Here is a 72,089-nt window from a genome sequence, read left to right as displayed (position 1 = left end):
TTGCGTACTGTCCAAAGTCCAGGTCGGTGTCAGACATTTACATAACAACACAGGACAATGTCAAGGTCACTTGACTGTACAACAGTACCTATAGGTAGGCTACGTGCATATACATGAATATACAAAGTGCACTGGGTTACAATCAATTAAATCTTTGATTTACTGTAGAAGTCGGGTAAAATTACAATTCAATAATAGACCGGGTGACAATTGATAGGTCCATAACCTTGTGAGTGATATGTACACTGTGTACATGAAATTCAATGTCAAAATTCATATGAGGCTTTTTTAGTATTCAACCAGTAATACATAAAAATATCACTTCTTTACTTAAAAGCCATATTAGGTCACCCTTAATAAATTGTTGGTTTGCTGTTTACCGAATAACATTTTTACATGGGGGTAGGTGGGGGGAAATATATTTTTTTCTGAAAGATGCCAAAAATCCTCTTAATTAAAAAGAAAATGTGCTAAAAATAGAATTAAAAAAAATTGTCCTGGAAATGATGAAAAATGTTTTTAAGTAGCCAAGTTTTTAAAGAGTAGGTCGATAAACAGCGAACCAACATTTTTTTATGGATGGCCTAACTCTAGAAAAAAATCAGTCACTTTAAGCAATCTTTATAAATCCTTGCTGCAAGCAAGAGTATAAAAAATAAATTGGACTACTTAGTCCACAAATTTGAACACCCGACTAACATGCCCATGTCAAGGGTTTGAAAGAAACGTGTCAGAATGATGAAGAAATACGGAATTTACAATCTCACTTTCCTACTTTTTTTCTAATAATAAAGCTTTTTGCACATACCAAAAGCCTCTTTTGAGTTGATATCAAATCCCCCTTTTTCCTTCCGCTCGCCTGTAGACACCATTTTCATACCAGAGCATATTCGGCACACCACCTCCAAAATATAATGAATTGGTAGTTCATGTCAATTTGTTTATTTATTATGAGGCCAAACTTAAAAAAATCCAAACTTTAAAAAAAATTGGACAGGACCCCTCCTAGCAAACGCATTTTAAAATTTTACCCCCTCCCATTTTCATCCCAGACCGTAGATATGTTGAAAGAAAAAGACAGGTTATTGGGGCAGGTTACATTTATAAAACATGAACCATATACCCTCTCGGTTTTACTAATAGGTGATTCTTACCTTTTTATTTGATAGAATTAAAAATACCATCTTTTTAACCTCATAACTATCAATAAGGTTAACGTTGCATGCCATCATGCATACCTCTGAGCAATGAAAACGCCAAACTTATTTCTTGCCCCTTTTAGGTGTTTCATATTTTAAGCAGTGTAATTTTAAGCTAGTGTGAGAAACTAAATATTTGAGCATCATAGCTCTTCCGGTTCATCCACATTTTTCATAGACAGTCCATTCTATAAAATGTTTCATGAACCAGCTTGATTTTTCAGAGGCATTGGCTGCGCTATCGCTCGCCTGTGAATTTCCTACAAGGTTTTGGATTGAGAAAAAAATATAAAGTTTTCTGCCAGTAGGACATATTTCATGGCGAATTGCCATCCTGGATCATGATTGCAATCATATTCCTACAAACCTCACATGGTTTTAATGATTTGTCAAAAAATGAGGGGGTGCTAAAAAACTGTTGTTTCACCTACCATATCCTTCAAATGTAGTGGGGTGTTGCATCTGTTGCATAATAGTTTTTCAGCTAGCACCTCTAATTCAACAACCCTCCGGCCTTCATTCAATACAAGAGGCCAAAGGGTATTAGCGGTCACCTGAGTTATATCATAGGTACTGGTAGCTTTATTTTTATTATTTAGATGTGATGTGGAAATCAGCATGTAAACTAAGTGAAATACAATACTTGTCATGTCATCAACGATAAAAAAAAAACCCATTCCATTTGGGGCCCCGCCAAAAGTGTTATTTTCCTATGTAAACTTTACCCCCTCCTCAAGGGGAAACGGATGGCTCAGGGATCCTGAAATTGACAATTTCAATAAAGCTCCTGATGATCTTTCTTTACATGCACTGAAATTGACTAGTACTTCCGAGTCTGGAGAAGATTTTTGAAATATTGGTAATTTTTCCCTTTGGGGCCCGCCCTGGCCCCTGCCCTGGACCCTAAGGTTGGGGTAGGAATCCCAATTTTACATTTTAAAACCATCTTCCTCCAAGGATAATTATCACCAAGCAAGAATACTTTCCTACAGAAAATTTTCAAAATATACACAAAAGTGTTATTTCCCTATATAAACTATAGTAAACTTTACCCCCTACCACAGGCACAAGGGATGGCCCGGGGGTCCTGAAATTGACAATTTCTATAAAGCTCCTCATGATCTTTCTATCCATGCACTGAAATTGACTGTAGTACCTCCGAGTCTGGAGAAGATTTTTGAAGTATTGTGAAATTTTCCCTTTCGGGGCCGCCCTGGCCCCTTAGGTTGGGGTAGGAATCCCAATTTTCATTTTAAAACCATCTTCCTCCACGGTAAATGCTCACCAAGTTAGAACAATTTCCTTCAGAAAATTTTCAAAAAATACACAAAAGTGTTATTTCCCTATATAAACTATAGTAAAGGTTACCCCCTCCCACAGAGAGAAGGGATGGCCCGGGGTTCCTGAAATTTACAATTTAAATAAAGCTCCGAATGATCTTTCCATCCACGCAGAGGAAATGACTGTAGTACCTCCGAGTCTTGAGAAGAAGATTTTTGAAATATTGAAATATTTTGAGGGGTTGGGTAGGAATCCCAATTTTTAGATTGTGTAGCCTTAACTACCAGGGATGATTCTGACCAAGTTTGAAAAAATTCCATCCACTGGTTCTTGAGAAGAAGTCGAAAATGTAAAAAGTTTACGCACGACGACGGACGGAAAGTGATCGGAATAGGTCACTTCAGCAAAGCTCAGATGACCTAAAAATGTTTTTCGTGTTCCCGATCCCAGTAGAAACTGTAACATTGGAGGCTATGCTCTCAACTATCGGTGTCTCTTCGATTATTGTCGGTTCCAATGTTCCCCTCGTACCGTAAGCATGGTCTCCCCATTGAATACATGCACCTCTGCCGTTCAAAGAGTTCATAAGTCTAGACCTTTTGAATTTATCGTTCTTTATAAAGCGACCGCGAACCCAGCAGGACTCCCCATTCGGTCACAATATATTGACAACAACCAAACCAGTCGTCACATGCAGTTGAAAACCATCTAAAATCAAACTAGCGGTAATGTCATTAAATTCATCATCGTCAAATCATCGAGTAAGGTATTCACCTGTGAATTGGACAGAGTCTGTAATACAGTTTCCTAAATAAAAATCACCTAACTCTTGCATATCAAAATTCAGATTTTGAGTTTCAGTAACACTGGACGCATCTCTTTTCATCTTTGTCACAGGTTCATCTACACTCCAGCCAATGCCCCGACTAAAAGTGTGGGATATGTGTCTTTTTGTGTTTACATCCGTGAATCCGGTTTAGGTTTTTAAGCTCCGCTCGGACAGTCATTATATGGCGGCTTGGTACTTGAGCAGAATCTAGAAGATGGACAGAGGTAGCCCGCAAACCTTGATTTGTATACTTTCGCTATAATTCATGTAGACCAGACTCACATACCTGTCCTACCTGTGAGTTTCATTGTGTGTGTGAAGGTATTGTGTATGCGGATGCGTGAGTAGTGTGTCGTGAGTGTTGGTCATACTGACCAGTGACAAACGGACTGTATGCCTTACCACGGACTTTACCCATCACTCCCTCCGATCCGCCCTTTATCCCTTTCATGTATCCGCCACCAGCCACTCTACGCTGGAACTAGCAATAGCTCGGACGCATTTATACATCAAGCGTTTATTCCTACATGTTAATGTGGAGTACGGGCAGTGTATGCAAATACACAGCTCTGATCGGGAAGCCTGGTTAGTGATTACATGTGTGAAAGGATTGTAATTTCGTTTTCATTTATAGTCCGTTTCGTGAATGTTGTGCGTAATTGATATTTATTGGTTGTAAGTGTGTGTATTATATGTTGTAGTTTTTTCCCCATGTGTCCCACAACTGTCGAAGTAATGTCCGGACTTGTTAGGGATTTTTATGGGCACCTGTTGTCATCTTCTATGAAATACAAATAAAAATAACACGAGTACATTTATAAATTGGGGTTTGGGACTAGACTTGATTTTTACAATAGTTTCTTAACATATTTAAGTTATCTGGATGTGTTTTTTTATAATGCATGAATAGACAAGTATTTAATAGCAGTGCACATACCTTTAATTTCATACATTCTGTCTAGTGATTTGTGGTCAGTTCATCTTTGCCTAGTTAAATATACCTCCATCCTTCGGCGTCTGTCTTTGTAGCGAAGTTAGTTTTCTTCAGATATTCTCTCTGCCACGACAGCCACATTGTACATACATTAAACTGTAACTGCAGTTTTGAGAAATTTGAGCTAAAAAGGTTCGGTGTCTCATTTGGTTGTCTCATTAAGTGAGAGATCCACCTACGGTAAAAACCAGAAGCAATGGAGAAATATCAATCGTTGCAAATGATTGTATTGTGTCGATATTAATAAGGGTATTTTCAAGGGGGATGAATTCGACTACCAAAACTTTATTTTGAAAGAGTTTTGTAACCCAGTTCACCAAATATAACCTTACAATACCAGTCTATATGAAGGTATGTAGAGTGTCTGTACATAGCAATGCCCAACAAGAGCAGGTAACTCCGTTCGGCCTAACTTCAAAATGGCGGAACTCGTACGCAAAAAGTACCATCGGAAACCCGGTCGATTTTTCCTTTATGCTGTATACGATCACTAAATAACTGACCAAGTGTTGTTTATCGCAATCTCTCGTATGTTTACCATCACAGTATTTCGAATAAGATGGATAGATAAGTTACAGTACCGTTTCAAAGTTTTCAAATATTTTTTGTATGTTGATGCCGGACGAGTAATCCTGACAAAGTGCTATTTCATGATTATTCATTTATTGATCGTTTGATACCCTACTCTAAATAACACACGACCCCCATTGATAGTAATAAGCCTTTTTTTGATGCCACCCTCACCAACCGAAAGCGATCTGATATTACGATAAAAAAAATGGCGCCAACTTTCTTCAGTTTATGCAGATTGATCTAGACTTAGACAAGTTCGGGGTCACTTTAGTATTAAATTAACTTACAATTCTGAATTAATTGCGTCTGTTGTATGCTGGAATTTAAAGTATATTTAGGGATATTCCTGGTAGGAAATTTATTTGAGTTGTATAATCTTGTTAAATTCTTAACTTGCAATGACCTTAGGTGTTAATAGGACGTTAAACAAAATCGAACAAACAAACAAACAAATCACTTGCAATGGGAATGCCCAACCATGAACCATGCATGAATGAAACACAACCTTTCAGAATACTCCCCACTAGGAAGACCATTGATGTTTCAAGATATTTTTTTCAATGCATGTAAGTATATTACAGCTTCACCTCTTTTTTCATTATAATAGAAAGCATTTTCATGATTTAAAATCATTAAATGAACTTTATTTTATAATCTCAGAATTAGTTTATATAATATTGAACATGAGTTTGTAGAATTACCAGTTGCCTCTGAGCTAGACTCACAAACGGTCAACTTAAATTTATATGGCAAATAAATATAAATCATTACATATCAGATGGCAGAAAATTATTTAGACGTTATAATGAAATTAAATATTTTTCTATATTAAATTCTTTCATGAGCTCTCTTCTTTTCAGTGACTGAGTGTGTCAATGACACCTTCATTGTTTAAAGCTGATTTGTCAGAATATAACAGCATTGTATTTGTTCTGTTTTGTTTATCAGGATGACAGAAGTGCAACACCAGACCCCATCATCATAAACATCAGCAGTGATGAGAAAGCAGATATACTAGCCAACTTCTTCCTGAGCGTGTTTGTACAAGAGGATAGAGGGGAAACCCCTACCTTATCAACAAAGGAAACCCAAAGTGATATGTCATGGCTTAAAATAGACAGTGAAAAAGTTATCAAGGTATTACAAAACTTAAAATCGAACAAATCGCCGGGATTGGACAATATGCACCCCGAGTTCCTAAAGAACTCTGCAGTTGCAGTGGCGCACCCACTCGTAATTATTTTCAACCAAAAACTCGAAACAGGGAATATTCCAGATGAATGGAAACAGGCTCGTGTGTGCGCAATCTACAAAAAGGGAGACAAAAGTGTCGCAGGAAATTACAGACCAGTCAGCCTGACATCAGTCGTATGCAAGGTATTGGAAACAATTGTGCGAGAACACATCAACAAATTTATAAGAGCAAACAATTTCTTCTCCCCGAAACAATACGGTTTTATATCGGGAAGATCAACATCATTGCAGCTGTTGGAGGTATTGGACAAATGGACTGATGCGATGCGATGGTTTCCCTGCAGGTAGGGCGTAAGAATTGTACCTGCTGCCCCCATTGCATGATCGTAAGAGGCGACTAAATTTGGGACCTTATCTCTTCTCTCCTTTCTAAATAACTTTCATCTTTCTAATGTCTCCCTTGACAATGCCTCACTTTTGGCCATTTGTTGAGCGTTCGCCCATGTGAGGAAGGCTTTGGGTTCTGTCCCCTGGCCGAGACATACCAAAGTCTTTAAAAATGGTAGTTTCTACTCCTGCTTAACGCTCAGCAAATTAGGAGTGGGACGACTGGTTCGCCCGTTGTCAGTATAATGTGACCGGGTGGGGCGTCCTGCTGGGTGTCTTCGGCAGTATGTCTCAGTGAGGTAGCACTATAAAGTCGGCATCAGTTCCGCGCTATCACAAGGAGACAAACACGAACATATCGCAGCCTCCCAAAATACACACACATACACTACACGCATGCATCTTGCACACAGGGGAGGCCGTCCTTAAATGACCTTAGCTGTTAATAGGACGTTAAACAAAATCAAACAAACAAACAAACTGATGCGATGGATAAGGGATTTGGAGTGGACTGTGTATACATGGATTATCAAAAAGCTTTTGATACTGTTCCACACAGACGTTTAATAAACAAGTTAAACTCATACAATATCTCAGATCAAACGATTAAGTGGATAGCAAGTTTTCTAAGCGGACGTAAACAACTGGTATCAGTAAAGGAAGTACATTCAGAATGGACTGATGTTGCATCAGGAATTCCCCAGGGATCAGTGCTCGGACCACTACTATTCGTCATATTCGTAAATGATCTGCCAAAAGTAACAAACTCAGACATGAACTTATTCGCAGACGATACTAAGATATTTAAAATAATAACAAAGAAAGAGGACGAATACGAATTCAGAAGGACCTGGACACCATGGGGACCTGGAGCAACACTTGGCTACGAAGGATGCACCCGGAAAAATGCAAACATATGCACGTCGACCGATCTACAAAAACTATAGAAGAAACAACGGGATCGTATCAATTACTTGGGAACAATCTACAAAAAACAGACAAGGAAAAAGATATTGGCGTTACTGTAGACTCGGAATTGAGTTTTGAAAACCATATCAGCGAAAAAGTAAAAAAGGCAAACCAAATTTTCGGACTGTTAAGAACTTTTAATTTTATGAATTATACCACCTTTGTCCCGGGATACAAATGTTTAGTAAGATCACAACTTGACTATGCTAGTTCTGTTTGGGCACCGTATAAAGCAAACGATATTGATAATATGAAATATCCGTGGTATTTCAGTTCTGAATTTTATTATATTAGGAGGACAGTGATAGTAGTGATAGGTGCTTGGGACGCTAGAAGATGACAAGCCCCATCCTCCTCCAATCGAGGAGGAAGAGACAAAAACCTGTGAGCAAACAAGTAAACAATCCGAAGCCTTCCTATGAGGATTTAGAGGTAGGCTGATATAAAAGAAATTGCACTAATTGCCTAATACACTCATGCTGCACAAAATGCTATATATATTCTAATATAAAATTAGGGCTGTCACAATATATTAGAAAACCGGTAGAAGGCAATACAAAGGTATATTGTCTTGTACCGCATTTTTTTTATATCTATATCGGCTAGGCAAATTAAATAACTACACATTTTAACAGATATGCCTATAGTGTGACACCCTATATAAATTATTTCATCCTTTGCCTACTTGACTACACTTGCTTGCAATTATAATCATTAGCAGCTTGAGAAAAAGACCCCTACCCTGCTCTATACCAGAGTGTGTGTCTTCTTTTTATGTCCCCGCCATAAAATGGAGGGGCATATAGTGTTGCCCATGTCCGTCCTGTCCCGTCCCGTCCCGATTCAATGTAAACACTAAGCAACTTCATTCTTTGACAAATATTGGTCAAACTTTATACAAAGGTCAAGTATGAGCATACTTCGGACATCGTTGTGTTTCAGGGATCCAAGGTCAAGGCCATTGTCACGCCTGCTATATATACGCGTCCCGTCCCGATTCAATGTAAACACGTTTATGGGTATACCTCTTACATCCTTCTGTTTCAGGATGGTAATAACATATAGAAACGGTCACCTGATATATTTATACAGAGAGTTGATTTTGTTTTTAACACGAACAGAAATATTATACAAAGTGACAATTTTTTTTTTTTTCAATATCTAGCATACAGATTTAAGACTAAAAAGTGTTTGAAACTAGCACCTCTGATCCTAAACAAGGAAAATGAAGAAATTTTAGCACACTGACTCCTTTGGGCCCCACCCTACAGCCCTTGGGGGTAGGGCTGGCTCAAAATGTTAAAAGTGTCAAACTGTCAACTCAGGGTTTTAATTCCAATCAAGTTATTAACATGTAATATTCAAAGTATCATTTGCCATTATAAACCATAATAAATTTCATCAATACCATATCTGGGTCTTTGAGAAGAAGATTTTTGAAATTTCAGTCCTTTCAACCCTTTTTTGCCCCACCCATCAGCCCCGGGGGTCAGTCAGGGCTGATATGTGCATACCATCAAACTGCTATCCAATACTGATAACGCTAACCCAAATTGAATTACTTCCAACGTAGATTAAACAAATGTTGGTCCAAAATGTGATTTCCCTATATAAACTATAGAATAGATTCTACCATATCTGGGTCTTTGAGAAGAATATTTTTGAAATTTTAGTCAATTTGACCCTTTTTTGGCCCCGCCCATCAGGCCCCTGGGAGCTGGGACCAAACCGGCCACTATTTTTGTTGACCTTTGGCCATGGAAGGTTTCTGCAAAATTTCATTGAAATTAGTTCAGGGGGTTCCGAGAAAAAGATTTTTGAAATTTTAGTCAATGTGACCCTTTTTGGCCCCGCCCCTCAGACCCCTGGGGGCCGGGGACCAATACGGCAACTAGTTTTGTTGACCTTTGGCCATGGAAGGTTTCTGCAGAATTTCGTTGAAATTGGTTCTGGGGTTTTGGAGAAGAAGTCGAAAATGTAAATTGTTTACGGACGCACGACAGACGACGCCGGACAAAAGGCGATCGCAATAGGTCACTTGAGACTTTGTCTGAGGTGACTTAAAAACATATAAACATTAAAATCAACTTATCAGCTTTAAGTGTGGTACCTTGTGTGTGCATGTTTCAGGGTATCAAGATCAAAGTGGTTGTAACTTTTTATAGAACACTGAAACTAATTTCACATGTCAGCGCGGGGGGCATTTATGTCTTACAGACATTTTCTAGTTTTCGGTGACAGAGACAACAGTGTAATGCCTCTGTGCATCAGTTTTACCATAAAAGATGAAACTGTGGAATCTATAACAGTTTATTTGCAAGTGGAGCACTTGGAGCGTACATGGCGTGTCAGACGTGCGGTAAAATACTGCCAAAAAATCAAAGAATAAATTTACCAAAGGGCCTTATATAATGATATTGACATATTCATATACTAAGATTGACATATTTTCTTGAATCAAGTTATTAATCTGTAAAATCATTCTATCGATAGAAAGGTAAACTGTGATTGATACATATTTATGCAACAATTTCAAACTTGAAATGAGGGACGAATCGTCTTAACACCGGTAATCGGATGTATTCTATCAATAAAAGAAATATCAACATTTTGGAGAAACTAGACAGCGAAAGAATTGGTAACATATAACCTATCAAATGTATACAGGTATTTATTTACATTAGGTGCATGGAGGTAATATTTTGCACTGAAACTTCCTACGGAGCGAAGGGTAACTTTTCATTTCTCTCGAAAAGGAAACTAAACTACGAACGTAGAAAAGGAGCCGGAGCCGGTCAATCTGATTCCGGAATACGTAAAAGTACGATAATAAGAAAATGGGATAACATTACAAACAGGTTATATCAATAAACAAATAAAGTTACATTACAGATGGTGATGGCTGAACTGTGATATTACTGTCCTCGTCTGGCCCGGGGCTAAATGAGCTTGCGCCATGGTGCCTCGTCCTCCGACGTCAACTTTTAACCACTTCCTTTTAAAACGAACAAGTCTGGGGTGATACTTTATGCCAGTAGCATGGTGGGAATGATTGAAGGGATGCCTATTTCTTTTTCAAATTAATAGCCTTAACCTACTTTCAAGGTCTAATTTGTCAATTTCTCCTTCTATAAAATGAAAGAGATCATAGGTAATGATATTTGGCCTTAAGCTTAATTAAGTCAATTAAAATTTGGTTTACAGGTGATTGATATATCCCAGGTGAGCGATATAGTCTCGTTGGGCCTCTTGTCTATATTTTGGGGTGGAGATATATCCGATATTTAACTGGAAGGGGTAGCATTGCTTTATTTCAGAGGGAAAACCAGGACATTAAGAATGAGTGCAGGTCATGGAAGTTGGAGAATGCTCGCCTGAAAGTACAATTGAAGGACCTTGATAGGATAAAGGTGAAAATTGCCTATTTTGAGGAAAAACTTGAAAAAAAAAGACTAACATAGTTTGTAGAATTTTAATTGCAAAATTGGCCAGACCATATTGTGATAAAATAAGTATTAGTGAGGATCACCTGAAAACTGGATCATTGCCCTCTATTGCCGAAAAGAATTTAAAGAACGGACTTATTTTGGAACTGTTTAGGTACTCGAAGGCCAATTGCAAGGATGTTGTTGAAACATGTGCAAATTTCATTTCAAAACTTATTAATATTACTGTTGACACTATAAGTGTAACTGTTTTAAAAACAAAATTATATCATGTTGAAAAACAAAAAGAGCAAAGGTGGACGTGATGCAAAATCATTCCTAGAGAATGTGTTCATTGTGCCAACCTAGACAGTGCCTCGCGTTACTACTCCACCAGCAGCACCAGAAACCTCTTCAGACATGAACCAGCTTCTACTGGAATCAAATCAGACTGTTCAAAACGTGAAGTACCAAAACAAATTGCTTAAAAGACAAGAGGCCCATGGGCCTTAACGGTCACCTGATATATTTATGCAGGGAGTTGATTTTCTTTTTAACATGAACAGAAATATTATTCAAAGTGACAAAAAACAATAAAAAAAAACTTATTCAATAACTAGCATACACATTTAAGACTAAAACGTATTTGAAACTAGCATCTCTGATTTTAAACAAGGAAAATGAAGAAATTTTAGCACACCGACTCCTTTGGGCCCCACCCTACAGCCCTTGGGGGTAGGGCTGGCTCAAAATTTTCAAAGTATCAAGCTGTCAATTCAGGGTTATAATTCCAATCAAGTTATTAACATGTAATATTCAAATTATCATTTGCCATTATAAACCATAATAAATTTTGCCCCCTCCTTCCCCAGGGTCATAAACCTTAAGACCTTTCCATCAATGAAGAGTGTTTGATTCTACCATATCTAGGTCTTTGAGAAGAAGATTTTTGAAATTTCAGTCAATTCAACCCTTTTTGGCCCCACCCATCAGCCCCGGGGGGTCAGTCAGGGCTCATATGTGCATACCATGAAACTGCTATCCAATACTGATAATGCTAACCCTAATTGAATTACTTCCAATGGAAATTAAACAAATGTTAGTCCAAAATGTGATTTCCCTATATAAACTACAGTAAAGTGTATCCCCTCACCAGGGGGAAACGTGAGACCCCAGGGTTATGAAATTCACAATTTTGGTAAAGCATCTTAAGACCCTTCCATCTTTGAAGAGTATTTGACTCTACCATATCTGGGTCTTGAGAAGAAGATTTTGAAATTTCAGTCAATTCAACCCTTTTTGGCCCCTTTTAAAAACAAAATCAACTCTCTGTATAAATATGTCGGGTGACCGTTAAGGCCCATGGGCCTCTTGTTGAAATTTCAGTCAATTCAACCCTTTTTGGCCCCACCCATCAGCCCCGGAGGGTCAGTCAGGGCTCATATATGCATACTATCAAACTGCTACCTAATACGGATAAACTAAATTGAATTACTTCCAATGGAAATTAAACAAATTTTGGTCCAAAATGTGATTTCCCTATATAAACTATAGTAAAGTTTACCCCTCCCCTTAAGTTGAGCGTTCAGTTGAGGCTTTGGGTTCTGTCCCCTAGCCGAGACATACTCAAGTCGGTAAAAGTGATAGTTTCTACTCATGAACGCTCAGCAATTTAGGAGTGGGAGGACTGGTTCGCCCGTTGTCAGTATAATGTGGGGTGTCCTGCTGGGTGTCTTCGGCAGTATGTTTCAGTGAGGTAGCACTATAATGTCGGAATCAGTTCCGCGCTATCACAAGGAGACAATCATGAACATATCGCAGCCTCCCAAAAAACACACATACTACACGCATGCATCTTGCACACAAGGGGGGTCGTCCTTAAATGACCATAGCTGTTGATAGGAGGTTAAACAATACTAAACCAAACCAAACCAAACCATGCTATGCTGACAAAAAGCCAGAGATACCAAGTCATATAGACAAGTTTTGTAAGGAAATATTTGGTGCTAGGCAAGGAGATGCACTTAAGTCCCTTCATTCCAAAAAACAAGAAAATGAGTTTTATATCATCATATAACTAACATTTATGCAATCTTGCATGTTTATCCCAAAATACCTTTTATGTACAATCAGCCTTTAGTTTTGGAAATAGGCAGAACACTTAATAAAACAACGAAATGGGTACTGAAATTGTAACGATTAAAACAGATATTTTTCTTCAGGCTAGGCGACTTTAAAAAAAGACCTTAGATGTATCCTTTGTCGTTAATAAAATTGCTTTGTGAAGGTGACAAAAACGATTAGTGCCGGAGTGCAAGAAATTTCTGATGGCAAACCTGAAACAAATGTGGAGCCTACTTCAGCAATTTTAAAAGCAATGTGTATGACCGACATTTTGGGTCAAATTACTAGCTTCATGACGGACCAAAGTGCCACCGAATCGAAAGTAAACAACATATTATCGGAACGTAACTGCAAGGAAGTTCAATCATTAAATTGCGCTTCATGGCCCCGCCCCCCTGACCTCAGGGGTCGAACAAACCGCATTTATTTAAGAAACGATTGCCCGTCCCTACTGATAGTTCAGTCCAAATTTGGTTGACATCCTTTTTGGCTTTTAGGAGGAGAAAAGGGAAAGGTTGACGACGGACGACGACTAACGCTGCGCCACGGCATAAGCTCACTACATGTACTCAAAGACCAGGTGAGCTAATAATGTTAATGTGATCCACTGTAAGCAACATTATTTTTGAAAAGTCCAAACATTCCAATCCCTATCATGGATTTCAAAGGCAACCGTTTCAATTTGTTGTTTCACAACGCTGCAGGAACATATTTCTTGGTTCCCCATATTATACAGTTCCTGGATTATTCAAAATGTACATTAAACCAATGTACATTTTCTGGTTACTGCACTAAACAACAAGGAGGCTTTAAGCACCTGTCAAGCATCGGGCGTCATATCTAAGGTCGTCACAAAACCCTACTGGGAATTGGCTGCACACGGGGACATGGCAGCTTTGGATATGTCGCCTGTGCATGTTAGACTAGTGGAGTTGCTCTCAGCTGCACCTCAGCAATGTTCACAAACAGTCTACGGTCTCCCCCTCAACCTTCCTTCCAAGGGAGAGATGGTTTGGTGAGTGCGGTCCATTGTTACAAATTGTTATGCTCACATTCTCGCAAGTCATTAAAACAAAGGCGGAACAATTACTTTAGGGTTTCCTTCCTGGTGACAAATGTCAAAAGAGCAACATATTCCTAGAATTGTCATGTCCAGCAAACAACATCACAGAGGAAAGACTAATGGCAAACGAAGACAACACAATCCAAGGAGCACCTAACATGAACACACACAACTTACAGCACACCGTCATATTCAACAACAATGACAAAGCACAGAGGTTTAGGGACAGGGGGAAGACAAAGTCGGACAGTATTATCAAACAAGCAAAAAACAAAACTAAGCTTCAACATAAACATTTGACCGTCATACAGGAACGGCCAGAAATGATAAAGAAACGGAAGGTTTGGTGTAATTTTGTTTAACGTCCTATTAACAGTTTATTTAAGGACGTGCTTGCGTGTGTGTATGCAGGAGACAGGATATGTTTGTGTGCTTGCTCCTTGTGATAGCGCGGATCTGATGCTGACTTTATAGTGCTATCTCAATCTCGAAGGCACTCAGCACAGCATTCCTCCCGATCACATAATACTGACAACGGGTGAACCAGTTGTTGCCATTCCCCTAAATGCTGAACGTTAAGCAGAGAATAACAACTACAGCTTTTAAGGACTTTGGTATGTCCCCGCCTGGGGACAGAACCCATTGCCTTTCTCACCTGGGCGAATACTCAACATTAAGACCAACAGTGACGTGTTTACAAGTAAGGAAGTTAGAAGTAGAAAGAAAGATAAAGATCCCAAATAATGCAATGAGTGCAGCATATAGAGAGGATCCAAAGCAAATCCCCAATTCTGCAGGGGGTTCCCTCGTTAGCCGCCTCTTACGACACACTTTTCCCGATCCCCTACCTGCAGGGGCGAAGAAACGTAAGGGCAAGGAAGAAGAAAAGAAATCAGCTGTGATTGCAGATATACAGAACATATGATAAAGGGACAGAAATCAATAGTTTTAGACAGCATGAAGACAAAGAAAGACAAGATCCGGGCCACCAAAAAGCAATTTTCTATGTGTAGAGAATTATTTAAAATTAACACTAACGATGAGGGACTTTCAGCTTTAAGCAACAAAGGAAGAAAATTCACGCTGGAAACACTAAAACACAACCTCTGTCAAATAATCAACATATACCACACACCTTATCACAATATCACACACACTGAACAGTACATTTGAAAACAAGATAAGTCACACAATGACTGATGTTGAGCAGGATAGCCAGTGGAAAGTCCTCAATAGAGAGAAGGGAATATTTAAGGTTGATCACTGCAATTGCACTTTCCCTTCCATTACATGACAACAACGACCAGGGTCTGAAGGTTTCCTTATTTCTGGCTTGCTTCCCACTACGAAAATTTTCTATGATATTATCAATTGATGATAAAACTGGCACAATAAGCAAAATGGTTTTAGTTCCCAACCCACAGTAAAAATACTGTAAACATGCATAACGTTTTAATAATCGTTTACATTTTGGATGTGATTTGCTCATTTGTATATTTTTATATTTGCTGAATTATATTCACACATTAACTGATATTAAATTTATTGAAAAATTATGTGTACTGTGTTTACAGTCAAACCTTAAAAAGTGACCTGTGTATAAAAGCCAAACAATGGTGTGTTAATAACCATATATAAGCCAACAGTAACCGTTAACTAAATTTTCTCGAACATTAATCAGGTTTGACTGTTAGATACCCTGCAGGTATAGGGCGTAAGAATTGTACCTGCTGCCCCAATAGTATGATAGTAAGAGGCGACTTAATTTGGGATCTTATCTTTTCTCTTCTTTCTAAACACCTTTCTTCCTCCTAGTGTATCCCTGGACAGTGCCTCACTTTTGGCCTTTACTTGAGCGTTCGCCCCTGTGAGGAAGGCTTTGGGTTCTGTCCCCTGACGGGAACATATCAGAGTCTGTAAAAATGGTAGTATCGGCTCCTGCTAACCGCTCGCTCAGCAATTAAGGAGTGGGACGGCTGGGACGCACGTTGTCAGTATAATGTGACCTGCTGGGTGTCTTCGGCAGTATGTTTCAGTGAGTTAGCACTATATAGTCGGCATCAGGGAAGGCCGTCCCCTTAAATGACCATAGCTGTTGATAGGACATTAAACAATAATAAACCAAACCAAAGTATTAGATTATTCCAGCACATTCCTGAAATGAAGTCTCATGATGATTCAACATTGTAATGTAATATTTGAACCAACCATTTCTTCCTTACTGTACTGTAAAACTACTTTTTTTTCGGTGAATGTGATTGTTGGTATAATCATTATTTACTACATTATACCGCCTATTGTTCTATTCAATACCAGGCTACTTCAGCAAAACCCATTTCATTATTATTTTACACTTGTTACATGCAAATCCTGGACCTGATATATATATATGTATCTCGCATCTAATTACGGCACATCGTCGTTTTGATTGATAATTTCCGTCAGGCGAGGTTATTTGGACTTAAGAACCTTTTGACAAATCTTCGTTTCTTGTTTGTGCAGTTTGTAGACTAAAAGTGTACAAATCGTTTTTTGAACAACATAAAATTCCATAGAGAAGGAGCTCTACATGAAAACCCGCGTATAATAGTAGTTGGCGATATAAATGACTTGCTGGTTGAATTAGTCTATACCAACTATCCAATGATATTAAAAAACATACACGTACCTCACTCCTTGACCCTGTACTTGTCAGACATGCGCGGTCGGATTTTCGGATGTTATTGAAATAAACAGGGTTATTTCGGACCATCATGCTACCATTGTAGAAATGGCGAACATCGGTAGAAATTCTTTTAGAGTTAACTCCCCTGATTTTAGCTGGCGCACAGTACATTGCGGTCATGAGATTCCGCGAAATCTGAATGTCAACATTAATTGCTACTGTCGTACAATATGTCATTGTCTTACGGATCAAGGGACCTTCCAAAACTCGAAACCCGAAGAGCTCGTTTATCGGGAAGGAAGAACGAGTTTTATCACAAACGCTGTGTAAACTTTGTTTGTTTGTTTGTTTGATTTTGTTTAACGTCCTATTAACAGCTAAGGTCATTTAAGGACGGCCTCCCCTGTGTGCAAGATGCATGCGTGTAGTGTATGTGTGTGTATTTTGGGAGGCTGCGATATATTCCTGTTTGTCTTCTTGTAATAGCGCGGAACTGATGCCGACTTTATAGTGCTACCTCAATGAAACACACTACCGAAGACACCCAGCAGGATGCCCCACCCGGTCACATTATACTGACAACAGGCGAACCAGTCGTCCGACTCCTTATTTGCTGAGCGTTAAGCAGGAGTAGAAACTGCCATTTTTAAAGACGCTGTGTAAACAGTCGAGACCAAAGTCAAGACCTTTCGCTGCGTATATCATATCGCAGCCTCCCAAAATACACACACATACACTACACGCATGCATCTTGCACACAGGGGAGGCCGTCCTTAAATGACCTTAGCTGTTAATAGGACGTTAAACAAAATCAAACAAACAAAAATCGTGCTGCTCGTGTATACATGTGCTGTGTACGATCACTGTGCCGTCTACCTGTGTTATTTTTGTACACGCGAGTATGTTGTAACATGTCACTTGTCTTACCTTGTTACGTCCATATAAGGTAATCGTTCTAAATATAGGTGTTACCGTGTTTTCGTTAGTGGTCAGTCCAAGTGTGTTTTTTACATGTTTTGGCGCGGTTTATAGTATTCATTCATAGACCGAGCTAAAGGGTGGATGTAATTTATATACAGAAGTTTGAGCCTTAAAAGTCTTTTTCCAGATCTGAGATAATAGAGTTTTCGATTGAGAACGGATGCAGATACAGATCTTCATTCTGTGTAAACCCCCGACCCATAGTTTTTTAGCTCACCTGGTCCGAAGGACCATGGTGAGCTTATGCCATTGACTAAATTTGGTCTAGAGTATCCTTAGGCCAAGGGGACTCAATTTTGTATAAATGGTGGGGGGGGGCTGGGGGCGGGGCCCAATAGGGGAAATATAGCAAATTCTTTAAAATCCTGCTTCTTCTGTAGGAATGCAAGGATTTGTTCCATATTTGGTCTGAAGCATCCTTGGGTGAAGGGGAACCAATTTTGTATAACCCATGGGTCTGGCCCGCCAGGGGCCTGAGAGGTGGGGCCCAATAGGGGAAACATAGCAAATTATTCTTAAAAATCCTTCTTCTGTCGGAATGAAAGGATTTGTTCCATATTTGGTGTGGAGCATCCTAGGGTAAAGGGGAACACATTTTGTATAAACGGTGGGTATGGGCCCCCTGGGGGCTGAGGGGCGGGGCCCAATAGGGGAAATATAGCAAATTCTTTAAAATCCTGCTTCTTCTGTAGGAATGCAAGGATTTGTTCCATATTTGGTCTGAAGCATCCTTGGGTGAAGGGGAACCAATTTTGTATACCGTGGGTCTGGCCCCTCGGGGGCCCGAGGGGCGGGCCCTATAGGGGAAACATATCAAATTATTCTTTAAAATTCTTCTTCTTCTGTAGGAATGAAAGGATTTGGTCCATATTTGGTGTGAAGCATCCTTTGGTAAAGGGGAACCAATTTTGTATAAACGGTGGGTGTGGCCCCCCTGGGACCTGAGGGGCGGGGCCCAATAAGGGAAAAAGAAGTAAAACCTTTATAATCGTTCTTCTTCCATATGGATTGAGGGGTTTTATCCTAATTTAGTCTGGAGCCTCCTTGGACAAAAGGGACTCAATTTCGTATAAACAGCGAGTGTTGCCCCCTGGGGACAGAAGGGAGGGGCCCAATAGGGGAAACATAGCAAATTCTTCAAATACCTTCTTCTGTACGAATGACAGGATTTTGTCCAAATTTTGTATAAACGGTGTGTATAACCCCCCTGGAGGCAGAGAGGCGGGGCCCAATAGGGGAGGGAACTAGAGGTAAAACCTTTAAAATCCTTCTTTTACCATAGGGATTTAGGGATTTTATCCTAACTTAGTCTGGAGCATCCTTGGGCCAAGGGGACTCAATTTTGTATATGCAATGGGTGTGGTCTCCCAGGGGGCAGAAGGGCGGGGGCCAATAGGAGAAATAGAGGTAAAAACTTTTAAATCCTTCTTCGACCATCGAGATTAAGGGATTTTTTCCATATTTAGTCTGGAGCATCCTTGGACAAAGGGGTCTCAATTATGTATAATTGGTGGGTATGACCCCCCTAGGGGCATAGGGGTGGGGCTCTGTTTGAAGTTTGTTCTCGCTATATCTCGAGTACTGGATGGATCTCACATATTCAGGTGAGCGATACAGGCCCTTTGGGCCTCTTGTTTTATTATCTTCCACATATTGTGGAAATAAACATGTGAACAAGAAATCTGCGTCGACCTTGACTTTCATTCAACTTTACAGTATAAACGGCGAATCGAAGCTGTTTCATTGTTGATAACGAAGATGAATTTATGAAATTGAATGCATGAAATAAATATTTTTGTGAAAAAATGTAAGACCTACGTTACATAGAACGAAAACATACCAGCTGCAGGTGAGTCTGGGTCATCGGTAGCTGTCCATAGGGGTGGCACGATTTACCCAAAAACACCCTAAAACATTCAGATTAGACCACAAACAAGAGGCCCAAGAGGGGCTGTGTCGCTCACCTAAATATCTAAGCAGTCATAGCAAATATTCTCATTAGATATTATATTGTACTACAAAGTCAAATATTTTTATAAGATTTTATGCTTTTTGGCCATCGTTCTTCTTCAAAAGTTGTTTGACATATTTTTCCCTGTGACCTTCTCAGTATGTCAATTCATTTTCCTTCTCAAACGTTCTATCCCAAAAAGCAACCAGCCAATCCTTTGGAATCCATTCCTTTTGGTTCTTCAGAACAAATCCTTTGAAATGTTGTTGACTTCTGTGACGTTTGAAGTAGGTTGAGGTAATTCTAATTTGCAAACTTTGGTGAGCTCTATCCCAAGAAGCCACTAGCCAAATACTATAGTTTGATGCCTTTCGATTTTTCAGAAGTCGCTTAATGTTTTTGACATAGTTGACACATGTGACCTTTAAAGTAGGTCAAGGTCATTTTCATTCTGTAACTTTGTTGGGCTCTATCTCAGGAAGCCACCAGCCATATATAAAGGTTATATACCTTTAGTTCTTCAGAAAAATCGTTTAAAGTGTTTGACATATTTGACCCCTGTGACCTTGAAAGCAGGTCAAGGTAATTTTCATTCTCAAACTTATTCTGGCTCTATCCCAGAAAGCAACCAGCCAAATGTAAAGATTCTATACCTTTTGGATCTTCAGAAGAAGTCGTTTAAAGAGTTTGACATATTTGATCGATGTGACCTTGAACGTATGTCAAGGTCATTTTCTTTCTCAAACTTTGTCAGGCTCTATCCCAGGCAGCAGCCAAACATAAAGATTCTCTACCTTTTTCAGGAGAAGTCGTTTGAAGTGTTTGGTTTGGTTTGGGGTTTTTTAACGTCCTATTAAGGATCCCCGTCCCAGCCAGAGCAAAACACAAAAGATTTCCAGTCATTTTTCAGTGTAAGAGTCACCTGCCCCTGATTACCGTTTCGACAATGTAGTTATCTTCCCTTGAATATATTTCGTTTGAATAACGTTTTGACTACAGAGTTGTGTCCCTTGCATTAAAAATCTCAAATCGCGAAAGTGAGGGGGAAAAGCTGTGGTAACGATGTAAACAACGTCGCCGTGGCAGTCATGGCCGTCACGCAAGCCCGACGTAAAAACGACCGTTTTAAATGTAAACGAAACACATAAATAACAACAACAATATCCATTATGAACTGCTTGACCACGACTATGCGACAAAAATATGTGACACTCGTTCACACATTGAAGAGACTATATCTACTGAGGCCCCTACTGACAATTTGACTGATGAGCAGACACCCACGTCCGATGAGGAACCCTCCAGTACTACTAATAGTGACCAAGAACACGCCAATAACTGTATAACCTGGTCGCAGGGTATAATAACTGGACCAGAAAGGTTGCAAGGAATGCGGCACTAGGTTACGGCTATGCAAAAGCCAACAGGAAAGACATTATGGCCTTGGAAGTCTTTTATACATACAAGTAAGTGTAACACACGACATCTCAAAAGTCAAGATTATATTTTTTTATGTGCGACACATCAGTCCCCAAAAAAATATATTCTCCTGAAAAAAGTGTTTGGTGTTGTGGAGAGACGCCACATAAAAATAAATAAGGAGAGAGTGCGTTATTCCGGTCTTTATATCGTCTACATGTAATGCATGTATATATTCAGTGTGAGAGTTGCCATGATGGTGGGGTTTCAGGGTATATATAAATGTGGCCTTTCCACGTCAAAAGGGAGTGAAACTTCAAAACAACAGATAATCTTTTACAACGACGTAACAAACCATGAATTATGCACATCATATTGTTATGTCAAGGATATATACTGTAACACTGTAAACATATAGGGTGTATACACATTATTAATATTGATAATAGAATACTATTTTTCAGTGCACACAGATGAATTTCAAGGCCATCACAGTCGTTCCAACTGGAAAGAAGCACGTCCACAACATATGGGATGTCAACACAAAACTTGGAGCTGTTAGGTATCCCTGACATAAATAACAAAAACCAAATATAACAAATATAGAAAAAGGTGCAAGATGCAACCCCTCATTGTACACTATCAGTAAACTCCTTTCATAGACCGAGTATCCCTTGTCTCCTACACCCGGCTTTTTTTTTTATTATGCCATGCAATTACTGTTTTTGTCATAATAGTCAGCTTTATGTATTGTAATCCTCATTATGGTGCCCCAATACAAGGAAAAGAGAGATACATTGTGTAGTAGTATGCAATGTATATATATGTATTTACACTCAAATAATACAATCAGTTTTAATTTATCATTAATTTATTAAAATCATATGTATTTTTCTTTTCTCTACATGGATTTGTTCACATACAGGTGTATATGGATGTTGTTGTACCTATGTAGGGCGTAAGAATTGTACCTGCTGCCCCCAGTTGCATGATCGTAAGAGGCGACTAAATTTGGGACCTTATCTCTTCTCTCCTTTCTAAATAACTTTCTTCTTCCTAATGTCTCCCTTGACAATGCCTCACTTTTGGCCATTTGTTGAGCGTTCGCCCCTGTGAGGAAGGATTTGGGTTCTGTCCCCTGGCCGAGACATACCAAAGTCTTTAAAAATGGTAGTTTATGCTCACAAGGAGACCAACACGAACATATCGCAGCCTCCCAAAATACACACACATACACTACACGCATGCATCCTGCACACAGGGGAGGCCGTCCTTAAATGACCTTAGGTGTTAATAGGACGTTAAACAAAATCAAACAAACAAACAAACCTATGCATTCATGTTTGTTTTTGTCCATAAAGGCATTGGGCATGCAGCAGTGCAAAACATATTGGCTTCTTTGAACCTCCCTTCTATTGGACACAGGCATTTGAAGAAGAGAGAGAGGGAGAGAGGGAGGGAGGCAGGGATAGCCATCGAAACTGTTGCTAAACAGAGCTGTACAGATGCAATAGCTGAAGAAAAAGAACAATTACAGGGGTAATTTACATTTGAACATTTGAATAAAATAAATACAAATTTACCAATTTTAATGTGAAATAATGGGAATTATCTTATGAGGACCGTATTCTAGTCAAAAGTCTCAAAATGTGTATGAGAGTTACCTCCCTTGGACCTTTTCGTCTACATTGCTCTTTTAGAAATCTTCAGCTTTTGTCTGCAGCGTTTCGTGTTGGGGTTACGGCCGGGGTTTGTATGAGGCCGATGTCATTCGATTTTTGTAGCCGCTGTGTAATTTGGCTTAGTCATTATTATAACATGGCGGCAGTGCGCATCTCCACGTGCTTCCGTGTTTGTGTTTAAGATGTTGTGTAGATACATGTGTTATTATGTACATTTTTTATTGGGAAAGTAACAGTAAAATAATATTTTTCCTCGTGGTGTTCAATCTAGCGGTTACCCGCGGGTACTTCACTCGTTTTACATTATATATACATATATGTATATGGATTATAACATGCCCAGCGTTTTTGTTATCCCACCGTATTTATCTGGCGGTACATTACATACAAGAATTCCACGGAAGTGGATGTGTCGCCTGCGCAGGAACCTGGGAGATTGTGCTTAGCACTGTATGAGGTTTGAGTTTGATCGTCCCAAGAAAATTCAAGTTATGGCACAAAAACCTCTGTGCGGACGACGCCGACGACACCTACATAGCAATACCTATGTGTCACCAGCTTTTCGCAGGCGACACAATAAACAGTAAATACGGATCATTTATCAGGTAGCATTATGTAATCATTGCTACGGGATCGTAGAGATAATGTTCTACTCGATGAAAAACAAATTGTAACAAGTAATTTTTAAGTTTTCAGTATGAGAGGAAAAGGGGTCAAAAAGTCAAAACGGCAATCGTCCAGCAGCTGGAGCCCGGGGTAGTGGTGAGCAGCATGAGAGGCCTTCTAGTTCTACACAGCCAGGAGAGGGAGGACCCCTGTCCCCACAGCAGCTGGAGGACGTAGTCGAGCGGGTGTCAACTAGGTTGGCACCTCAGCTAGTGGAAGCCGTGCATCAGGCTATCGAGCCTCGGATGGCTGTACAGCCGTCAGGTAATGATGTAAATTTGTCACACTAGTAATGTTGATAGTGCCTGTTCTCAACAATCAAACACTTTATGTAATGACCTATTTGATCCTAGAGCTCACCAAGTGGCCAGTGTAAATGACGAGTTAGGACGAAATGTTGTTTCGGCGGTTCGTCAAAAAATTATTAACAATGAGTTTGTTGAACTTGGTCAATTGCTGTCTAAACCTGATCCCTTAAATGAGGCCAAACTCTTCTCTCTTGTAAACGGTGAGCTTGTTGTTAAGGGTAAAATCAAGAATCCCAAGATTGTCGATATTGATATGTGGACAGATGCGTTTACAGTTTTCATATCTATCTACATTTCTGCTCACCCTGAAGACATTGCTTGTCTTTTGAAATGCATGCACACTGTCCGCTTAGGTGCTAAGAGGGCTGGGGTATAGCTTGGAGAAATTACGACGAGCAATTTCGCCTTAAGAAGGCTCAAAACTACTCCATACATTGGGGTCAAATTGAATTGTGGCTTTTGTTTATGCCCAAGTTCGTTTGTCAACAACTACTAAAGCTGTTATTCATTCAAACCCTGGTATCAAGAAAAGTTTTAATTTCAATAATGGGTCCTGTAATAAGAGTCTTTGCTTTTTCAAGAATATTTGCTTAAATTGTAGTGGGAATCATAGGCGTATAAACTGTCACAACAAATCTTAAAATACTAACCAGAATGTTAACACTGCTTTTAGGTCAGGCAGTGCCCAGCCTACACGTTTCCAAGACGAGGGTAACAACAAATTTGTCCAGCCTCCGGCAAACCCCAATTAACAGTATGTTGTAAGAAAATATGCGTCAAGAGCATCCAGATAGGGATCTAGTCAATTATTTAGTTTCGGGTTTCCCGTTACAATTCGAGGGCCCACGTGTTCATACTGCATGTAAAAATTTGAAGTCTATTTTTGGGAATGAGGAGGCTGCTCTTAATAAAATAGAAACGGAAGTTCTAGCTGGGCGTGTTGCAGGGCCGTTTGATTATCTCCCTTTACCAACTTTAAGAATTTCACCTATTGGCTTAGTGCCCAAAAAGATGGATCCTGGAGGACACAACATTGTTAATCATTGTATCGATGCAAATTTATGTAAGGTACATTATACCAGTTTTAATCATATTATTGACATTGTTCAAGATTTAGGGCCAAATGCTTTAATGGGAAAGATGGACATCAAATCTGCTTTCAGGTTGTTGACAGTTTCCCCACAGGATTATGATTTATTGGGTTTTCAAACTTGGTGATCAAATATTTATTGACAAGTGTTTGCCAATGGGTTGTTCCATTTCATGTGCCATGTTGAAAGAATAACGGAAAATAATACATTGTAAAGGTAGAAACATCGCATATGTATAGTGGTCATACATTTATAAGGGGTATAGCAGTCAGCCTGTATGTCCATTTGTCCATTCATCAGCTTTAGAATGGATAGTTAGACTGGTCAAACATGGGGTCTAGACCACTATTTAGATGATTTTTTCTTTGCGGGGAAGGAGAGTTCTACGGATTATGCAGGTTTTTGAACAAGTGTGTGTAGAACTAGAGGTTCCTATTGCAGATGATAAAACAGTATTACCAACCCCCATTTTATCCTTTTTAGGGTTAGAAATAGATTCTGTTGAAATGCGATAAACTTCAATCTTTGAGGGAGTTATTGAGGGGGTTGGTGCAAAAAGAAGTTCACCTTAAGAAAACTAGTCGTTGGCAGGGGCCCTTAATTTTTGTGTTAGGGCAATTCGACCTGCAAGTGCTTACATCCGTCGTTTCTACAGGGCCATGTCAGGAATTCGAAAGAGTCATCATTTTGTGAGGGTAACCCAGGAGATGAGAGAGAACATACAAACGTGGCTGTTTTTTTTTAGATCTGTTCAATAGTTATTTTAGTTTTCCAGAGAGGACATGGGTGGACAGTGATGAATTATAGCTGTTCACAGACAGTGCTGGGGGAGATGGTAGTAAAGAAGGGGGTGCCTATTTTCATGGTGTTTGGGCTTTTATCCCCTGGCCCAAAAAATGGTTAGGATCCGAGGTGATTAGGGATATCACATTTCTGGAGCTTGTTCCAATTGTCATGGCCCTTTATATATGGGGAGCAGAATTGCATAATAAACAAGAGGCCCATGGGCCTTAACGGTCACCTGAGTCTACAGTATTTATTTTTGTTGTTGAAATATGTACCAATTTGAGTAAAAAATAGTATAATGTTAACTTAACTTTGTCAGGACCATGAGCTGATCATTCCTAGACCAATTTTAAGTGAGATCGGCCTATTAGAACTTAGTAGCAAAATAGCGGCCATGGCAGCCAAATTGTATTTCTGATTGACCCGAAAAATAACAACACTTTGTCAGGACCATGATTCGATCATTCCTACAAAGTTTCAGTTCAATCGGCCAAGTAGATCTTTACTTTAAGTTTGAAATAGTTTTCCAAAATGGCAGCCGTGGTGGCCATATTGGATTTCTGATCGACCCGAAAAATAACAACACTTTGTCAGGACCATGAGTCAATCATTCCTACAAAGTTTCAGTTCAATCGGCCTAGCAGAACTTGACTTTAAGTTTGAAATAGTTTTTCAAAATGGCGGCCGTGGCGGCCATATTGGATTTCTGATCGACCCGAAAAATAACAACACTTTGTCAGGACCATGAGTCGATCATTCCTACAAACTTTCAGTTCAATCGGCCCAGCAGAACTTGACTTTAAGTTTGAAATAGGTTTTCAAAATGGCGGCCGTGGCGGCCATATTGGATTTCTGATCGACCCGAAAATAACAACACTTTGTCAGGACCATGAGTCGATCATTCCTACAACCTTTCAGTTCAATCGGCACAACAGAACTTGACTTTAAGTTTGAAATAGTTTATCAAAATGGCGGCCGTGGCGGCCATATTGGATTTCTGATTGACCTGAAAAATAACAACACTTTGTCAGGACCATGAGTTCATCAGGTTTTTCTTCTTTATAGACACAACAGGTGCAAGAATTTACTGGTCACTTCTTCGGTCTGTTCCAGTATTCTTTTCACAGTCTGCTGAGAGGATATGAACACCATACCATGTCTATGCTCTCAGTTGCAATGCAATTTAGATATTGGAGCTGGTCCTCTCGGGACACAGGGAAATTTAGAGGAGTCTCATTGATGGTTGTTGTGTGTATCAGATGCACATCAGCCAAAACAATGTAACCATCTCAACAAAATTGAAGGAATTCATCATCATAGTTGAATGCTTCCTTAACGTTTTTGGTAACATTACGATGGTAAAAATAGTTCTTCAGTTGGAAGAGTATGCCTTTCTCTCGTCCACTTGAACCACTGTTTTGTTCATCAAACACATCCTGAAAAGAAAACATAATATTATTAGAAATAATTTGCAGACATCAAATTTGTTTTAAACACACAATACTACATTTTCAAATTTACTTATATTGTCAGATGCTTCCCTTTTTCTCCTTTGCTAATTTTCTTAAAAGAGTGCAATATAAATTAGTGTACCACATATATTTACCTGCAGCAAAATACATCGTTTTTGCCATTCTTGAATATTCATGGTCAATCCCTGCAGCTGTGTCCATGGTGAATTGGCATTGATGCGAGCACTTTGTGCATCATTCCCTCTTTCACAACTCAACCCATCTGTATGCAATGGAATAGTTGTAGGACCACGGTGGTCAAACCCTGCAGCTGTGTCCATGGTGAATTGGCATTGATGCGAGCACTTTGTGCATCATTCCCTCTTTCGCAACTCAACCCATCTGTATGCAATGGAATAGTTAAAGGACCACCATCTGGTTTTAATGGGACATACTTGTGGTACTCTTCCATTATTTCAATTGTGTCAGTCACCTTGCTTTCATCTTCGTCCATTACATTACATTATTGGAACCAGGAAAATATACAGAATAACAGTTCTCTGTATCATAGTAATATACTTTGTTCTTGTTTTGACAGCCCAAAAAAAACATACTTCATAAATTATAAAATAGTCCAAGGCTTCAATATTTACATATATTCCGGTTAGAGGGAAGTCAATACTCATGTCTTGGAACACAGGAATATTTTCACACAACATTGGTTACTATCGTTGTCATCTCGGACCTCAAGTCTACATCGTCCATTTCTTATGGAATTTTCTTCTCTAGGGGAATATCAAGAAATGCCTGTGGTGAAGGTGTATCATACGTTGCGATTCTGTCCAGTGCTGCATATCCCTGTACCATATTAAACATTTTATCTCTCTTGTCTCAAGTCTCAGTGTCACTTTCTGGTTCACATTGTCAAAGCACAAGGAAAACCCGAATTTCCCTTTAAAAAAAAAAATGAAATAAAATACCACTGTATAGTTTGTTACACATTGAAAAATTGAATTACACAGCATGTCAGTGAAACTTCAGTTATATTGTTGAAAAGAAAAAAAATGCATTGTAATGGGTAAGTTATACAGGATCTTTTGAGCTACTATCAGTTCATTTATTTTTTATTCAGAATTACTGAATATTTTATTTTGTCATTTTAATGTACAAATCATACATGTAATATAGTAGTTGATGACATGAAGAGTCATATTACAACACTTGAAAAGCAAAAGTGGAATTGTAGATTCAGCTAACTTGTGTTCAATTGTACATTATGCATGTACTCATACAGATAAACGGCATACTGTTGGCTTGAGATTCTGTATTTATTAATAATAAATATTATGATTATATTATACCTTGGTGTTGTGATTTACTAGACATGCTTTCACGAGCAGATGCTACTTGATGTTCTTCTTGTACTTGAGGACCTGCAGGTAGGGCGTAATAATTGTACCTGCTGCCCCCATTGCATGATCGTAAGAGGCGACTAAATTTGGGATCTTATCTTTTCTCTGCTTTCTAAACAACTTTCTTCCTTATGTCTCCCTTAACAATGCCTCTGTGAGAAAGGCGTTGGGTTCTGTCCCCTGGCCGAGACATACCATAGTCTGTAAAAATGGTAGTTTCAACTCCTGCTTAACGCTCAGCAACTTAGGAGTGGGACGACTGGTTTGCCCATTGTCGGTATAATGTGACCGGGTGGGGTGTCCTGCTAGGCGTCTCCGGCAGTATGTTTCAGTGAGGTAGCACTATAAAGTCGGCATCATTTCCGGGCTATCACAAGGGGACAAACACGAACATATCGCATCCTCCGATAACACACGCATACACTATACGCATTCATCTTGCACACGGGGGAGGCCGTCGTAAATGACCATTGCTGTCGATAGGACGTTAAACAATACTAAACCAAACCAAGTACTTGAGGATTTACAGGTGAGATTGCCTGGGATGATAGGGTTGGTGTTGAATCATGGTCAATGGATGACATGTTTTCATCACTGCCACTATCAGCATACGGAATGGTCTCTGCAGCTGAAGTGTCTGAACGTAGCAGTAGATAGTCACACACTGTTGTTTACCATTTGATGACTTGCTTTTCAAAATGTTTTCCTGATTCAGTCAATGGCTGTTCTTGTTGCTCCTATCCCCACACAAAACTCAAGGTGGTTGAAACGAGAAAAAACACCTAGAAAAACACAAAAAGTAAGATCATACTTGTAGACTGTATTTATTTAAAAACCTACATTTGTATTATCAACACACGTGCACATACCTGTCTTCTATATCCCGCTAACCACATCTCAACAAGGCATTCATCTCTTGAAAATAATTTATTGATTTGGGTACAAGATAGTAGACATCAACGACCCAACTAATGGCTTGACTAAGACCTCTTTCTGTTATGAAAGTCTTTGTTTGTTTGATTTTGTGTAACGTCCTATTAACAGCTAATGTCATTTAAGGACGGCCTCCCCTGTGTGCAAGATGCATGCGTGTAGTGTATGTATGTGTATTTTGGGAGGCTGCGTGATAGCGCGGAAATGATGCCGACTTTATAGTGCTGCCTCACTGAAACATACTGCCGAAGACACCCAGCAGGACGCCCCACCCGGTCACATTATACTGACAACGGGTGAACCAGTCGTCACACTCCTAATTTGCTGAGTGTTAAGCAGGAGTAGAAACTACCATTTTTAAAGACTTTGGTATGTCTCGGCCAGGAGACAGAACCTTAAGCCTTCCTCACATGTGCGAACGCTCAACAAATGGCCAAAAGTGAGGCATTGTCAAGGGAGACATTAGGAAGAAGAAGGTTATTTAGAAAGGAGAGAAGAGATAAGGTCCCAAATTTAGTCGCCTCTTACGATCATGCAATTGGGGGCAGTTATAAAAGTCCTAAATATTGAAGAGAAGCCTTTGAAATGAGGGATGCCACTAGCACATTTGTGAGAATTGGACATTAATTAATAAATCAAGATTTTTTCCGTCTTTGAAACATGATGATATTTGATCCCAAATCTTGACCCTATTCTGTCTGAACTTGGTGCTGAATAAATGTGTTAACAGCTTTTTTGAAACCACGTCTTCATCATCAAATCAAATGCTCTCTGGTTCTGTCTCCTTGAAATGTACGCAACAGTGGTTTTTTAACTTATTCCTACTTGGACTTAAATTTAACATGACATAATTAGCCATCATATGCTTGTCACCATTAGTGTCAGTTTTATCTCCTAGATGGTAACTATGTTCGTTATTAGAGATTTTCTATGTATTATTTTGCTGTGCTAGATTTTTCCATAGGCGGGGGTTTTATGTGGTTAAACACAGTACGGTACACTAGTACCAGTCATAGACATATCACAGTAGTGTAAAAACGGTAAATTATGTGGGTGCATCTACATCACAGCCCTCCGCTACATCTTTATTAACATTCGTGCACTTAAGTATTGTGTTAGCAGTTGACTAGAACATACATGTGGCCTACATTTACAGAAATGCGCTTATACCCACAGTGGTGTAATTACTGATATGGTACAATTTGTTGATCAATATTACGGAATGGAAAAAATACGGAATGTTTGTATGCAATGATGTACACTGTAATTTCTCATCACTATAATCAGAGACGTATACGTCTCTGCTATAATTAAGAGTATGTACAAGTTTACAATGTGTGTAATACAGTATACATTGACCGTTAGACTGTCAAGAATGGGTTTGGCTCCTCGGTAACAGAACAGGTAAATAACAATTTGATGAGTAACCGGAGTTTTACCTGGCCTGTACTTGACACATATAGCCGATACAATATGATAACGTATGACCATTATGAAAACTCAACTGGACGTTTAATATTTATTTGCATTCGTTTCGGTCTATAGCTCCCCTTCATCTGGTTTTCACACCTTGGCGAGTTACGTAAGTGCCCCGGGCGGGGTAAACTACGGTCCAGGTACAAAGTGGCAATGTTTACCTGTGTAGCCGAGACTGTGTTGTAAATTTACACGTGTCGATAAAGGTCGTTTAAAAACCCACAAAACACCATTTCTAAATTTAAGAAAGAATATAGACAGAAAGATAAGCTTATAGATGTAGCAAGAGTATAGAAAAATACTAAAAAATCTAATTTCATGTTCAAACACGAAACGGTATATATTGTCAAGGCATTCCTCAATTTACACCAACCACGATTGTTATCGCCTAACATTCGTCGAGGGATTCTACCTCCATCATCCGGTATTCACTACTCGACTTAGTGACAATGCTTACGAATACTGTTCGTACTGTTTCATATCCATTATTTTATATTTTTAGAAAATATGGATATTTCCAGATTTTTGGAAAACAGCTTTAGTCATGCCTATATTTAACACGAGGCCCAAGGGCCTTAGCAGTCACCTGAGTTATATCATAGGTACTGGTAGCTTTATTTTATTGTTTAGATGTGATGTGGAAATCAGCATGTAAACTAAGTGAAATACAATACTTGTCATGTCATCAAAGGATAATTATTTGAAAATATTGGCAAATGTTCCCTTTGGGGCCCCGCCCTAGCCCCTGGCGATGGGGCAGGAATCCCAATTTTACAAAGTAATACTCTCATTCACCAAAGATGATTCTGACTTTGAGTAATTTTCTGCTGAAAATGGATAAATATATACCCAAAAGTGTTATTTCCCTATATAATCTATAGTAAACTTTACCCCCTCCCCAAGGGAGAACCAATTTAAGTAAAGCCCCCGATGATCTTTCTTTTGATGTACAGAAAATGACTGTAGTACCTCTGAGTCTGGAGAAATAGATTTTTGAAATATTGGTAAGTTTCCCCTTTGGGGCCCCGCCCTGGCCCCAGGGGTTGGGGTAGGAATCTCAATTTTACAATTTAAAACCGTCTTTCTCCAAGGATAATTCTCACCAAGTAAAAATAATTTCCTATAGAAAGTTGTCAAAATATACCCAAAAGTGTAATTTCCCTATATAAACTATAGTAAACTTTACCCCCTCCCCAAGGGACAACGAATAGCTGGGGGGTCCTGAAATTTACAATTTAAGTAAAGCCCCTGATTATCTTTCTTTCCATGCAGAGAAAATGAGTGCAGTACCTCTGAGTCTGAAGAAGAAGATTTTCCCTTTGGGCCACCGCCCTGGCTCCAGGAGTTGGGGTAGGAACCCCATTTTTACAATTTTGTAGCCTCATCTACCAAGGATGATTCTGACAAAGTTTGAAAAAAATCCATCCACTTGTTCTTGAGAAGAAGTTGAAAATGTAAAAAGTTTACGCACGACGGACGACGGACAGAAAGCGATTAGAATAGGTCACTTGAGCAAAGCTCAGGTGACCTAAATAGAGTCCCAGAGGGCCTGTATCGCTCACCTGGATAATAAAGCAACCAAGGGAAAATATTCTTATAACATAAAATACCTCCAATTGTTCAGAAGAAGGATGTTAAAGATTTCAACTTCAAATTCATCATTAGGCCAAGCAACTCTGCACCCTTAGGGGCCACACTCTCCATTGATACAATTTTGTTCCCCTTCACCCAAGGATGCTCCAGGTCAAATGTGGATGAAATCCCTCAAATGGTACAGAGGAAAAAGGATTTTGAAGACTTAAAACCTCAAATTCCCCTATTGGGCCCCACAACTTTGCACCCAGAGGGACTATACGCTCCATTTACACAAATTTTAGTCCCCTTTGCCAAAGGATACTCCAGGTCAAATGTGGATAAAATCCCTCCAATAGTACAGAAGGAGAAGAATTTTAATGATTTTAACCTCAAATTCCTCTTGTGTGCATCCAGAGGGGCAACACCTAATGTTTCAACAAAATAAAGTCGCCTTTGTCCAAGGATGCCCCAGGCCAAATTTGGATATTCCCTCCAATGGTACAGAAGGATTTTAAAAATTTAAACCTCAAATTCCCCTTTTGAGCCCCACCCCTCTGCACCCAAATTGGCCACACCCACCGTTTTTACAAAACTAAGTCATTTTGGCCCAAGGCTGCTCAAGACCAAATTATGATCAAATCCCTTTATCCCTATGGTAGAAAAAGAATGTTACCTCTATTTCCCCTATTGGACCCCGCCCCTCTGCTCCAAGGGAGTCCAAACTCACCGTTTATACAAAAACTTGAGGCCCCTTGGCCAAAGGATGCTCCATGCCAAATTGGGATGAAACCCCTTAATCCCTGTGGTAAAAGAAGGATTTTAAAGGTTTGATCTCTATTTCCCCTATTTGGACCCAACCCTCTGGCACCGTGGGATGCCACACCCACAATTCATACAAAATTTAGTGCCCTTGGCCCAAGGATGCTCCAGACAAAATTTGGATAAAATCCCTTGATCTGTATGGTAGAAGAAGGATTTTAAAGGATTACTTTTTCCTTTTTCGGCCCCACCCCTATGCCCAAAGGGGGCCACACCCATCGTGTATACAAAATGTAGTCCCCTTTGCCCAAGGCTACTCCAGACTAAATTTGGATAAGATAAGGATTTTAAAGGTTTTACCTCTATTCCCCTTATTGGGCCCGCCTCACTGCCCCCAGGAGGGCCATAACCACCGTTTATACAAAATTGAATGCCCTTGGACTATTTTAGTCAAAATCTACTGGGCCGTTCAGGAAAAGTAGTGTTTTAAAGGAAAAGTTGATGGACGGACGACGGTTCGTTTGTTTGTTTGATTTTGTTTAACGTCCTATTAACAGCTAAGGTCATTTAAGGACGGCCTCCCCTGGGTGCAAGATGCATGCGTGTAGTGTATGTGTGTGTATTTTGGGAGGCTGCGATATTGTCGCTCAACAAATGGCCAAAAGTGAGGCATTGTCAAGGGAGACATTAGGAAGGAGAGAAGAGATAAGGTCCCAAATTTAGTCGCCTCTGACGATCATGCAATTTGGGGCAGCAGGTACAATTCTTACGCCCTACCTGCAGGGTCACCCCTCTGTGCACGATGCATGCGTGTAGTGTATGTGTGTGTATTTTGGGAGGCTGCGATATGTTCGTGTTTGTCTCCTTGTGATAGCGCGGAACTGATGCCGACTTTATAGTGCTACCTGACTGAAACATACTGCCGAAGACACCCAGCAGGACGCCCCACCCGGTCACATTATACTGACAACGGGCGAACCAGTCGTCCAACTCCTAATTTGCTGAGCGTTAAGCAGGAGTATAAACTACCATTTTTAAAGACTTTGCCGCGCCATGTCATAAGCTCACCGGTCCTTTGGACCAGGCGAGCTAAAAAAAAAAGGCGACAAGCGATGTCCCAGTAGCAATAGACCCATATCTCTGTTTAGCACTGTCGGCAAAGTTTTTAAAAAAGTCCTTACTAAATACCGTCATACTTATTTATTAGATAGTTCAATGCTATATAAATACCAGTTTATACACAACAAAACAAAAGTAATTATAGTTCAAGAAAATGTATTAAAGGTTCGAAACTAGTGACTTGTTCAGTTATAAAAAAAAAATAAGATTATTATTTTTTGCATTCTTGGGGGCTGCTCATAAGTAATTTAAACTACTCAACATAATATGACCTAAAACAAACAAAGTACTTTACATACAAAATACATATTAATACTAACTCATCGAGTGATCTCGACACGAGGCAGGCGACCCTGCTGTGTCAGACAGAAAAAGACATGTGGCCTACCGAGCGATCCCACTAGGCGTGTGAATATCAGCAAGCGTGAATGTAAGTACATGGCTCAGGAGGTAACCCCACTCGCAGGTATTTAAGGCAATACGTGACTAACAGGGGGCTACGTCTGCAGGTACTAAGACTCACTCTTGTACAGACAAAAGAGGTGGAGTAGTCCACCAGATACAGTAGCTATTTGAGCGATCTCAAATGCATAAAAGTGAGTGTAAAGAATGTGAAATTTATTACACCACTGTATGCAACAATCTCGAAAGTCATAAACTTTTAAAGGTTTTCGATCGAGTATGGCATATGCAAGACTTCTAATTCTGCAACTTTATGCTGGTGTACAGCAGGGTTCTGTCCTAGACCCGTTATTTTTCTACAATATATCAACGATATATATGACAACCTTGTTAGTCTTTCCTTCTTATTCGCTGATGCTACTTCACTTTCTGTTTCTGATTTTACTACAAATGAACTAAAAACTGTCACCAATAATGACCTTGGAAGAATTCAAAACATGGGCAGATAGCTGCTTGTAAAATTGAATCCTCTGCAAACGAAAGCATCACTCATTTCAAATATCAAATAAGAATCAAATAAGTACTTAATGTTTAATAATATTATTTTTATGTAGATTTTATTAAATACTATAAACATTTAGGCATTTATCTAGTTGCGAATTGTAAATGAGCACATCATATCGATAGTATCGGGTTTACCATCCTTTGCTAGTAGACAATCTTTGTATTCTGAAACAGGTTTGGATACAATATCTTCTTTATAAAATGCACAATGACTCCATCTTACCTAAAAGACATCGTTTAACCTCCAGTAACTACTGTTACCCCCATACAACTTAAGAAACTGGTAAACATTCTAACAGCTAGACTTAGACATAAGTGTAATACTCTTAACGACGATCTGTTCAATATTAACTTAAATATTTGTTTCTGGTTGAGTTGATGAGGTTTTGTGTAACTATTAAATTTCCTATTACATCTATGTCCAATCATTTGATGGGCCCTTCCCGACGCGGACGGCACAGTGGAAACGGATTTTCGAGATGTCCATAGAACAGAAAGCATGGCACAGGATGTGATGAACAATAGAAATGTGAATGTGTTGAATAGTGCTAAGCAAATCATTAGTGATGTCGGTGATGGGAAGGATTCATTACAATTGATGCATTTCCAAAATCTAAAAAAACACATTGCTCCGATATTAAGAATTTTTCAAAATTTGCAAAAGATCATGATCATAAATTTTACTAAGACAGTTTGTTTGATTGTTTGATTTTGTTTAACGTCCTATTAACAGCTAAGGTCATTTAAGGACGGCCTCCCCTGTGTGCAAGATGCATGCGTGTAGTGTATGTGTGTGTATTTTGGGAGGCTGCGATATGTTCGTGTTTGTCTCCTTGTGATAGCGCGGAACTGATGCCGACTTTATAGTGCTACCTCACTGAAACATACTGCCGAAGACACCCAGCAGGACGCCCCACCCGGTCACATTATACTGACAACGGGCGAACCAGTTCCGACATTATTTAAACGAACAACCGGTTCAACCGTTTTTAAACGAAGACGGCCCTGATGCATTATTTTCTCAATCCCCCCATATGCAGGGGTGACGTCCTCGTTTGTTTCGATAACGGCGTTAGTGTGGCCCTGCAGGTAGGGCGTAAGAATTGTACCTGCTGCCCACAATGGGTTCCGCCGCGACACTACTCACCTGGGGGCGCGCGTGTACTATAGGTTGCTACAGAAGCCAACATGGCGGACAAATATTTCATCTGGTCAGTCGGAAAGTTAAAGCAAGAGCTTATTAGACGAGGAGCAGTTACACGCGGCAGAAAGGTGGATCTAGTAGAAAGGTAATAAGTATATTGCTTTAAATAGATACGATTTTTCATCAATAAGTTTCCCAACCGCCTACATCCATCGTATCCGATATGTAGCGTACCGGTAACAGACCGGAGACTACTACGTATACGTACGTACTGTACTGTATGGGGAAAGACATATCTGTCAACCAGTATATACTTCATGTGGCGGATCCAGAGGGGTTTTTTGGCTTCAAGAAACCCCCACCCTGAGAATTTTCTTTCAAAATCATGTATTTTCAGCATTTTCCTCAATTTTCTGCACTTTTCCCCAGGAAATTTGGAAACCCCTTCAGGTAGGTCTCTGGATCCGCCACTGTACATGTATCTTACTACCTGCCCCTCATCCCATGAGTTCGGGATGGTTTAGGCTAAGTCAGCTTGTTTGTTTGTTTCCATAATTATACCCTTTTTTACGGAGCTACCCATATTTTTTAAACATGCAGGTTGTAACAGGAAACAAACATATTTTTTTACTCTATATATATATATATGTACATAATTTGTAATATATATATAACTATGTATTATTGAATAATATTTTCAAATCAAAATAACTGTACATAATATATGCCTCATTACCATAGTCAGAACTTGGGTTCACTGTATGATTAGCTTGAATAAATTTGTGGACCTCCTTTGAATTTCAGATTAAAGTCATATGACAGAAATTTTAATTTTCAAACGCAATCTATAAAGCTTCCCAACCAAGTGCACGCACAGTGGCCTGCCATGGGGTACCATCAACTGGTTCAGGATCACAAAGTGATACTCCCAAAGCTGACAAATTTTCAAATTGAGGAGTACTTTTTGTACAGACTTGCAGGTACATATTTTAAAGTACCCTTTATAAAGATGATGCATGTACATTTTGACTCCATATGGGCCTACCTGATCGGCAATAACAATTTTGTGCATAGAATTTTGTGCAATTTTATTTAAATAAACATTTTAAATGAAGGATATTATTGTGAACTCTTCATTGTAGCATATGGAAAAGCCTGGGTTTTTTTTACCAGATTTTACTTGCAGAATGAGTGAAGATCAGAATTTCCCATTTATTGGTAACATTAATGTTTACAACATTATTTTTTACACCTTAAAATTGAAGTAAAACTACTGCTTTCAGGAGATAAAAATGTCTCTGCAGATGTTTAAGCCCTAAGGAAAGACAAAGAATTGCTAGACACTGACAGAATATTAGCTTGTTCTGTTCTGATGGAAGGAAACAACATTTATTTTAGTGGTATGGTTTGTCGGCTATGAAAAATAAGGTAAACACCTCACACAAATTTCAATGTTTTCTCATTGTACTAATGGACTGTTAGAATAGACTCTTAATATACAAACAAGTTAATATTTTCTCTGTCAAGATTTGAGGTGAATATGGTTTGTGGCTTTATAATAACAAATGCAAAAAAATGCATTATTTATGAAGAACTCCTAATTCGCATAAGTATGGTCCTTTGAATGTAAACATGGTGTATATATTTTGACGGAGTTACAGCCCTAGCCCTATTCAGGTACTTCAGATGGTCACAAAATTAACTTCAGTTTTTAATCTTTTAAGGAAAAATATCCCTGTTGAACAAATTCAGCCACTTAGCATTTTCTGTTGTACGATGTGTAAATTTATTGATTTTTCTACTGCTTTAAGGTTGTATTCGATAATTAATCTCATTAAAAAGTTACACCAAAAATCTATGATGAAGGCACTTTTCAGAAAATATTTTTTTATGAAACAAATGTTTGTTTTACAGGCTGCAGCACTATACCATGACTGTTTCCAACTACCTTTCACTGAATATCTTGTTGACAACGCCTTACAGGTAATTTCTGATTGGGTAGTGAACTTCAGGTGCATGCTGTTTTTAAATAACATAATTATATAGTAAAATTGTTAATTCTAATATTCCGACTTTGAGCATGATTATTTCACTCTTAAAAAAAGTTATAAAGCATTTTCACTATGAAAGGAAAGCAAGGGTCACTAGCCACATCATATAAATTAGGTCAAATGTCAAGGTCATTGGTGAAAGTAATGGTTAGTAACTTATCTCCTGTAATTTGATACTGTACAGCAGTAAAATGGAAACATATTTAAACATTTCTGTGTAACATGACTATTCTGTTGACAAGGGGCAAAGTCAATTTTGCTTTCCCACAGACAGTAGTGCAGTGAATAATTTGTGAGTCTTTTTAGGTCCATCACAACATATTAGAACAAAATTTCAAACAAAGGATGTCAGTTCTGTATAAAGTATGGACTAAAGCTTACAACTATGTCAAGTTAGTTTTAAACTGTAAAATTCTAATAGTCAGCTAATATGTATTTTAACTTCTGTTCTCAAAGGTTACAGAAGATACAGCGACAGAAATTCAGGAAAGTGTTCCATAGCAAATCCATCGAATATGGGAAGAAATATGAAACTAAGGCATCGAAGAAGTTTCAAGAAACAACACAACTTCCTGTTCAAAGATGTGGTCTGTTTGTCAATTCTAAATGTCCATACCTTGGAGCTTCTCCTGATGGAATTATTAATAATGATACCATAATTAAACTTCAAATACAGTTTTCTTAACTCTTTGACTTCTCACTTAGAAATTTACAGCTGTCAAGACTTCTAGATATTGTGTCCCTTTGAACACAGTATACTGGTATTTTCAATTTTATAATTGTTTTTGCACTGAAATTAATGTGATATACTGTATTGTCCTTTTATAAGCTTTTGAATAGTCCTGAATATGTATATATATATATTGTAAATATACATGTAATATATGAAATTGACAAGTTTTCATTTTTTCTAATTAAGACAATTTGCATATAATGAGTGAAATGTTCATAGTTAATATGTGCAATAAATAACAATTGATACATAATCTTAGTTTTTTCATTTCTTATCAAAGGGCCGGTTTCCAAAACGGCCCCTTCTCTGATTCAAATTTCCTGTTGGTGGTGCATTGCCCATGCCGTTGTGGTCACAAATCTATAAAGTATAAAGATTTAGGTCACTTGGTTTGTTTTTTATGGCTCCTCAAAGTTGTACCTTTCAGAAGCTGTCTAAGTGTTGATAAAATGTGCATGTTATGTAAAATATTAATGAAAATCTAATCAAATGATGGTCACCGTAAAGAATACATTCATGGCATGATTGTGACAAAAAATCATGTTTCCATCGCGCCATTTGGCTGTTTTATGGAAGAAACAATCTCAAAAATGCCATTTTCGATGATAACATTTTAGACACAAAAACTGTGTTTTTTAGAGAATACACCCTTTTATGGGCGTTGGATGCAAACCAATTTTTATCCTATTAAACAGTACGTAATATGCTATTGATGAGAGGAAAAATCATCAAAATGTAAGTGGTGGAACATTTTCAAATGTTGGGTTGAATTAGCCTATGGTTGAATTGCCGATTTTCGACTTTCTTTAGATAATTAACAAAAAAACGAGAGTATTTGCTCGGTATGTTGAGAATATGTACACAGATATGAAAAAAAGTGAGAGAAACACTTTTTCATAAAAAAAATCCAAGATGGCTACTTCACAAGTCCCCGTGGTTGAAGACATTGGCTGACAAATAGACAGAACAACAAACAAAACGTGTTCCTTATGATTTTGGTTGGTTTTCGCATTTACGGGAGTGTTCATAGCTACGGGCGATTGTATAATACCTATATTTATAAGTTTGGTTAGTCACATGGTAACGGGGATCTTTCATATCGAGCCCCAAACATACTTTCGACATATGCACTCCGTTGCCGCATGGAAAACTATTTCAAGTTTTGTCGGAATTTCTTTACCTGTGGTTGTAATGGTCGAGGGTTTTCCAGCGTCCTGTAATACCCAAGGTAGTACAAGATACTGGAGATGTGCGCACACATTCCCATCGTTCTCTCTCCAACTGGGCACTGGCAGTAGTAGTCCTTTATTGGGGCCTCAACATCGGGTGAAACGGTGAACCGTATCCAAACGTTATATTTCGTTTGGCTTTTGTGTCGAGAATGTATTTGACATCGGAGAAGGTCTGGGGAGTGCTGGTAAAGCCACACCTCATAGTCTCCGTCATCACTTAAATGTTCGGCGATGTAACCAGGAGCCAGAGATATCTGATACGTTCCACACGTAATGGTTCTCAAGTAATCAAGATCGAGACGGGGAAACAGTACGGAAGATGCATCCATCTTGACAAACTCGGACCTTGCCCGTCTAGATAGATCCGGATCTGTCTTGACTCTCTGAGCTAAACCATTCGGTGTTGTCAAACGGTCCTTCATACGTTCAGCCATTAGCCTATCTTTGGCATCTCTCTCTGGAGATCTCTGGTAGATCGGTCCTCTAATACCATTCAGACAGGCTGTGACGGTTCGAAGCAAAGCCTCGATGACATTGATAAAGCTGTTAGACACCAATTGCGTTCGGAAGAACGTCCAGTGTTTCAGACGACCATGATAGGATTCCACAATCCACCTCGATTTGGTGATAGTTCTGTCAAGATTTGCTTGGACGTCAGAATGTTGACTTTGACCGGGTTTCAGGTATGACGGCATGCTAGCATTGAGGCCAGAGGCTTCGAGAACTGGTAGGACATCTCTAAAACCTCGGTCAACGACAACGTTGTCGTCTGGTTGTAGCCAAGTAACTAGCTTGTCCATGACTTTTTTTGTAATTGTAGCATCATTTTCGCTGCCAGTGAATGGTCCTACTGTGTCCAGAATGTAGCCATCTGGTAAGGCGATGCTCATGAATTTGAGATAGTTTCTCTTCTTCTGGCCACAGTAGGACATTCTCTGGAGCTTGTGGTCGGAGCTTTTCTGGATATAAATATAGGTGCCATCTAATATGGCAGTGGCTTTATCTCCAAAAAATGCTTCTGAAAAGACAGTATTGTGCCCGAGCAACTGTTCTCTTGTCAAGTGATCCGGACCTAGAAATTGTGGGACTATCGATGTGTCTAATGCCTGTACTATGGAGTGGAAAGTTTTGGACACACTTGACTTGGAAATTCCAAAAAGAGAAGAACACTGACTCCAGGAAATGTCGGTTTTCAGTTTTACCCAGAACAGTAATAGAGCATCGTGTGTAGTCTTGGTATATATACCAGATGAAAGATATGGGGAACAGTGCGAGTGGATTTCGAGGAACTGATCTTTGGACCAACCTGTCCAGGCCATGCATGCCGAGTCATCAAGAGAAGAAAAGCTTATTGTAAACGCAGACTGGTTCTGTGAAAGGACGTGCGACACCTCTAGGAGGTCATTAATGATTTCGGACGATTTTGATGGTAACTGAGATTCCAAGGAACCTCTACCATCAAGGACAACCTCTGTAGACGGATCTAAGTCGTTACCAATAAGGTGAATGGAGCAGACGCGGGATGAGGTGGGACACCACAGTTTGTGTGAATAGATCAGGTGATGTCTTGCACGTTTTGGTAAGACTGATGATTTTGTTCCATTTCTTGCAAAGGTAACAAGACAGAGACAGCATTTTTTGTGTGAAGATGATCCATTCAAAAGATCATGAAGGGTCAGCAACGGCAGGATATGGGACGGGGAGTCGTCTTCTTCCTCTATTTCCTGGTTCTGCTCGGGTTCAGGTTCAGGCTGATTTTTGTTCCGAAGATACTTCATGTAGCACTTCTGGCAAATAAGTGCTTGTTCCTTTGCTGACATCAATCCTTGTTGCACCAGCGTATCTAGGAGCCATTTATATTGTGGACTATTTACATTGCGTGCACTTCTGTTCTTATTGCCACTACGTTTCTTGAAGTATACTTGACACCCTTCTCCAACACATTTACCCTCCATCTTGAAACAATAACGATTGGTTTATGAAGCGTCGATAAAGTAACAAAATAGCAAGCCACCGATGATTGCTGTAAACAGCTAATACTTAGTAGTTTGGTACAATTATGCGAAAATGTGTGATAAATAACGAACAACTAATTACACAAAATAACAAGACAATATAATAAATCACATTCAATACCTCCAAGAAGCGCAGAATTGATTGATTACTTAGAACAAAATAAAGTATTTCATATGGATAATCTATCTATTCGATGTGGCGTGGTCGGCAGGCACAAAGAAAGTGAGACAAGTCAGGGTCCCAACCCTGACAGAGCCACAACGCTTTGGAGATGGGACAATAAAACAAGGAAAGTGAGACAAGAATAGCTAGCGTCGAGTCAATGATTCCGTAAACGTATAGACAAAGACAAGAAGATACGGATAAATGTACAAGGCCACACGATCAGAAAATTCAGAAGAGGACAACTTGAGATAGAACAGTATTCATGTATCAGGGTGTCCTCAGTGTAAATCTTTATATCGATACTGTTTATTTAGTCGTTACACATCATAAAACTGTCATGAAAATATCCGCTCTGATATTCAATATAAAAGTTTGTATATAATAAGCTATATAATAGGGTTTCAGACAAGGTTGTTACTCATTTCCCCTTTTCTTTCAATTTACAACCACATTCAGGCGGCGATATGAGAACGTTCCACCACATGGAATTAGCTGATTTTTGGTACACATATGAAACAAGTAAAGCTCTATCCGATTTTCTGATGGAAATTTGCATCCAAAACTATATAACGGGAGAAAATTGCAATTTTATGGCATTTTTCTTCATAATTGTGTCTCTGCAAGTGCATTTTCATCCGAGAATTTTTTTTTTTTTTTTTTATGAATAAACACGATGTTTTGGAAATATTTATCAAAAGAAATTTATACTATGTTGCGAATTACAATTTCGAGATAACCTTCTTTTATTTACGAACTTATGTCTTTGATGCTGAAATTGACAACTTTATAAAAATACGTTTTCACTGAAATTATGAAATCTGGGTGTCGGAAAGGTGTAAAATTATTCTTCGGAAAAGAAAAAAACAGTAGTTGAGCTAGATAAGAAATTATACGGGGGCAGGCTCCTATGGAGAATTAACATTACTGGAAACAGGCCCTTTTGGAATGGAAATTTAGGTTTTCACAATGTTTTAGCCAAAGTTACATGTAATCATGCTAAATGAATCCAGCAAAAGGTCAACATGTTTATTAATTCTCAAAAGGAAACAAAAATAACTAAAATTGTTTGTATCAGGAGACAAAATAAATGAAAAAATAGTTTTCATACAATATTACCATATTCGCCATAATTACCATCCCATTCCTTATAAATGCCACTGTCATTGTTCAGCACTTCTTAAATTATACAGAGGTTGGCACTTTATACACTAGCCCTCTAGTCAGAGACTAGTATATTTCAGGAAGGACTATTGGTAACCGGTCATTTGGTAGTGAGTCGGTTAATATTAACCAGTCTATTGCATTATTTCAAAATTATGTTATAGCAATATAACTTAATAAAAAGATTATGAAAAAATATATTGTTTTGAAAAACTTCTTAAAATACAGATTGATTGATCAGTGGTTGTCATGATTTTTACAAATCTTTGACATCAACATATTTTTATGACTAGTTATTGTATGTCCCCTGTAGTCAAATTTTTATTTGCTCTCTGGAAAATAATTATGGCAAATATGATGTGCAACATTTTGGTAAAAATTAAATGATTAAAAAATAGACAAGTTTTTTAAAACCTTATATTTTTTCAACAGATGTCAGTGGACATTTAAACATTCAGTCGATACCACTTAAAACAAAAGTTGATTAATTCTGATGTGGAACGTTTGCAAAAAACATTTATTCTGGTGAACTGTTCTTTACACGTAATTTAAATATATTCTTAAAACTCCTACACATGGTTGTCTACTATTCCACTCCAACGGGAGAACATGTCATGACACAGTTCTATACTAACCTAACAGTGTCTCTTTATAGTCGATGTCCCGGAAATGCAACCTGCAGACAACATCTTCGGGACTGGGTTTCCATAACTTTCTGCCTTTCTCCTCCATCCTCTTTACAGCGACACGCCATTTCATACAAAGCGATTCGTTTTTCGGAAATCGATGCCCCCCTGACCCACTACATAAAGGAACACAACAATATTGTGCCATTCTGATTTCTTAGTTTGTTGACGATCGTCAAGGAATGTATAGCGAGCGCTCCTCTACACAGGAGAGTTACAACCTATAGTACACGCGCGCCCTCTGTTGGGATAAAATGTGACGGCGGAAACCATTGCATGATCGTAAGAGGCGACCTTATCTCTTCTCTCCTTTCTAAATAACTTTCTTCTTCCTAATGTCTCCCTTGACAATGCCTCACTTTTGGCCATTTGTTGAGCGTTCGCCCATGTGAGGAAGACTTTGGGTTCTGTCCCCTGGCTGAGACATACCAACGTCTTTAAAAATGGTAGTTTCTACTCCTGCTTAACGCTCAGCAAATTAGGAGTGGGACGACTGGTTCGCCCGTTGTCAGTATAATGTGACCGGGTGGGGCGTCCTGCTGGGTGTCTTCGGCAGTATGTTTCAGTCAGGTAGCACTATAAAGTCGGCATCAGTTCCGCGCTATCACAAGGAGACAAACACGAACATATCGAAGCCTCCTAAAATACACACACATACACTAAACGCATGCATCTTGCACACAGGAGAGGCCGTCCTTAATTGACCTTAGCTGTTAATAGGACGTTAAACAAAATCAAACAAACAAACAAAGCTTTGATATTGTAGGAAAAACTAATAACAAAATCTAGTGGTTCTGTACAGAAGAGTACATCTCGTAAGTTCATCATACTACCACACTGGCTCATAAAAAGTTCAAAGATGTAAACTATTATAGAACATTATCATACAGATTAACAGTCACAATATAGAATCATGTAGGTGTTTTTCTTTGCTTTTTACTTTGATGTCACTGGAGACTTTCACTTTTATTTATCACACAGTATGTGCATAAACTGCATTCTCCTGCTGTGATCTCGGGACAACTGGTCTATAACATCGGGAATGCTGGTGTTAACCCTGCAGTGAACGTTTGTTTGTTTGTTTGTTTGATTTTGTTTAACGTCCTATTAACAGCTAAGGTCATTTAAGGACGGCCTCCCCTGTGTGCAAGATGCATGCGTGTAGTGTATGTGTGTGTATTTTGGGAGGCTGCAATATGTTCGTGTTTGTCTTCTTGTGATAGCGCGGAACTGATGCCGACTTTATAGTGCTACCTCACTGAAACATACTGCCGAAGACACCCAGCAGGACGCCCCACCCGGTCACATTATACTGACAACGGGCGAACCAGTTGTCCCACTCCTCATTTGCTGAGCGTTAAGCAGGAGTAGAAACTGCAATTTTTAAAGACTTTGGTATGTCTCGGCCAGGGGACAGAACCCAAAGCCTTCCTCACAGGGACGAACGCTCAACAAATGGCAAAAAAATGAGGCGATGTCAAGGGAGACATTCGGAAGAAGAAAGTTATTTAGAAAGGAGAGAAGAGATAAGGTCCCAAATTTAGTCGCCTCTTACGATCATGCAATGGGGGGCAGCAGGTACAATTCTTACGCCCTACCTGCAGGGCAAGCAGTGAACGTTCATGAGAGCCAAGCCGATTCAAACGTTCATTAGTCATCGAACTCCTCTGCCAGGTTTTGAGGCGGCGCAGGGCACTGAAACTTCTTTCATTCTCACAACTTGTGACTAGAATTGTTCACACCAGTCTAAGAATAGTCCTGATGTTGGGAAGGAACTCCTGGTCTGCAAGTTCTAAAGCTTCCCTTTGATTCTTTGGAACTTCTTCTCATGCCTTTCCCTTACATTCCCAAATTTTCAGCTCAAGTTCTATGGATCTCCGTTCTGGGATGTCGGAATCATACGCAGTTAAGAGGTCCTTTGCAACAACTTTTATGTCCGGACTGGTGCTCAGAAGGACCACTGGCACACTGTGCATTCCCTTTATTGTACACTCCTGGCTAGACAAGAAACGATCCCCCTACGTTTATGATCAAGATGATCTACGCGAGGTATGGTCAACACTTGTAGTAGTCCGTTCGGGAATGAGCCGGTGCATTATTTTTAAGGTTTGCTGTCCACATCTCCTTGGAGCCTTCACCTCAACATCCAGTGCATAAGCAATGTCCACTGATTCCTCAAACAATTCCTCATGAAAGGAATCTAAAAATTCCTCAAAGATATCACAATGGCGCGAACACAAGACACTTCATTGTATGCCGAGATGATGTCCATGGTCCTGAGGTGCGTTCGGTATCGAGAACGTTCGCGAGCATTTTGTTGACTAACGTTCTGTGCTTACCCAACTTCGCGAGCCAAGGGTGTTCAATACGATACTCTCCTATTCACCCTTGGCGGATCTCACGGCGAAATCGAAGTTCCCGCGTCTACAATTTGATTGGGTGCGGCTAGGTTTCGCCGACCAATCAAAACGCGCGTTACAATTGTAAATAAAAAAGATGGCGGCGCCCATCGAAACATGTCGTGTGTGTCACAACACCCTGCCAACAAAGCCAAGGCGTGTAATATTTGGACCCACGTTCGCTGTTTTTGACCAGTTAAGTTATATCTTGGGGTATATTGCTGATCAAACGGATGGGAAAAGCAGATACATATGTGGATTTTCAGTGAGGTAGCACTATAAAGTCGGCATCAGTTCCGCGCTATTACAAGAAGACAAACACGAACATATCGCAGCCTCCCAAAATACACACACATACACTACATGCATGCATCTTGCACACAGGGGAGGCCGTCCTTAAATGACCTTAGCTGTTAATAGGACGTTAAACAAAATCAAACAAACAAACAAACAAACATGTGGATTTTGTTTTACAAAGTTAAATAAGCTGTCCAAAATTGATTACGACTTGGTAAACAAAATTGAAACATTAAAAATCGAAAAAACACAAATTAATTTCCGAACTTCGACAAAAATACTTGTCAAGTCTGCCACAAACACAAACACCAAAAGGATCAAAACGTCCCAAGCCATTGCAACACACCCCAACACCAAGAGAATCAAAAAAAGCTCTGTGGACACCTAGACCTACAACTTCAAGTGTTACTGCAGCGGACGAAATGACTTGCGGACATTTTCCCTCTACCTGTAAAGTCAGCTACAGCAGATCGTGGGGTTAAAGTTAAACTATGGTTCTCAAACATATGTTATTATGTGGATTTTTTTCTGTATTCTAACTAATCTGAAAATGTTTATTTTACAGGTGTTATACAGGATCAAAGACAAAGTAAGATCAAAAGTTGTGAGGGAAAAGGAATCCATCAGAATGGTAAAAAGTATAATGCATGGTAAACCAGGAGCAGCAAAAGCTGTGTATTCAGCACTGCAAGAACCAATTAGAAAATCTGTGTTACGCGACATAAAGGATGAAATTAAAAAATTAACATCCACATTAAATATGTCGTTGTTTCGGAGAATAGACCACAAAAGCCTAACATCATTCTCTTTTACAAACATCAACACAGAACTAAAGATATGGGCGCCATTTTTCCATGACGTGATTTCATCCCTTGTGAAGAGCTCATCTGTTGGGGTAGTGGCAGCCATAATTCTAAAGTTTCAGAATTCACACATGACAGCATTCCAACATGTAATTGGACAGATCTTGGACCACTGTGGTGCCACTGATGAGGTTAGTTGATGGTGAATAAATGTAATAGTAAATATCATTTAAACATTATAATTTTACACAAATACTGATTATATGATGCTTTGTACTGCATGCGCTTCTTGATACTGAGTTTTAAAACTAATATTAATAGTAAGGACTATTTTCATATTCAAGTTCGGGTTGCATGTTTTGTTATAGTCATTTGTAAAAAAATATATATAATTCATTAGCCCTTCATAACAAAAATATAATGCCAATTCAAAAAGTTTTATATTTTTTGTGACTTGTAAATTTTGTTAACTCTTAGTGTATTGCAGTGCTCAACAGATTGGGTGTATGTGTGTCCACATCAGCAGTGTCCAAAATGAAAAAAGAGCTACAGGAACACCAAAGAAAACATATTGAAGATTTGTTGATTAAGGAGAAAAATGCCTTAGAAAGCAAAAATATGGGTATATAGTTATTTAGCTGTACAGTTCAATGTTTTAAGTGAACCTGCCTTATTAATTTTTAGTTGTAAATACTTAAAATATTCTGCTTTTCTATAATTGTATAAATTAATACATGTATATAAATTTACTTGAGACATCCTAACTTATTGAAAAGCAATAAATTAGTGACTTTTTGATAGTCCCTGTTAGGGTTTTGACCAAGTTATGTATTTGTAGAGGACTTTATCATCAAGATTTTGTAACCGAACTTTGCAAACCAAAGGAGAGTTTAGTATTGAACACCTTGTCAGGTTGTTTGTAACTAAATTAGGAAAAGTGTTGCATGTCATTCCAGTCTTGAAATCCTTTATTAGTTCTATTTTAGTTGATAACTTTTCCCATATTTATTTATATACCTTAGGTTTAATGATTCTGTCTCCATTTTTTTAGTCATTCTGTCTGTAACACTGATCTGTCATCGCTCTAGAAGCTATTTTCTTGACAGATTTTAGTTTAAACCTTTGAGATATGTTTGCTTTGAGCAATGATATAAAAAAAAAAATGAATATAAAGGTCATTGCTCGATAGTTAAATTAAGGTTGGAATTGGGTTGGTATATTTTCAGACATGCTCATTTCCTCTATTACAAGATTATCTTTATCTGACTAGACCATTGCTATTGATGATTTTCTTATTCTTTTGTTATATCCTTTACCCTCTGTTTTATATAATACATTTATGATCAACTCAGTTCAGTGATATTTTTTTCTATTTTCTCTTGATGTAGAACCTGCATCTCAGACTGACAGAGGAGAGAAACCACAAGATGAGACGATGAAAAGGAACAAGTCATGTGATATTATAGGTGATAATGTTGACATTAGTAGGAGTCCATCAAAAATGACAAAAGATAAACGCCGACAAAGTTGGCACTGGTTTTTACTGGTTGGGGTTGAAAAAAGAGTTTTGAATCCTAATCTTGCAGACATTGCTTCCTACAGCTGACATCAGCCTGTTAGAAAATTCCAAGTTTATTCCAAGTCTGGAAGAATGTCATTCATTGGAGGAGAGATTTATATTTCATATTATGAGAGTTCTAGTTAAGTATGTTAATTGTCTGAAGAAATATGAATGTTGTGTGCCAAAGTATCTTCAACATCCATTCCTAAAGGAAACATCCCAAAAATCTGATTTTGCTATATTAGATTTGTTAGACAAAGGCGAGAACAAAACAGAGGACATGATAAGTATTTTGGAGAATATTCATGACAGGTATATTCCACATGATGCTGAAAATTCTGCAATAAAAAAGAAAGTGTTTGGTGGTGATGTGCTCACAAACGAGCGAGCATACTGGGCTCAGTTAGCAATGCTGAACAGTCAAAGTGATTTCGAGAAACTTGCAGGAGTAGTACATAGGCCTGAAGGACTTCATAGGATGATGAATCTTCTTTTGGTTATCCGGTTGAAGTTGAACCAGTTCATATTGTTCAAGTTACAAGGCATGTCATATTTCTGTTTACAGTTTTTTCTTGTGTTCTGCTTATTACTTTTCTAGATACTGTTGTTAGCTAGTCAACTAGTAATTTACTTAATTTATCATTCCTGATTTGTTATTCTTATAAAATATTTAGATGGCCTGCGCAACACAAAATTGGATGTTTAAATAGAGCTTTTATTGAAGGAGAAAATTATCTTGTAATGAGAGTTTATTATAAAACCAAATCAAATGAGATGTGGAAATTTAAAATGATTATTAAGAAAAAAAATGAGATATTTTGTACATTGGCGAAAATGTTGGTTGTGCATGAAAATAAGTGTTCTAGCCTATGCACAAAATGTTCTTGGAAAAAACCTTAACAGATTTTGGTTTTGTGGACTAAATTTTGTGAGACTGTGTGTGTGTGGGGGGGGGGGGGGGGGGGGGGGGGGAGGAGTTGCTACTAACTCTGGTTATTGCTAACACTGTTTACAGAATTGTTAATTCAAATACCACTTGTTGTAAAATATACAAAAGTTTTAAGCAAGTGAATTCATTATATTTCTGTAATATTTTGTGGCATTTAATTAAAATTTATAACACTTACAGGCATTCAAGTAACAAGGTAAAATACTGCTGTACTATTTTTTGACTTGATGAAAGTCTTGCTGTAAGTGCACGTGCACTTTTTAATTATACAATAATATAAATTCAAGTTTACTCAGAACTTTGATGTGGTATATGCTGTTTAATATTTCATATTGTCTCCAACAAAATTTTACATTTGTCTAGCTGTTATCTCTAGTTTATGTGCAACACAATTCTCACAATGAATCCACTTGTTAGTGTCCTATATAAACAAACTTAACCTAGTATATACATAGGTGACAGCCATGTAATTGTGAAATTAATTCGTTTACTAATGATGAAATAATGTCTTGTTTTTTTGGGTTTTTTTTTTTTAACCTTGATAAAAATTGACTCAGGTGCATAGGTGGCAACAATTTATTACATGTAGTTGAAAATAAATAGTACAGACATGTTTTATTGTGCAACTGAAATTGAATGCCTTAAAAACAATAGGAGAAATTTTTGACACAAGCTTTTTTTACATCTCTAGCTCTATCATTATCACTTTTTCATATAACTCAGTTTAATAATTTCAAATGGTAACAAATATAAGATAATATGACCACTGTGAGATATTGCAATATATACTACCTTTTAATCGATGTGTATTGTGTTACAATAACATATGTATACATAATATTTTTTAAAACAGTAAATTGTAATGAGATGCACATATTTTATAATAAAAAGTGTAGAAACAACTTTATAATTAGTCCGAGTCTTCATCTGTCATACATATCTGAATCACCAGTCACAGTATTTATCTCTTTCATAATCTGGACAGCTATTTCAAACGACCAAACTGGGAACATTTTTAGAATGTCTGATGTCGTAAAAATTGTATGACACTTAAGCACAATATCATCAATTACTTGATCAGTGATTCCATGCAGAATTTCTGATGTTATTAAAACATTGCTTAGGTCTGATTCAAGTGAATATTTTAACACCGAAAGTTTATGCCGCAAAAGTTTTCTGTCGTCTCTGGTTACCTCTCGCTCCATTTCAACAGTTTCATCCTCCATATTATCAGGATCAGCTGCCAATGCCCTATGGATATCGGGGCAGGATTCTTCACCACAATCACATTGTTTCTCACAGACATCACAACATTTATGTTTCGGAATAACAGGTTCATGTACTGTCACGTATGAATCACACAGTGTTTTACGTCTGCATGTGGCATCATCTTTCACAAGTTTCACCAAATCACCTTCCACTCTACTAAGATGTCCCTTGTGCATCTTGTACAAAATAAGTTGCTTGCTGTATTCTCCATCACGCCCTGCTCGACCCATTTGTTGTACAAAAGTGTCCATTTCTCTGGGTAAGCCATAATGAATGATATTGTGCACATTATGAAAATTGACACCCATACCAGCTGAATTGGTACAAATCAGAATTCTGATTTTACCATTTTCTGCCATGTCTTTTCTAATTTGCTCCTTAATTTTATCATTTGTCTTGCTGTGGTACATTTCAAAAAGATTCCGAGACTGTCCCATATGTTTTAGAAATGTTAAATACACTTTTGAAACATTTGCTATACTTTCACAAAAAATCACATGTCTCGGTAATGTTTCTTTTTGGTTTAGAAAGTCATCAATTAAGAACTTGAACACAGTGGAAAGGTCATCATTATTTGGAATACGCACTGAAGTTATCTTAATGTTAGGCCTGTCTGGAGAATCAAGAATCACCTCTGATGATGATTTAAAGCATAAAGATTTCATAATTTTTCGTCTCCCTGTTGGCCCAGCAGTTGCAGTTAAAGCCAGCATCTGTACGTTGCACAGCGACCTCAATTCTCCTATTCTGGAAAAACTGCCACGGAATGGTCCTTCCTTCTCTGTGCCTTCGCCCCTTGAATTAAAAGAATAACATATAGGGTGTTTGTTCTATTTTCCATAAAATTAGTCATCAACAGTTTAACTTGTGGTTGCTTTGTTATTTTGATATTTGTAGATGTTTGAAGGGTGACTAGTCAAAGCTAAATAATTTCACATGTTACTATTCAAAACCACTGGGAAATGTTCTGATGCAAGCTTTTTTTTTTTGAATTGCGATAGAGTAAGGTGTGATACGCTGTTAAAGCAACTTACCACTGTATTACGGTGTGAGCTTCATCCACAACTATCAGGCCAAGTTTGCTCTGATAGGGGTCAGTTTTAAGCATAGCTCGCCTTCTTGTGTCCTCTACCAAATGCTCCGCGCCACCAAATATAAAATCAAAATGTCCGGCTAAAATACCCTCAGTGTCGCTGCCGTCCTTTCCGATATACGTGGCCTTGAATCCTAATTCACAGAGACGGCGACATTGTTCGTTCATGATATTGACGAGTGGTGCAACCACCAGCACGATCTTCCCTTCATTTAACACTGGATAGATTTCATAAGCTAGAGATTTACCGCTCCCTGTTCTTGTCCCAACAAAAACGTCTTTTCCATTTTGAATTGCGGTTATTGACCGTATCTGTGTGTCTCGAAGTTCCTTAATTCTGAATGAATCGCATATAGCACGTTGATCTATGGTCGCGGCCATTTTTCTGTTTTGGTGTTCAATAGTACGAGCTATTTGATTGGTCAGGAGTTATGTGATAGTAAGGGGCATAACTGCAATTTCCACTAGATGGCGCTTCGCGGGAACTTCGATTTCGCCGTGAGATCCGCCAAGGGGGAATAGGAGAGTATCGTATTGAACACCCTTGGCTCGCGAAGTTGGTGCTTACCGTACAGTACAATTTCAATATGGAGGAAATAATTAATGTGTTGATACTAGACGAACTAACAGACGATCATGTGGACCTTGCATCGTTTACAGATGCATCAGGAGCAGCTATCCGATCAGGTAACACTGCTTTGCAGTTGATGCTCGGTCATCGCAAGAATCGACAATTATTTTGAAGAAATAGTTCGATGTTGCATTTAAGGAGACACTCTCGTTCTCGTTACTTATTACAGTACTCTTGGATAAAAACGGCATTGTGGCGAACTTTACTGACATAAATACACTAGTCAGTGTCAGTACATTTTGCTATTGCAAGATAATCTCACTACTTTCAATTGATGCAATAAATCGCGTCGTTTACGTCATTAGTTTTTCGCTTATCCAAACGGTTGAACCAAAGTTGTTCGTTTATGATATAAGGTCGGACCTAGTAATCTGATGCTGTTTTCAAAACCTTGCAAGGCCTGCATAACTATTTGCAGGTCTGTCAGGATTTATACCCTATTTTTTTTACATTTATTAACAAACAACCCGGTTCAACCGGATACAGGAAAGGGGCCCCGAGTTGGTTAGTTCGGTTACCGAAGCTCAAGATAGGAAATTCACGGACCACGGATTACAATATCCTTCATGTATGATTAAAAGTTTCAGTCTGAAAGAAACTAGGGCTGGTCTGCATATCATGTAATCGTATTATTAATACAATCGATTTAACTTCTTTACCAAAATAGAAATACAAAGTAATACGCTGTTAAAAGAAAATAACGGGTCTCTGTCTAACCATATGGGTGCGTTCGTTGGTGTTTTCACTCCTGTGAACAAACAGGATAACAGATAGCAGGATTTCTTGTAACAGCAGTAACGGATCATCGGCCACAGTGCATCAGTCAAAAACTAAAACTAATTACCCTGAAATTATTTATCCTTAACGATTCGAGATCTGTCAAATAAAATATTTTAATTATGCCAATTTAAGTGCAGTCGTGAAGATGTAAAGGGGGAAAACACATTTTTAATAAACATTGAAAATATGTAGCAATGAAACGTGTACGGAAGTTACAATGACTTAAGCTTGGCATTTATACTTATTTCTTTGTTAGTTGGTTTTAGGTTTAAGATTGTCTCCAAATAGAAAAAGAAATTAATTTCGAGAAATTTTATGAATGCTCCAAAAAGGATATGACTGATTTTGATTGTAGTTATGACATTACTAACTATTTGTGCGCTCAAAATTGTGAATTTTAAGTAATTCATATGTGTATTTAGAGCGCCTTTAGTTGACATTCACTGTGTATTTGAATTCAGACTGAAGCTGTTCAATACTTAAGTTTAATATTTCAAAAATGATAGAATCTAATAGAAAATTGAATTAGCTATATATGTTAATCAAAATTTGGAATTCAAAAGAATAAATAGCCCATCTTCAAAGGAGGGTCATTGGTACAATTATAAAATATGACAAGATATGAAAGCCATTCAAACTTGGTTATATAAATGAATAAATAAAGCAGAAATGCTTTAGAGTGGTCAATATTTATATATGATAGTGTGTCATGCAATTATATAAATGTATGTTAGTATAACCGTTTTTCCGATTTTATTTGTATCTAAAACATATCTTTTCTTATAAATGTGCTGTAATTATATAGGCTTTGCCCGATTTGTAAATCCATTTGTAATTTTGCAATAAAATAACGTCAAACAGCTTTTTTTTATACAAAGTGAACTGTGTCTAGCTGTGTGGATTTTATAGTGTTCCCATTAAATACATCATTTGTTATGAATACAAATTTTTTAATACACTATATAGAGAAATTATAGATATCTGTATTCAATTTACATATCTCTGTTTTTTGAAATTTTAAATATCTGTCTACATACATCTGTTAGAATGCAGACTGTCAGTTATCTGAAATAGATATCTACACTTAAGAAAATCTCTGTTTGAAATACAGATTTACATCATAAAAATAGAGAATAAAATATATATACCTACACACATATAATAATTTAGATATATCCATAAATATGCAAGAACTACTGACCTATCTATAGAAACTGTATCTTAGTTAAGGATATTTATAATAAAACAGCTATATTTAAGATGCAAAACCAAGAACAATGAGGAACCAATATATGAAATATGTGAAAGGACTGCCAAGTACATCTTGAGAATGAGTGATTAACTTTTAACTGTCCATTTCAAAGATGACTTCAACCTTTTTACACACCACTGATTAAATGCTGAAAGTGATTTAATATCAGAAATGGTAGGCAGATCCGATTTTGAGTCGACCACCAAAAAAAAAAAAAAAAAAACGGTGCCTCCCACCTCCCCCATAAGATTAATTGCCTAGTAGCCATCTTATCGGTCTCAAAATGAGATGTGCACAACTATATCATGGTCCATAGGTAACCTTATACTGAAATTTGAGACAGATTTGCCATCGAAATAGTGATAAAAAAGAATATTTTAAGGACAGGACAGTTGATGACAGATTTTAAATGAAGGTATGATTTGAAAAGTTTGTATTCAAACAGAGATATCTTTATCTCCAAATTTACTTAATTGTTGGGCAAAAACTGCTCATAGACTGAACAAAAGCAAACAATACTGATTCCATATTTTCATAAGAAACAGGAAAGGCTTTCCAAGCATCCAGCTATAGGCTGTTTGTGACAGCGACCTTGTCTTCCGGGATGTTTATGCTGGTTGCCCAGGGTCAGTTCATAATGCACGAGTCTGGCGAAACTGTCCGTTAAGCATAATTCTTTCATAACTGCCACCAAACCAGCATCTCCTGGGAGACTCGGCCTATCCCCTGTCAGTGAACTTGCTGGTGCCATTTCGTGACAGTGAGCATCTAAGTCATATTGAAAAGAAATACAACAAGAGTCACTCCTCAACAAGAGTTGATATTGAGCGTATATTTGGCCTCCTTAAATGTAAATTTAGGAGGCTGCAAATTCTTGACATGCACCAGCTGAATGAAATCCCTAATGTAATTGTAGCATGCTGTGCACTAGATAATTTCATTTTACAGAATGAATTTGCTGATGACGAAGAGTTTGATATGCCAGATGACAGGACAAGTTGCCTTGGCAAAACGTCTTGAGATTGCAAACATGTTAGTTTAATCTGGAAAATTCTTCAGAAATACAAAGCTTCTCCTTCCTTTTGATGACCTTAAGCTTCCTATCATAAAGAACTGAAAGAAATATGTGTATTATTTAAATATAATTTAATTTACTACATAACGTTAGTTGGTAACATCTTTAGAATGAAATACAAATGTATAACATATACTGAATATTATTGTCCTGACCCTTATTGACTTCAATATCATTTCGTAGATGGTGTGTGACAGCAACTTCCTAATAACTAACTGTGTGGCTCAGTGGCCTGGCTCATGTCATGACTCCAGAATTTTTCGTGAAAGCCAGCTTTGTCAGGACTTTGAAAATGGTAATTATCATTTATACATGTATAAACTTGCATGTAATCTACAAAGAAAGCTGTATTCTTTTTAAAGAGCATTTAATAACTTAATCTATATGTAAAGCTATGTGTTCATGTATCTTTCTATATTGCTCTTGGATATGAAACATGTATCTGTTAAATGTTACACTGATGAGCATAATAAAATTTGAAAATATTTTTCAAATCTAAAGTTTAGGTTCTGTTAGTAAAAATCACATAAAAGTGAATATTTGCAAACTATCCTAATTACAGGAGTGCATAATGGTTTCCTACTGGGCGATTCTGGATATCCATTCCGGAGATATTTGATGACCCATTTAACAACACCAACAACGAACGACACAGGGAGAGGTTCAATGGTGCACTCTGCAAAACCAGAGTACTCATTGAACAAACTTTCGGCATTTAAAGCGACGCTTTACCTGCTTGTCGTTCGGCCTGCGAACCAACCCTAACCGAGCATGCAAATACATTATTGCATGTGCCATTTTACACAATGTTGGTATTCTTAGGCAGGACATTGTTACAGAGAGTATCAATGATCTAACTATCCAGGGACCAGATGTAATGGACCAAATTGTTCATGTAAATGAGAATGGTTTCGGGGTAAGAGAAAATATGGCAAGAAACCTATTTGGTTAACAAGTTATTAACTGATTATATATAGGACTCACACAACTAAATTATTTACTATATGTTATTACAAAGCTTTTGAGTTAAAAGCTTTAATATTTGAAGTTCAAAACTAGTGACAGCTGTCTAGATTCATAGATACATATCTGACAAAGGCTTCAAAAGACATTTCTTGGCAGGTTTAGTGGCATATAAGAGCGCTACAGGCGTCTGCTTTTGACAACTGGAAGTGTACGAGCCAAACCAGTGAAGTGGGACGGGAACACCCCCTATCAATCCGCCATCACATATTAAAATTTACTAAAACTATATGCTTTTCTAAAGTGAAATATCTGTTGATTTCATTCAATGTAAAATACTCAGAAGCACTGTATTTAACAGGAACAAATTTTAGGTAGGGATTACATATTATGAAACACTTGCTGATTGGTTGATTTAGTGGTGTGAGTCCTTTACCCCTATGTAGCAATGTCCAAATACTACTCTACCAAAGTCAAATGACAATTATATTCCCTGAAAATGACTATTCAATTTATATTTAACTCATTTCATCCTGAATGCAAATCATCCAAATATTTGAGGTTTATTCAAAAATGTGTAATAAGTTTAAATTGGTGAAATTATCTGATGTGCAGCAGACCAGGTTTACGGGGTTTCAAGTCCACGCCAGTGACTTGCGATGTTACAACTTTTCACAGTGTGCCAGAGGATCGCATTCTGTTCTGCAAATCACGTATTTTCATCCAATCAATATTGGATTGATACTCTCTGGAATAATTTCCTGCCTTAGAATACCAACATTGCGTTTCAAAATGAATGTTAAACAAAAAACACAAACTGTATATGAAGTGCTTAAATGTTTTTGAAGGAACTCAGCAGAATTAAGGATGGTGACATCTGATGAGTATTAAAATTATCAAATTCTGAAAGTACCATGTAATACTTTGCTTAATCCATTGTTTATTCTTCATAAGAGGGATCAATTTCCCTAATTTGAAGTTTAACCTAATGTTGCTGCATTTTGGCGAGTCTGACTTGCTCTTATATGAGGTCCCTGGACTCTTTAACTCTGCTGAGTTCCTCCATCAACAGCTGGTCTGAAATTGATGGCTTGATAGATTTTGTGGCTGTGGCTGTGGATGTGGCTTCAGTTTCAGGCATGTCCAGGCTGATGGTTGGCAAATTAGGCAGAAACGCTGAAATAGGTGAAATAGGATCTGCAAACATAAACAGCATTTTGTTAAAATTCTGTTGTTGAGAATTTAGTTTTAACTGTACACATATTGTAATAGTTAATTCAAGTGGTCCACATCAATTTCATAAATTTCAAATGAAATGGGAATGGGTTTTTGAGTTCTTTAAAGAATTTTTTACTTGCATTGATAATTACTTATAAATTCAAACCAAACAATTTAATGTAGTATTTATTTTGACTTTTCTGCGTTTCCAGTAACCCTTTTAGACACATATTTGAACATATACTTGCAGCACACGATGTGAATACTTGACATGAGAGACTATATATCTGTTAGTTTTAGGGGGAAATCAGGTTTCTGTTCATATATGATTATTATTTTTTGACGCAGAATTGTTAATTGTACTATTAAATTATCTTTACAGGTATATGTGTCAAATTTATTCATTTCTGATTATGACTTATAAGCTTATAAGAAGAAATTCATCATCCTTAAGGATCCCTATTCCACTGCATGCAAAACAAATTTTTAGCCTGTTCTGGTTTACTTTTACTTAAATAAGCCTGACCATACCATCTGTGTCAATGCCCTCAGTAAGACCACATAGACTTGGTCTCCCCTCCAGGTTGTCCAAAATCAGGCGCTCTGGTAATGTTGGGGACGCCATCATTTTACCTCCCCCCGTCTTGGGGTGAATGTATCCAGCTCTTTTTTCTTTGGCTGCAATAATAATAATATACTAGAAACAGGTATGAAATAACTACACTATGAAATTGTAACTTTTCCAGAGATACACAGTACAACAATAAACACTAATTGAAGAAGAGGCCCTGATGGCCTGTATTGTTCAGCCATATCTTTATGCCCAGCAATGGTTTATATGGCTATGGGATCACAATCGTTTTAAAGTTATGGCTCAAGAATTAAGTCCATAGGACTGGGGTCAGACCCCAGGGACAATTCTTACATCATGATAGTGTTTGTCTCTTAATGCCCAGCAATGGTATAATATTATATGGTTATGGGTTGGGAATCTGAATTTCCAAAATGTTTGTTAACGTTTTCATTACATGATTATTTTCAACCGTGATGAAAATATTATGACAAATTATTGTTAAAGTAATCAGGCTTTAACTTATCCACCCCTGAAAATTCACAATGAACTATTCCAACTGTTGAATTGGTAGAGTTCAAATGAGTTGAACAACTACCCTGTTGCATTGCTATCTTATACATTTATTGCACCAAATCATACCTTTCTGCTTGATGTTCTGGTACTTTTTTTCAATCTCAGCAACATCCCTCTTAACAGTAGTGTTTGTACTGAATTCATAAGAAAAATTAAAAAAATAATCTTTCAGAAAACAAATATTACAATGTCACAAAACATTATTTAGATGATATGCATCATAAGAACATGCATATATTGCACCATAATAAATCAATGTAAAATGTATACAATGTATATATCACTGAATACCGAAAGGTAGTGGACTGACAGATACTGCAGCAAAAACAGCATATTGAAATTAACAAGGCATGTTGTATAATTCTATAATGAGCTTATTAGTACAACTTTGAAACTTGTTCAAAATTTTAATATGTAAGTCTGATGTTTTCTGGTGTAGAAAGTGTTTTTTTCTGAAACAAGATTAATTTCAATTTTCATTTCTTTTTTAAAGGTACATAAAATATTTTAGCATTAGACTGCATTATGTTCAGAGTTGTAGTTTCTTAGCTATGGACAGTATTGCAGACAAATCAAAATAGCTTGCTGAGGGATTTTCATCACTATATTTTGATTTTACTATTTTTGCCTGGGTCCTATTATCATGACAGCAAGAACATACATGTACAAGGCCAAAACAAAAGATATTTTGTGTTTCCAGTAACCCTGTCTTCTCATACTAATATACCTACCCTAAACTTTTTAAGATTTTTTTTTTCAAATAAGCAATGTTAAAGTCAAGACCTCTCTGTTTTATAAACCACATATTTTTTCCCCTTCTTACCTGCCCTAAATATTTCAAACATGTTTCAGGAAATACACATTTTTTGCTTGGCCCAATATACCATGTACAATTACTTTTGAAGAGCGAACTAACACTGGATAAATATTGATTTTAGCGGTAACAGGTGAAGATTTGATGTGGTGAAAATTGTAAAATATAGGCACAGTACAGACAACAGATTGATATTTTAATATATATATATATATATATGTACAAGTTGTAAAATATATAATTTGACCTACATTTTATTGGCTTTGTTGTATATATAAATCACCAACATGAAAAACTATACTCCAAGGTTTAACACATTTTGTAACAGACAGACAGTACATGTTTGTGATGAAGTTTTGTATTGACCTTTGAGCCATATGAGTCAAATACCCACTTTTTGAAAAAAGGTGGGTATTTGTGAATAAGGTGGATTAAACCACATGAGTCTGACGTTAATCAATATAAGTATAACAATATGTATATATTATATACATATAAAAATACCCATTATACAGTGATAAATCTACATGCGAGTCCCGAGTCCTGATAGAATTTTGATGGGACTCACAGAATTTCTGGAAATAGTTGAATTCAACATTGTGGAACTCATTGTTTTTAGGAATAAAGTTGTAAAGGACTCATTAAAATAAATTGTAGATGGATCACTGATTATACTATACAAAACACTTGCTGAACAACATGTGATTGTATTTGGAACCAGGAACTTATATACTAGTCATGAAGTACCATGATTAAATTGTATGGATCTAACGTTGTATTATTTTTTTTTAACTCTTTTATGATGTTAATATCAACAGACACGAAAAATATTAGTTAAAAGTGATGTCATAGATGACATTGGTAATCAAGGTAATCAAGGTAAGTTGTCGGGTCCCTTTAGCTTAACGTCTACAAGCCTCTCGCTCGCAGAAATCAAGATATTTAAAACTCGTATCATCAATTTGATCAAACTAATATACAGGGAAACTTAAGTTATGTCAGAATCTGCCGATATTGTAACGACGTGATACAGCGAATATGATATGAGATTATAACTGGTATGCAGTGTAATATTAGCGCAGTTACTGTATGTTTTGTAAACTGCTGCGGTAACTTACGAATTCAAGCGGTTGGCGATTTCTTGCCAGGCCGCATTCTTATTGGATTGGGTCCTTACAGCTCCACTGAGCTTCCCAAATAGCAATTTCTCGATTCTAGTGACCTCCTCCACGAGCGTCCTCCACGAGCGTCACCTCCTCATCTGGTATCCAATTAGACTTACGGACCTTAACATCCTTCATTTTAGGTAGGCCATCCATAATTGACAGATTCTCCGGTCCCGGTTGTTTACTTTGCTTTGGTGAGCAGACGATTATGTGGTTTCCCGCGCAGAAGAGTTACGATAAAGTACCGTAAATACGCGAATCGGCGCGCGCGTTTTGCTTGACAATGAATATTTTTGACTTAAGTTCAGTCTCAGCTAAGATTTTGCTTAGCACGTTTCATGATCCACTAAAGATTTTGGTCTTAGCTAAGTCAAAACTTCAAACTTAAGTTCAAATTTTGTCTTAGACTTAGGTCTGTTTCATGATCCCGGGCCGAGGACTTGAACCTGGTGTCCATGTTGAAAACAAAGGCAGTACCAAAAACTCTTAAAACTAAGGTCATGCAAATATCAACAGAAAAGATTATATGAAAGTTTTGAAATGAAGTTTCAAATAAACCAATCTCAAAAATAGTACATACCGAACAAAACTGCATAAACAAATTCTTGATTTCATCTGTACCTGTTTCACATCAAAAGGCCTTTTTATGATTGTTTCATCTGTTCGATATGAATGAATACAAAATTATCCAAAAAAAAAAAGAAATCAGAGTGTAAATCACTTTTTATTGCACCTATATATTTTTGTTATGAAAATCATTGAGAGGTTTATTAAGAATTGTATAGAGAACTCATTATGATGTCACTAAAGTAACCACATAATTGTATATGTACTTGACTGAATAAATATTTTAAATGGTTATTTTATATTTCGAAATAATTAGAGTTTCCATGACCTTTTCCCACAATGCATGCATGGAATGTTTGTGGATCAACGTTGCTTCCATCTTGCAAGTTTATCTGTAGCTGTTTCCAATACGAGTTGGTGCTAGATGTATAGAAATACAGAAATATAAAATGTGTATGAAGTAAATTGTATGTATTGTAGATGTAGATCTACATAGGATAGATCTCATCAAGACAATTTATTCTAACAGGTTAGCAGTTTCATAATTGTTAAACCCTCTTAAGTGAATATTTATAAACCAGAAATCCTGTAGACCGATATAGGGTGCTTGTTAATAATAACCTTGTTGACATTTGAAAGCAAAAAACAGTAGCATTTGATGACCATTATACCAATAACCCGGAGAGGGTGTCATGTAACCTGTCATTTATCTAAGAAAATACATGCATTTTGGAAAATAAAAAAAAATTTAAATATATTTATCCTAGAATAAATACTTTTTAAAATCGTTACGGTTGTCAAATCATTCATGAAATATAGGGATATAGCCCGAAAACTTGAAATTGCGTCCTGCATAAACTGAGTTTCACCTACCACTCCGCCATCTTGGTTTTCTGATGAGTTACCGCTAAATGCACTACCGGGTGGTCCGGAGCGATCGCGAGCGTTTCCTGCAGACAGTGTACTTTTTAGTAAAAGGCTCGCGAACGTTCTAGCCACCGAACACACCTCTGGACTGCAGCTTCCTACCTAAGCCCTTAGTAACTCCTTTGAACTTGGTTTTTGTCACTACGGTAAATAAGAATTCAAATTGCGAAATTGCTAGAACAAAGCTTCTAGCTGTTGTAATGGTCTCCATGTTCCAGTCACATGCTGAGGTCATGTCTGCAAGGGTCTCCATAATGATCGATAGTAGGTCGAGGAAGACTTCCATGGCATACCTTTCAATCCCTCGTGTCCTGCAAACAGCCAGGAGTTTCGTCCGATTTATAGCTATGGGTGAAGTGGATTGCTCAAGAATCAGTTCCATGTGGTTGTGACGTTTTGGGGAGTTGTTAAAAAATGCTCACCTCACTGATAAGGGCTATCATGTTGGAGACTGACAATACTTTGCAGGACTCCATGACCCACAGGTTTTATTGGCGGGAGTAAGAGTGAAAATACACAGCCTTTGGTTGGACTTCCTGTATCAGTGATGATGCCCCTCAAAACTTTCCAGACATGTTTCCTCTCCATCATAGGATTGTCCCCTTAAATGGTCTGTTGTTAGTCCTAGGCTGTTGATGGTCTCCAAAAGCTTGTCAGCAATGCTAACCAATTGGTGCCCATATCACAATCCACGCACTGCATAAGCATCTCATGTATCTCGTTTGTATAACAACACTCAACTGTTCCTTGTTAGACTCATCCGCTGCCTCATCTGCACTGATAAAGAAGAAAGTAGCATCCTTGATGTCCTTTACCATTTTGCGTTGAATCTGCTGTCCTATGATGGTTATTAGTTCATTCTCATTCTGCTTGGAGGTGTAGGAAACATTTCCAGCATGGGTAGTAAGGTGAGTGGCAATGTTTTCATCTCCTGATCGCGCACATGAGTTCAGCAAGGACATGAAGTTTCCTGGGTTTCTGTCTGGATCTTTTGTAATGTCTTTGTTGGTGTCTGCATGCCCTTTTAATGCTAGATTATGTCTCCCACAAAGGATGATGGTGTCTATGATTGAATGTAGAATATTTCTGCGTTCCTTTGAGCTACAGCTTTATTTAGTTGTACAACAATTGAATACTGTTGCTGCTGCATTACACTGACAAAGTCCACGGCTTTCTGTTTTAGTTCCGTGTGGTACTGAAAGTTGTTGTGATGACGTAAATTTGACAGTCCTTTGTGGTACATCGTTCATAGTTCTGTGATGAATTTCCCTCGCAAGTAACTCTTCCCAAACAGACAAAAATATTTGCACATCTGACGAAATAGAACATGTGAGCCATTGGAATTCCTTCAGTCACTTCTCTTGGAATGACCTCTGCTTCCCATACATAATGCGCATTGGGAATGTGACAGATCCTTGATCCCTGCTACTTGTCATTATTCGGAGACAATGTTCATCAGAAACATGGTAACCACTAGATATCAGAATTCCGAGTCGTGGGACATCACGTGATATAAGTGCTGATGAACGATTACTGGTTACTGGAGACTTGGGACTTTCATCAGAAAGAATCTGTGCAGCTGAAAAGAAAAATATATATATAGTTACAAGAGAAGAAAAACTGTGAGAATGAGCATGAAATTTAATGGTATTGCGAAGGATGTGTTATGTCCAACTCAAAGTATATTACATATATGCATGTATGATTATGTAAATAAGCTGATTTAAAAACAAAATTATCATGAATAAAATACCGTAAAAATTTCAATTTTGACAATTACGTTGAGAACATACTAGAATAGCTATACCATTTCGTGATTAATTAAGTGTTTTTACAGGAAAATTAAATCACCACATCCTGATCAATATTGGCAGAAACACCCAATTGGTGCTGTATATATTTTCGGTTTAACGGATGTTTCGGTGGTTTAATTTGATTTAGTTGTGTAACGTGATAGCTTGTACTTATTGCGAGGAGATATAGATATTGATTTTTTGTCACCTTCATGTAAATATACATATCAAATATTACCGACGCTTTAGTGATGCGAGCGAAAAAGTATGTATGTGTGTATGTGGAATAATAGTTTATTGCAATAAAGGGAGATAACTCTTTAAGTTGTACCATTATTAATCAGGAGTCGTGTTGGACATTCGTGGGAACAATTATGCTGTTAGAGATAGCTTATGAGTTATATTAGTGCCAAGACAGATTCACAAGACTCCACTTCTGTTTAGGCTATACTTAGTAACACAGTGTCAAAAGATGCCCACTTTGGTGTCACTTCTGCCATTGTTATCTCGTTAAGAAATGGGATTAAACAGGTAGGGTATAAAAGAGTGAGATCGTGAGTGAGAGGATGAGTATTGCGTGAGCCTGGGTCTGGGTGCGGCGTGAACTATACTTTTGTGTAACTGTATTCATATGTGATTTGGGGACTTAATACACTTGTGAAATCTATCAACTGTGTTGTTTCTTTACTCTGGAGATAGTCCAATCAAGACAGCCTACATTATATTATTGTGACGGATAAATACACTACTAGGTTATTTCGAAAACGGAGTTAATTAATTGACTCCATGCAAAATTGATGTCGTGAAAGTCAGTGTAATTAAGTCGGAAACGTCACAATATGTATAAAGTGAACATCAATAATTAAAGACCTGTCGTACGTATTTTTCTATCACCAGTCTTTTATACTGGTTTACATTATCTGCATTATTTCTACCGTAAGTTTTACATGTCAATACTAACTACACATTCAATTTCAAACACCATAACATAACACAACATGTATATGCTTATGAAAAAGAAATGAAATCACATCCTTGACTGGCTGATATTTTTAATGAGCGTTCTACATCCTTCCAATGGTTGATTTAAAGAAGACATACATGTATCTTTTTTTTTATATAAAAGCACAGCCACAGGATAACTTTGTTAGAACACCGTATTTCTATCATTGTTTTAGGAAAGTCACGACCAGAAGATTTAAACTCGATGAATAAAGTGTGTGTGTGGGGGGGGGGGGGGGGGGGGGGGGGGGGGGGGGAGAGGGCTGTAAGGAGCAGGTGCAAGATCTGCCAAAAAATCATTCCCCCCTGAGCTCTCATGTTTTTTCCTTCGTAGTGAACAAACTATTTGTTGTATTTAGTGTTTGGGATTGCATAAAATAATGGAAAATGGTCAAAAGGTCAGATTTTTTTCTCTCAAAAATACTGTTATAAGTTAAACAAAACGGCTTTAAACCAGATAACCAATATGTCCAATATGTTATGAATAGCTTTCACGGTAATTGATTAAACTTTGTCAACAGATAGTGAAACTGTCCAATATTATTACAATGCATCTCAATATTTAGATGGTCTACTTGGCTTGGTCAGTGGTTGGTCAATCAGAAAGTATTTATCAATCGCCAATCAAAGCCAGATAGACTTACTGCAAAATTCTTATTTGAATGCCTGTTGTATTTTCAAAATGTTTGCTTACGTCATTTACAGACATGACTGACATTAAGAAAATATTTGAAGAAAAAAAACACCGTTTTGTACAAGATTCCAGGCGGCGGAGTCGCATCAGGAACGGTACGTCAGACATCACCAGCAGTAACGTAAACCTCAGTAATGTAACATTCCACACCGTCGGCGGTAACGTAAAGTCCGAAACCGCCGTTAACGTAAATAACGGTAACGTAACGTCCGACACCGCCGGTGGTAACGTAAAACATGATAACGTAACGTCCGACACCGCCGTTAACGTAAACCACGGTAACGTAACATCCGACACCGCCGTTAACGTAAACCAAAAATTCAAACACTTACAACAAGGCTTGTAAAATTACTTATAACTTTTAACAATGAATTTACGTGTATTAAATGTCGTTTATCACAGGACTATCATAAGCAATTCACAAGAAGTTCATTCCAAATTTACTTTTATACAAATGTACTTATTATTACAGACAGGTAATGAATTTTTAATTATCGCTTCACCTGCCCGTATGCCATGGTGAGGCGTCCGTCGTCCGTCGGTCCGTCCGTCGTCCATCTGACCGGCGTCAACTTTTTATTTAAAACAACTTCTTTTCAGTAACCAAAAGACCTAGGATTATATTTGGCCAATAGCATGCTGGAATCAAAGGCTACAAAGTTTGTTCAAATGAATGACCTTCACCTATTTTCAAGGTCACAGGGGTCACATATGTTTAAAACCTTTAAACAACTTCTTCTGAATACCCAAGAGGCATAGGATAATGATATTTGGCATGTAACATGCTGGGATGAAGGGCTATCAAATTTGTTCAAACAAATAACCTTCACCAATTTTCAAAGTCACAGGGGTCAAATATGTTTAAAACCTTTAAACAACTTCTTCTGAATACCCAAGAGGCATAGGATAATGTTATTTGGCAAGTAACGTGCTGGAATGAATGGCTACTAAGTTTGTTTTAACAAATGACCTTCATCTATTTTCAAGGTCACAGGGGTCAAATATGTCTAAAACCATATAAAGAACTTCTTCTCAATAACCAAACTGCTTTGGATGATGATATTTAGCCAGGAGGATGCTGGGATGAAGGCTACCAAGTTTGTTCAAACAAATGACCTTCACCCATTTTCAAGCTCACAGGGGTCAAATATGTTTTAAACATTTAAACAACTTCTTCTCAACCACCAAAAGGCATTGGATGATGATGTTTGGCCAGAAACATGCTGGGATGAAGGTCTACCAAATTTGTTCAAACAAATGACCTTTACCCATTTTCAAGGTCACAAGGGTCAAATATGTTTAAAACCTGTAAACAACTTCTCCTGAATATTCAAAAGGCCTAGGATAATGATATTCGGCCAGTATCATGCTGAGTTAAAGGGCAACCATGTTTGTTCTAATGAATGACCATGACATATATATCCATGGTCGCAGGGGTCAAATATGTTTAAAACCTTTAAACGACTTTTTCTGATTTACCAATAGGCCTAGGGTTATGATATTTTGCCAGTTAGATGACCTTTACCCATTTTCAAGGTCACAAGGGTCAAATATGTTTAAAACCTGTAAAGAACTTCTCCTGAATATTCCAAAGGCCTAGGATGATGATATTTGGCCAGTATCATGCTGAGTTAAAGGGCAACCAAGTTTGTTCTAATGAATGACCTTGACAAATATTCATGGTCGCAGGGGTCAAATATGTTTAAAACCTTTAAACGATTTCTTCTGATTTACCAAGAGGCCTAGGGTTATGATATTTTGCCAGTTAGATGCTGGGATGAAGGGCTACCAAGTTTGTTCAAATGAATGACCGTCGCTCATTTTCAAGGTCACAGGGATTGAATATGTTAAAATCTTTAAATGACTTGTTCTGAATATTCAAAAGGTCCAGAGTAATGATATTTGGCAAGAAGCATGCTGTGACGGAATGCTATAAACTCTGTTCAACTTAATGTTTTGTTAGACTTTCAAGGTCACAGGCGTCATATGTTTAAATCAAATAATAGATTATAATGAATCGAACACAGATATTTTGCCTGTAGCTGTATATCAGTCCATTTTTAAGATAACAAGTGCGAGATTAATACCAGGTGAGCGATTCAGGCTCATGGGGCCTCTTGTAAATTTGCTCGTGAAAATAAAACAGAATGGGAAAGGAGCATGTGTGGACCAAGAGCCCTTATCTGAGCAGGATATACAACTATTGTACCATTCATTTGATGTAGCGTCTCCGTATGGCCTTCTCAACAAAGTCTTCTGTGACTATATGATATATTTTTGCAGTCGCGCACGTGAGATCTTAAAAGGTATCAAGAAAACTGATTTCTTGTTTTGTGGAGAAGGAAACCACAAATATATCAAGTTCCGTGATACCTCTACCAAAAATCATAAAGGTGGCTCAAAAGATTCCGGAGAAAGTCAGGGTGGCAGACTATATCCTGTCCTAGACAGTCCACGTTGTCCTCTGAAGTCGCTTGTGAAATACTTGTCAAAGCTGCATGAAGATTGCGATTCATTTTGGCAAAGACTCCATCTCATGGTGAAAACTGAAAGTGACCCATGGTATATGAACTCGCCTTTGGGTAAGAACACGCTCGGTAACATGATGAAAGAGCTCTCGTTGGCCATCCCACTGTCGAAGGTTTACACAAATCACTGTTTAAGAGCAACGTCGGTGACTACAATTGATCGTCATGGATTAGGCAAGACATAGCATGGCAGTGTCCGGCCACAGAAGTGAAGCTAGTATTCGCAGCTATGCAAGGACAGATGATGACAAAAAGAGACAGATGGCACAGACCATAGCTACTGTAGTTGATCCAGGTACATGTTGAATGTTTGTATAGGGGAGGAGGATGGTCACGCATACTGTGTGCCGGAATATCGAGCCACAGACACATGGTCTCGATAATCCCATTCGTGTCACATATTTCTGGCAACCAAGCCATGTAGTCCCTGTCCCTTGTTTTGATTTTTCAATGCCGAGCATCTGGTAGGATAGCAGCAAGTACCAATTTTTAGGTCACCTGAGACAAAGTCTCAAGTGACCTATTGCGATCGCCTTTTGTCCGTCGTAGTCCGTCGTCCGTCGTGCGTCCGTAAACAATTTTCATTTTCGACTTCTTCTCTAAAACCCCTGAACCAATTTCAATGAAATTTTGCAGGGACCTTCCATGGACAAAGGTCAACAAAATTAGTGGCCGGTTTAGTCCCAAGCTCCCAGGGGCCTGAGGGGTGGGGCCAAAAAGGGTCAAATTGACTAAAATTTCAAAAATCTTCTCCTCCAAACCCCCTGAACCAATTTCAATGAAATTTTGCAGTGACCTTCCATGGACAAAGGTCAACAAAAATAGTTGCCGGTTTAGTCCTAAGCCCCCTGGGGCCTGAGGTGCGGGGCCAAAAAGGGTCAAATTGACTAAAATTTCAAAAATCTTCTTCTCCAAAACCCCTGAACCAATTACTATGAAATTTTGCAGGGACCTTCCATGGACAAAGGTCAACAAAATTAGTGGCCGGTTTAGTCCCAAGCTCCCAGGGGCCTGAGGGGTGGGGCCAAAAAGGGTCAAATTGACTAAAATTTCAAAAATCTTCTCCTCCAAACCCCCTGAACCAATTTCAATGAAATTTTGCAGTGACCTTCCATGGACAAAGGTCAACAAAATTAGTGGCCGGTTTAGTCCCAAGCTCCCAGGGGCCTGAGGGGTGGGGCCAAAAAGGGTCAAATTGACTAAAATTTCAAAAATCTTCTCCTCCAAAACCCCTGAACCAATTTCAATGAAATTTTGCAGGGACCTTTCATGGACAAAGGTCAAGAAAAACAGTTGCCGGTTTAGTCCTAAGCCCCCAGGGGCCTGAGGGGTGGGGCCAAAAAGGGTTGAATTGACTAAAATTAGTTTATTTAGGGAAATCACATTTTGGACCAACATTTGTTTAATTTCCATTGGAAGTAATTCAGTTTGGGTTAGCATTATCAGTATTAGGTAGCAGTTTGATAATAAGCACATATCAGCACTGACTGACCCCCAGGGGCTGATGGGTGGGGCCCAAAAGGGTCGAATTTACTGAAATTTCAAAAATCTTCTCAAGACCCAGATATGGTAGAATCAAATACTCTTCATAGATGGAAGGGTCTTAAGGTTTATGACCCTAGGGTCTCACGTTTACCCCCTGGGGAAGGAGGGGGGGCAAAATTTATTATGGTTTATAATGGCAAATGATGCTTTGAATATTGAAATTTTGAGCCAGCCCTACCCCCAAGGGCAGTAGGGTGGGGCTCAAAGGAGTCAGTGTGCTAAAATTTCTTCATTTTCCTTGTTAAGAATCAGAGGTGCTAGTTTCAAATCCTTTTTAGTCTGAAATCTGTATGCTAGATATTGAATAAGGTGGTTTTATTGTTTTTTGTCACTTTGAATAATATTTCTGTTCATGTTAAATACAAAATCAACTCTCTGTATAAATATATCAGGTGACCGTTAAGGCCCATGGGCCTCTTGTTAAAGTCTTGTAATATGATTGAGCCTGGTTTCAAACCAACGACCTACCAATCATGTCGTTGAATTTGTAAGAGTTACCGCCCTTTCTCTCATCTACGACGACTACTTTTCCGCAGAAATTGAATGTATAAAAAGGAATTCCCTGTATAAAAGTACATTTTGTGTTTGGGGTTCACATCTAGATTGATTCATCAAAATCATTCTCATATACTAATACATAAAAGTATTCGTTTGTTTGAAAGAGCCTGGTAAAATGTCGCTTTGAAAGTAATTGCAACTGCTTTACATGGAAATTTCTTCCATTTTATTAAGCCTTTCACTGTAATTTATATTTGGTTAACATTTTCCAGAAACAGAGACTGCAAAGACGCCGATGGAAAAGATGGCACGATCTACCAGTACGAAGCACCTGAATCCAAAAGCTAATCTTCAGTGCATGTATATATATACTGGTACATGATTTTCTCAAATGGACTATGTTTGGAAAATTGGTTTATGAACCAACATTAAGATCCAAGTAATATGTAAAGAAATATATATGTTGTTAACTGTGGCAGATAATGCCCCCCCCCCCCTCCCCCCAAGTCGCAACATTGTTTCTGGTAACAAGTCCTGGGACCACTGTGGCTCAGTGGTTAAGATCTCCGTCTACAAATCACAAGCGTCACACGTGATGGATTGGAACTCGAATCCCATTCAAGACAGTTTATTTAAAAATTGTCATACAGTG

At 38.1% G+C, this 72,089-nt stretch overlaps 1 protein-coding gene and 1 pseudogene across 1 annotated transcript; one reads left to right on the top strand and one right to left on the bottom strand.

Moving 5' to 3' along the window:
- The first annotated feature begins 36,466 nt into the window (after nucleotides 1-36,466).
- On the top strand, nucleotides 36,467-50,138 carry LOC110442784 (annotated as a pseudogene).
- Nucleotides 50,139-50,998: 860 nt separating this feature from the next.
- LOC110442787 (ATP-dependent DNA helicase RecQ-like) lies at nucleotides 50,999-53,172 on the bottom strand. Its single transcript, XM_021486566.1, has 2 exons — nucleotides 52,779-53,172; nucleotides 50,999-52,539 (listed from the first exon to the last, which is right to left on the bottom strand). Exons 1-2 carry the CDS (start codon nucleotides 53,003-53,005, stop codon nucleotides 51,399-51,401), a joined length of 1,368 nt encoding a protein of 455 aa, XP_021342241.1. The 5' UTR covers nucleotides 53,006-53,172; the 3' UTR covers nucleotides 50,999-51,398.
- Nucleotides 53,173-72,089: the final 18,917 nt, after the last annotated feature.

The sequence above is a fragment of the Mizuhopecten yessoensis genome, unplaced genomic scaffold, assembly GCF_002113885.1.
Source record: "Mizuhopecten yessoensis strain PY_sf001 unplaced genomic scaffold, ASM211388v2 scaffold716299, whole genome shotgun sequence".
NCBI lineage: Eukaryota > Metazoa > Mollusca > Bivalvia > Pectinida > Pectinidae > Mizuhopecten > Mizuhopecten yessoensis.
Note: the sequence above shows the minus strand (reverse complement) of the source record. Positions and strands in the feature narration are given on the sequence as shown.

Bases quoted from the DNA above. Each gene is read 5' to 3' on its own strand.
- LOC110442787 (XM_021486566.1), bottom strand. From the start codon at position 53,005: ATGAACGAACAATGTCGCCGTCTCTGTGAATTAGGATTCAAGGCCACG. The intron at 52,540-52,778 runs GTAAGTTGCTTT...TTTTAATTCAAG, and splicing joins GCTCACACCGTAATACAGTG to GGGCGAAGGCACAGAGAAGG.